This window comes from Macrobrachium rosenbergii, chromosome 48 (assembly GCF_040412425.1).
Source record: "Macrobrachium rosenbergii isolate ZJJX-2024 chromosome 48, ASM4041242v1, whole genome shotgun sequence".
NCBI lineage: Eukaryota > Metazoa > Arthropoda > Malacostraca > Decapoda > Palaemonidae > Macrobrachium > Macrobrachium rosenbergii.
The window spans coordinates 1,477,811-1,549,899 of NC_089788.1; the positions used below are offsets into that span (position 1 = coordinate 1,477,811).

Sequence of the window (72,089 nt, forward strand, 5' to 3'; positions counted from 1 at the left end):
CAGAGGATCACTCTTCAATGCCCGATACTTATTCTTTACGAATCTAGAGTTATTAATGACCCAGCTGTCAAATATTGACGGTTCTTTCATCTAGTCTTCTACTGTGAAGAAACAAATCTGTATCTTTCGTTTAAACCGCGTTGCAGTTAAATTCCTGTCATTGTTTTGCTTAATGGAGCTCACTTCGGATGCCCATACTGTCATTATGATAATGTTGCAATGAAAAAACATCTCATACGTTCTTTTTTTTTTTTTGTGCAGTTTTGTCCAAAAGAAGGACAGTTAACACCAGCTTTGTCCAACCTTTTTCAAGAATAAACAAGGAAACTTCGGCGCAATCGAGTTTTCTGTACAGCCGCTACAGCTTATAATCAAGGCCACCGAAAATAGATCTATATGTTGGTAGTCTCGGTATAATGCTGTACGAACCGCGGCCCATGAAACTTCAACCACGGGTGGGTGGTGGCATAGCCAATATCATTGCCAGAAGCACGATTATGGCTAACTTTAGTCTTAAATAAAATAAAAATACTGAGGCTAGAGGGCTGCAATTTGGTATGTTAGATGATTGGAGGATGGATAATCAACATACAAATTTGCAGCCCTCTAGCCTCAATAGTTTTTAAGATCTGAGGGCGGACAGAATAAAGTGCGGACGGACAAAAACTAAATCTGTCCGATTTCTACTGCTAATAGGCAACCTTCAGGACACGTTCATAAACCTAAAGTCACAAGAAGCAAAATTTCGTTACGAGGTCTCCGTAAACCTTTATCTACTTGAACCGGCCGTGGACCCCTGCCTCGAGACAAACGACCGTTCCCTGGGCGGAAATCCGTTTGCTTTTCTTCGACACTGAACGCACGCTGAGTAGCCAGTGTGGCCGTAAAGGGATATGAAGATTTAGGTAAAACTGCCAAATCTCCAATTTCTTTGACCAAACCGAAAACAACTAAATCTTGTCAGTGATTATTTAGCTATTCTTAAAAACCCACCATCTTTAATTGAAGGTATATTTTAAGGAGCAGTGAATGTGGTTACTACAAATTTCAATATATCAGTCAAAAACAATAAAAATTATGATGATCTGTTTCTTGTGTTCACTGAGAGACAACTCTCTCTCTCACTACCAGCAACTTTACTTTATAATTATGGTGAATCAGTAAACGTCTCTGTGTTCAATCAGAGACCTCTCTCTCTCTCTCTCTCTCTCTCTCTCTCTCTCTCTCTCTCTCTCTCTCTCTCTCTCTCTCTCTCTCTCTCTCTCCACGGGCAACTTTACTTTCTAATCATGATGAATCAATAAACGTTCATGTATTCAATGAGAGACCCCTCTCTCTCTCTCTCTCTCTCTCTCTCTCTCTCTCTCTCTCTCTCTCTCTCTCTCTCTCTCCACAATCAACTTTGCTGTTAATCATTGTGAATCAGTAAACGTCCCTGTGTTCAATGAGAGACCTCTCTCTCTCTCTCTCTCTCTCTCTCTCTCTCTCTCTCTCTCTCTCTCTCTCTCTCTCTCCACAAGCAACTTTACTTTATAATCATAGTGAATCTCTCTCTCTCTCTCTCTCTCTCTCTCTCTCTCTCTCTCTCTCTCTCTCAGCAACCTTACCGTTAATCATGGATAATCGGCGAACGATTTACAAAAGCATTTTAACATTTGAAATATCGATAACACTTACGAACAAATTCTCATAAATTTTCACCCAATCGAATCAGTATCTGTGATCTTTTTCGAATAGAGCAGACGATGTAAATTGCCTGTAAAATATTTTATATTTTTTTTCATAGATATACCAATTGGAATGGAAAAAAATATGGGCAGCACTTCGAGATTTTTGGCAATTTGCATTAATGCTTCGTTTAGCAGCTCATTTTGCAAATTGAGTTCTCTTCGGTAGGTTACTTATGTCAGTGGGGATGATAAGCTTTGTATTACGCTCATGACTATTTGTAATTTTTGAGAAATAAAGGGTTATCTAGCGTCGTGAATTGAGTGTTTTGGGCAACGCTATTTGCTTGTTAATCTCTTGTTAATCTCAATTATATATATATATATATATATATATATATATATATATATATATATATATATATATATATATATATATATATATACATACACGCACATATCAAAACCTAAGAAGTAATTTTTCCTAAATAAACCATCGATGTTAAATCTAAGACAGAGTCACATTACCTCAGCGCAATCGAACACATAATGACAGTTATTGCTTCTTAGTATTATCATTATTCCCCAGAATTCTCCATAAACAGAAAAATGCAAAGAAAGAGAATCACTTTTAATAACGTTTTAATTCTTAATTCTGCGTAACAGGGAAATCACTTTTATTGAGTGTTTTATCAACTTAGGAAAATGAGAACTTAGAACATTTATTCTTTATATCACATGATTTATTTTACATGCAAATAGCTTCTAGAAAGAAATTATTTTTAAATAAGATTAGTCTGGCTTTAAATTAATTATTATTATTATTATTATTATTATTATTATTATTATTATTATTATTATTATTATTATTAAAAGAGAGAGAGAGAGTGTCAGGTAACATCCATTACACAAAAGAGAGAGAGAGAGAGAGAGAGAGAGTCAAGGAGCCTCATTAAAAGAGAGAGAGAGTCAAGTAATCTCCATTAAACGAGAGAGCGAAAGAGAGAGAGAGAGAGATAGTCAGGTAATCTCCATTGCATAAAAGAGAGAGAGAGAGAGAGTCAAGTAATCTCCATTAAACGAGAGAGAGAGAGAGAGAGAGAGAGAGAGAGAGAGAGAGAGAGAGAGAGTGAGTCAGATAATTCCATTACATAAAAGAGAGAGAGAGAGAGAGTCAGGTAATCTCCATTACACAAAAGAGAGAGAGAGAGAGAGAGAGAGAGTGAGTCAGGTAATCTCCATTACACAAAAGAGAGAGAGAGAGAGAGAGAGAGTCAGGTAATCTCCATCACACAAAAAGAGAGAGAGAGAGAGAGAGTCATGTAATCTCCATTACACAAAGGACAGAGAGAGAGAGAGAGAGAGAGAGAGAGAGAGAGAGAGAGAGAGAGAGAGGAAACCTCGACAGATCTCGGAATTACAAGTATCATAAGCACTGATAAGAGATTATTTCTCAAAAGTAAAAACAAAAGCTTAATCCTTACGATGATCCTTCAGAAATCTCCAGGATTAGTGATATTATCTCAGTCTTAATCTTAGGGGGTGGTAGGGCGATTACCTCATTCGTTTAAGGGATTTAATCCTTGTTGTAATCCTAGTGGGATGAAATGACATCTACTAACAAAGAAAAAAGATGCTTTAGTGTTCTTCAAATAACACTAAAGATTAATCTGACCTTATTATTATTATTATTATTATTATTATTATTATTATTATTATTATTATTATTATTATTATAAATACAGAAAAATTCCATTTTCTTAATAATGAAGGAAAAAATATGGTTCAGTGTTATTCAAATAACATTAAGATTAATCTGACATTATTATATTATTATTATTATTATTATTATTATTATTATTATTATTATTATTATTATAAATACAGAAAAACACCATTTTCTCAACAACGAAGGAAAAAACACACTTCAATGATGTTAAATGAATATTAAAATCGTGTAGTTTATTAGATGCAAAAATTAATCTGACCTCAAATTATTATTATTATTATTATTATTATTATTATTATTATTATTATTATTATTATTATTATTATTATTATTATTATTATTATAGTCTTCGTAGATTTTCTTTTAACAGTAGGCTAAAATGCCATGTGGATGTTGATTCCGCATACAACATAAAAATCCACATGCATACCTCATCAACTCAGCTCCCATCGTGTCATGATGGTCAGTGATACTGAGGATATCAAGAGGTTATGAGGGTATTTATAATCGTCGTTAGCTTTTTAGGCTAAAATAACTGATAATTAAAGTGTGTTTTGACAATTTCTGATGACTGTGTACTTCCCTTGGTGTCTCTTTAGAAAGATAGACGTGTTAGAAAATGTTTAAGAATGAAATTAAAAAAGTAAGGCCCAAAGCGATGTAAAACCAACATTTCTGGAAAGAAAGATTCGTGAATAGAACAGAATTAAGTTTGATAGGATTTAGAAGATTACTGAATCTTGTTGAAATTTTTCTGAATTCCCAATGGAAACGCACTCACGTTAGGATACAATATATACTGTACGTATGCAGTATATATATATATATATATATATATATATATATATATATATATATATATATATATATATATATATATATATATATATTATATACATACATATATATATATATATATATATACTGTATGTGTATATATCTATACATATGTATATAAATATGTTTGTATGGATGTATGTATGTATGTATGTATATGTATGTATAGATACATTTTTTCTTTACCCAGCCTAAACCTGTATTAAATAAAAAATTAAGGTCCCAGTAAACCTCAGTGTTAACTCTCTCCTCCGTTTGTATAATCAATTCAGCGTGAGAAAAATATAACCCAACATTAATCATTTCGCTTTCCTCGTATAAGGATTATTATCTCCAAAATGAAGGAAGACTCAGAGTTAATTATTTCACCAGTTATACAATTATCTTTTCTTCTGAGTTATTACGTTCCCTCCTCCTCACCGGATGAATTATCCCTCCCACAACAAAAACAACTCGTGACGTCATTCCTCGCCCTTGCAAGGCCTCCCGGCTTTAAGAATTCCTTACCATAACAGAAAACCTCAACATGAAAAAAAGTTCGACCCAAAATAAAAATAAGAAATACACCGTGGAAAATTAATCCATTAACGTCGGGTGGTCACTGGGCCGTGGTGTTTGTGTGTGTGAGAGAGAGAGAGAGAGAGAGAGAGAGAGAGAGAGAGAGAGAGAGAGAGAGAGAGAGAGATCTACAGTACGTTCGATAAATCAAAGCAAAAAAACAATACCAAAAAAAAAGGAGAGGAGGGCGAAGTCTGCAGACACAAAAAAGGATAAGAAAATATAATTTGTTCTCTTTCCTACTTGTATAGAATCGTGCTGGTACTGGGTGGTTGTGTATATATATATATATATATATATATATATATAGAGAGAGAGAGAGAGAGAGAGAGAGAGAGAGAGAGAGAGAGAGAGAGAGAGAGACCTAACTGCTCATGTATAATCGACAGAACCAATGGCCCCTATATAAACACATAACAATGATTCTGCCGTAGTCCAACCTTTATGACGACGGCACATAACGTCTTTTCAAATCTCGACCATCTCTTTTCTTACCCTCATCCTACTGTAGTTGTCACGGATACACTAGTTTCAATAAAATGCGGAAGCTTTCAAAGCCATGGACGAACGCCCCACGATCTCGGTACAGTTAACTTGTAAATTCTCTCCCATTCACGGATTCGCTATATTGGCCAGTCCTTGGCGTTCTTTGATTGGACGAAGTTGCAGATCCTCGCTCGTTTGCTGGGATTTCCGCCGTGTGTTCATTTCTACACGGGGCGCAGGCAATCTTTTCGCCTTTGTTTAATGTCTCAGTGTTTATGGTTCGATAGAGTTCGGGTTTGTTTTCCATTGTTTGATGTTTATTCTTTGTTTCGATAGTCAGTGGATGCAGAAGCATGAATTTTCCATCTCGTTTTGTGTGGCGGAACACAAAATCTATGTCTTCTGTTTAGAGGTCGTGAGAACCACTCTCAACTTGAGGTTTTTGGGGATGAAATATAGAGTATAGGCCTAAGACCAAGCGCTCGGACCTATGATGAGGTCATTCAGTGCAGAAAGGGAAACAGAGTCGAAAGGACTGGAAGGTGTAACAGGAGGAAAAGTATGAATGGAGGTACAGTAAAAGGAATGAAAGGGGTTGCAGCTAGGAGCCCAAGGAAGGGACGCTGCAAAGAACCATAAGTAATGTATACAGTGCACCACGTGAGGTGCACTGACAGTACTATGGATTGTTTTTGTTGGTGATGTTCTCTTCAGCAGCCTACGGTGTATTAACTGGGCAAAAGATTACTTGTACAATATAAGGTAACTACTTGAAAATCCTATAAGAAGCAGTCAATGCTTTCTTTTTCACCTTAAAAACCTTCATTCTCTTCTTCTAGATATTGCAATATTTATTTTGCAGAGAAATATATATATGATTCTGATTTAACGTACAATATATATATATATATATATATATATATATATATATATATATATATATATATATATATATATATATATATATATATATATATATATATATATATATATATATATATATATATATATATATATATATATATATATATATATATATATATATATATATATATATATATATATATATATATATATATATATATATATATATATATATATATATATATATATATATATATATATATATATATATATATATATATATATATATATATATATATATATATATATATATATATATATATATATATATATATATATATATATATATATATATATATATATACATATATATATATATATATATATATATATATATATATATTATATATATATATATATTATATATATATATATAATATATATATATATATATATATATATATATATATATATATATATATATATATATATATATATATATATATATATATATATATATATATATATAATTATGTATATAGTTTATTTACATACATACATATATGCATATATATATATATATATATATATATATATATATATATATATATATATATATATATATATATATATATATATATATATATATATAATATATACATATATAATGTATAAATATTGTATATATATAATGTATATATATACACATACATATAAAATGCATTTATATATATATATATATATATATATATATATATATATATATATGATATATGTATTTGATAACTGAGTCTGCGAAAATATGGAAGTGAAAGAACATAGATGTCGAAAGGAAAGGAAACACAGTGCTCTGAGGCCTTTTGACACTATGTCCTTTACTTGAGTCTGCTATAAAGAACATAGGGTATATATATCTGCAGCATATATATATATATTATGGATTTTATATTTATATATATATATATATATGTGTGTGTGTGTGTGTGTGTGTGCTGGAGACAGCATATAACCGTTATGTCATTTTTTTCTCCATTATGAAATCTTTACAAAATGTAAATACAGTACATTAAATTTATTGGTTAATCTTAAACTGTGCTATCTGAAAATTTTTCCTATGGTGCAAATCTAGAAACCAAGATTTCCAAGTCTTCTTTATAAGATTTTCTAGAGAAATAACTTTCGTAGTACTTGAAAAATGCACATACTATTTTTTTTCCTTTTCAGCCTAATGGCTACTAGTAATTCAAATGCTGACAAATTTGGCTCAGTAGTTTTGTTAAAGTTCCTCATGATCAACCAATCTATTTGCTAAGTAAGCTATAACAAGTATACTGTTACATAATGGTTCTATCTGTATTTAAAGCACAACACTTAAGGAAATTATTGTAAAACTCAAGGCTCTTGAAGAATGACCATTCAGCTTCGTAATACATTAACTTTGTTGACATTGCTAGCTCTCTCAGAATGCGAAGAGGAGCCTTAAATTCATCACAATACTAAAACTGATTGAAAATTATATCCTGGATAATATTATTCATGCCAAATTATTCCCAATAACTAGTGAAGTTCTAAAGCATTACTTACCCCTTTGACATACAGTATGTAAAAAAAAATTGTGTACATGAGCTAGGAACACTGTAGCAAATAAATGCAAAACTACAATTTTAGGCAGATTTTCTATTGGCTGAGGCTTTCAAAAGAATCAGGGTCTTCAGCCTTTCAAAAATCCATGTTTTAGTCTTAAACAAGCCATTTTTTCATGAAAAATATGACTTGGAATCCAAAATCAGTGCTATGCACAGCAAAAATAAGAGTTTGTTCACTTAATTGTCTCATTTCTGAACACTAAAGTTGTTCTCCTGTGGATGCATTGCTCCCACATGACAACAACAAAGGATGAAACTCAGCTAGGTGTTATTCATAAGAGGGATTTTATGTAATCAAGAATTGCTCCGTAGCCTGTTGAAGTGTGAGCTCAAATTTCAGATGGATATCTGGCGTTCAAAAAAAGGAAATGCAGTACTGTATAAGCTTAAAAATCTGTGACATCATAAAGAGAAAAGTTTATTATACATACATAAGAACTTTACATTAGTTCAGGGGAGGCCTAACCTAGTTTACAGGCTATAAAGCATAGCCTACATTCTCCAATGGCTTTGAAAATAGTTGACACAGTAATCATGTATTAACTGCCTTTGAGCTTCATGTAAGTGATGCTCACAGAAACATGTTGATAATCAAAAGAAGAAGTAATTTACAATATGCATATACTACACTTAATCAGAAACAGCAAAATGAAAGGGAAAACCTCACTCATCTACTGTCATGGGAATGATGGTATGATTAAACCCCAAGTTAGATTATGTAAAGTCTTTATGGGCAACTTGCCTTTATTTTCTTACATAACAAAACAAAAAATCTTATAATTTTCACTGTTATTGTCATAAAACCTACCACTCAATAATATGGCCAGTGGCCAAGTTTTACCAAAGAACTCATTGTGGTAATAACCATTAGTGTTTGCCACATAGCCAATAATTTTGGGGGAAAGTAATATCTGATATTCACTTCCATTAAACATATCCAGTTTTTAGTCACCCACATCTCACTGTTATCCCCATCCAACGTAACCTATTTGTTTACTTTAGGGTAAACCTATTTTAAAATTTACAGGGATAATGATTAAACAAAACAAAGTAAAGCCTAAGAAATATTTTGCTACCTTTCCCCATCATCATTCATACTTTTACAGCAAGCTTTCCTTATCAGGGTTCAATATCCAATGATTTCTCTCTGTTCTCCTGTATCTTGGCCCAGATTAAGTTCAGGGAAAAAGACGACAAGTCCTCATCTGGCCTAGGTATGCCCTATCTCCATGATTATAGGGACCTTCGAGAGATCAGGCAAACTGACGTTAATAGCAGGGTTGGGTTAGGAACTATGAAGGATGTCAGCACAGTGTAGCCTTAGTTTAGGATAGGTAGGCTAATTCTATAGCTAGCCTATACATGAAATCCACACTCTCTAGGCTAATCAACATTTGAAATGCCTTCTGAAGTCTAGAACTCATTTAAAAAAACAGCAGTATGTAATGTATCCTCCACAGAAAGCCAAAACCTAACCACATCCCAACCCCGCATAGGGTAGAGCCAAAATTAACATTGTCCATTCTTCAACATTAGGCTATTCTACCAACCCAGATTAAGGCCAACTCTGTCTATTCAATTGAAGTCAGTCTACTAGAATATATTTAACATCTGTCTTGCACGGACTTCGCCCAGCTTTCCACGGCTCTAATTACAAAATTGAGTACATGTAACTTGTGAATGACAGGAGCAGATAGCTAAGGCAGTCCTAAGCAGACCGACATCATGGTATGGTCTGAGTACTTCAAGACCCCCATTACATTTTGAATACTGCAAAATGCATTTATATCCGATACCATATTAGTTCTATAAACCTGATATGCCCAGTGAACATTTAAAAACGTTAAACCACATCGAATTTAAAGGAATTGGTACGATTCCAAGATTACCGTCCCTTTTGTTTACATTAAATGTAACCCCAGGTCATTTTGACCGCTTTGCTGACGCCTATGTTATCTCGGGTAATTATTACTTTGGGTCAACAAAAAGGGCTTGAACAGCGTCGTCAAGGTCGGAGAAAACTAGCTCGATTTAGAAAACATAGCGAGTAGCACCCGGAAAGTGGAGTGAAAACACCTTAGATTACCTAAGTTCATTCACGACAAAAATAAAAAAAATTAAAGTGATCGACAGCAACAAACTGAAAATATTCATTATTATTTAAGGTGAGCAAATAAATATTCGTGTTGAGTAAACCCGACAGACAATTAACTTGCAGATTAATTTGCTATGGAAAGTAGTGATTTGTGACTGAATAAGACAGATAAATATATTTTCAGTCACCAATATGTCACAGTGATTGTAATAAAGATTTCATGCATGTGTGATTATGTGTAGTGAACAGGTGATGTTCACTTTAAACCCTGCTTTCTGAGGACGAAAATAAGCAGGAGTTAATATACTATAAGCCATCTTCTAGTTCATTGTTTTCAGTAGACATTTTGAACAAGTGATCTTTAAGTTCACATTACATCATGACAAATTGTAGGCTGTAAGTATCGTTTATGAAAGGAAAATGTGATTGAGGTAATTATCATATCAGTAAAGATACACTCATCGTGTGAATTATCTCAACATGTCCAGTATCTAGTTTACTGTAGTAATTATGAATATTATGATTATTTATGTTGAAAATGAAAACAGTGTGCATGATGAGGGATTTATAATATGCTTATCAGGGTTTCCCTTCGACATCTTCAAGATTCGGTCTTAACGTAACTCCCTAAGTAAGTATAACCATAAATAAGTCTGTTAACTTGCGGGAAATAATTAAAAATTTGCCATATTATCTCCTTAAGAATTTTTTGAATGCCAGTGGTATTGATTCCTCAGAAGTAATTATTCTGTGGTCATGTGATGGCATACTGTATTGTAAAGCTTAAATTGTAAGCCTGAGAGTAAGTTTCAAAGCTATCTTTGAACAATTAATATCAAATCTGACATAAATAGCCCAAACCCACAAAAGATAGACCATACGAAACCACCTGTATCAGTGACATTTATTTGAACTCTTGTTATAAGAATATATTGATGACGAAAAAAAATTCAGGCAAAAATATGCTTCAAAATTATTACTGACATAAGAATGTAAGTATATTCGTTTACCAGTAGACATTATAACTCGTTTTCTCCAGTGTCAGTTTGTAATGTTTTCCATGGCTTTATTCCGTGGCTGTACTTGACCAGGACCTTTTCACATGTTCCAGTAAATCGACAAATCCAGGTGAAGCTTACAACACACAGCAATCACCTGATGCTCCTTACGTCCGTCCTCACACATGTATTGGGCTTTTGCCCTATTGTGGTTTCCATGAAGTTCTGTAGGCATCTTTACACTGTAAATCTCGTCTGCAGATACGTTCTCAGTCAATAATGATCCACTGTAACACAATGTTTGTAATTAATTAATCCCCAAGAAGAAGCATGCGTAATCGAACATGATATTATAGACTTCCCAATATTTTTAGTGAGGATGGAACCATTTCTATGGAATGTTATTACTGATACAGAGGATAAGTATATACTTATTTATATTCAAAATTCACACAAAAATATGTAAGAATTGTTCACGTTAGATAAATTCTCTGAAGTTGTATTTTCCCGTGGAAGACTAGCATTATTTAGGGTTACCATAACTTTGTAGTTTTCTTGACTTGTCAACTTTTTCATGACAATCTGAACTTGGGAGGGATTTTAAAAGATATTAACATGTAACTGACCAGACTTTAACCTGCCAAGAACTAAGGAAAGTAACCAGCTGGTTGCTGTACCAGTGAGATAAGTTCATATTCAGAAATGTAATTACATCATCTTATATTCCTCTGAATATATTTAGCAATTCCGTCTTGTCTCCTCATGACCTTTGGTCATTTATTCACTTGGTTGTTATGCTGTACAATTTCAACTGCCATGATATCTGATCTCAATCTTGAGATAAAAGATTTTATATGGGTGTTCTGTGATGTATGATCTCAACTGCTATGATATCTGATACCCATCTTGAGATAAAGATTCTATTCTTCATTTCCATACTCAAGTAGAAGTCACATTTGTGCAATATTACTAATGTCGTTCTGATGACCAAAACAAATTTTATAGCTCTATTGATCTTATCTAAAGTATGACATGAGAAGTTCAATTTAGTATGTTTACACTCCACATCCTTTTCAGCTTCTGTTCTGGGAAGCTAATGATTCACTCCCAAGCTGTAGCAAAGTTATCAACCTTAGGTTTGCATATTCATTTCTTAGATAATTTAGCTTCTCTATTTATGCTGTGTTTTGTAGTGTAACTCTTTTTAAGTTTGTCATGTACTGTCTGTCAGTAGTTGATCTGAAAAAAAAATAGTAAAAAATTAGAGAAATTTTTAGCATAACTAGGATGGTGAACTGATGTTTTGCACTGCAATATGGTGAATATCCACATCTCCAAAAGTAAATCCATTTCTTCCTTATTTGACAGCACAAACTTTTGCACTTGACTGCTGTTCTTTTTCAGATTAAGCCAGCCATTATAGCAGAGCCACTTTAGTTAAGCCAGTCCAGATTAAACTGGCCATATGCCAGCACGGTTTCTTGTTCTTTGGAGGCCCGTAATACTGGAGTTACTCCGGGAAGTTATACGCTGCATTTAACACTCTCTTCGAAGGGAAAGAGTTGTAAACGTTCGCTATTTTTAAGGCCAGTGGTACCAACATGAACTGAGGTACAGTTGTAATTGGCTAATTTTAGCTATATTTCCTTCCGACAGCAAATATTGGCAATACTGCTTGTCCGTACTCTTTTCGAATTATCGAAGTATTTTATCTTTATTTTATGCTTATTTAACCACAAACTAGGTTTTATCACCGTTATAAGAGTTTTAAAATCAACTATGTCTCGTCAAATATGACATATATGGCTGTAATAAATCAAAAATCAAGCCAGAAACAATTCAAAAATGTACTTAAAGTTAAAGGTGGACGCCATATTGGTATATCCTGTCATTGTTTGGTGATTTCTCTCACGGTTTCGAAGAGGGAATTTAGTTTACAGAGTGGAAATGAAGGTAAAAACCGAAAATATATATAGATTTGAAGTTGGTGGAATATACTGGCGGAATTTGGATGATTATGGAACGATAGTAGCAAGCAACAAAGGCGAATCCCCCTCTCACTTGGACCTCATACTAAAGTAAGATTGTATTCGCCATTTTTATTTTTTTGTTTTGAACATTGCTAGGTTATGGCATTATCCACCGTATAATTTTATATCACCTTATTTAGACTAATTAAATATTATTGCATTTGATTATTTACAAGTTCTTGTTTAGATTAGGTCAAGGTTACGGGCTTATGCTTAGGCTATGCCATGCACTGTGGCTAACTTCTAAAGAAGGGTAATTCCATACATTAGCTCCGTGCCTGTTTTTGCTTTTTCAACTGGTTTTTTCCACACTTTTAGGGGATCTGATACTGGCGGTGCATCTGTTTGTTGTCGGCCACGTGGAATGTCCTTTCGCCGTGTTTAGTACTGGCCTGGGCCGGGTACCCATACATTAACAAGTTATTGCACTTGCCGGATGGGATATGAACCGTTCGAAACAGACGTACCCGTGCTCTGTCTTGTGAAGATCGCGTATGGAAACCCCTTGTTGGATGGACTTCAGGGGTTAATTACAGGCTAATTACCCTCGAGCACCAAAAATTAAAGGTAAATTCATAATTAGCAATCAAAAAACTGTAGAAAAAGTCAAGTTATAGCGCCGTCGGCGCCGCGGAGCTACTATATAGTTCTGCCTAAAGAAGCATTATTTCTCTTTAAAATATTATTTGGTTCCCGAGTTTTCATGCTATGGCGTTAAGGTTCCTAAACATGATTGCAGGCAGACCCCAGGTTACATCATGGGTTCTGTTCTTAAGCCACGACATAAGCCAAAAAACGGCTTAACCTGAGACATTGTCAGGAATCATAAGAAAACCTTACTTTTTTAATGCTTTGGGTGTCTTGAAAACGATGTAACCAACATTTCAATTGAGCTTTTCATCAAAAAAAAAAAAAAAACTCCAAATCTCGACCATTCTACCGTTTCAGAGCCATATTAAAGTTCCAGTCTTCTGTCGGACTGGTGATGTAAACTTGGAACACTCGCTATGACCTGGGAAATAATTTTTGGTGAACATATTTGAAGAGTGACGTAACCTTGGAACAATATAGCCAAGCCCGATGTAACCTGGGGACTGCCTCAAATCTATGACAAATTTACTGCTACCGTTTATTCTATACCTTTCATTCCAGTGGGGCTGGTACTTAGCGCAGCACTCATGGGAGCAGTGCGGATATTGCATAATACTTTACGATCAAAGAAACAAAAGTCAGAAACATTCAAGGCAAAGACTTTAAAACGTAGTGAGATGATATGTTTTAAGTTGAGAATGTGATGACGCTTCAAAGTAAAACTGTAACCCTGAGAATGTAGGCAAAATCATCTCTCCATATTTCTTGAGGTAAATCTGATAATATCTAGAAAGGGTTTATAATTGGTTTGAAAGTGGAGGTTACACTTTTTGTTTACCCATAGGCAATACCTATGTTGGCAACACCCCTTTTGGTCAGGTAGGAACCTTTTCATCCACATTATGGTAAAACAGAGGACTCCTAGTACGCCCCCATAGTTTGGTAACTACCAGTTTATGTGCAAAATGGGTGCTGTGTTTAGTACAATCCCTTTGGGATGAACGTAAAAACATAAGCAAAAGACTGTAAAAATCATAAACACGGACAAAAGGCTCAAGCATTAACAAAAACATGAGCAGAAGGCGATAACATTACGGTTGCCGACTGGCAGGAACCAGTCTGTGGTGGTAGTCTTAAGTTTTACCTACACTACTGCACTTTAATAGAAAATTTATTTCCCGAGATATTGGTTGGGTGTCGTACAGAAATTAAAACTTGCTTGTATATGTGTGTCGTCTTATTTGAAACTTTGTTATGGTTAGACAGGTTAAGGTGCCCTATGTCAGGTTGGGTTGTGGGTGGCTTTCTTGGTCTCACACATAGATTGATGAAATCATTTTATGTTGTTGAATTTACTGTATTCCAATAATGTTAAGTGTCATTTAGTAATGAAAGGAGCCTTAAGGTAAAGACAAAAGAACTTCAGCTGGTCAAATCAGTTCTGAAAGTTTGTTTAAACATGCAGCATAAGTAATATTTAAGTTCTCTTTGTTAGATATGTATTTATCAGAACAGTCTTATTCTTATCAAACAAGGTTTCCTTGCCCAAATTTTGTGTCACTCTAACCCATTTGCTATAGCATATTGAATGTTAATCAAAATCATGTTAGGAACATCAGTTGGTTTGTAAAGATGTTGTATTATTTTAATTTATTTGTATGTTAACCTGATATTCTTTAAGTTATGTTTGTCATTGTGTATGGAATGCAAAGCAAGTTCATTTGCAACTCCTTTGTGTTTTGTTGCATTGCAAATGTCAGTACAGTTGGTTAATGTATTTAAGTTTTGCCATTTTTATATTATCTTCGGTGATATTAATCACAGTAAAAATTTGCTTTTCCATCTGCAGGTATGGGTCATTGGCACAACAAATTGAATCAAGCTAAACTCAGCGACTGTAAAAACTCCAAAATTTTCTACAAGCAAAGTATTGCTTAGTCATTACAGCTTTAACCATCGAGGTTTGTGGATGACTTCCAGATCTACCTTTAAACTTAGATTGAGAGGTATGTCTTGTTACTGTTATTATTTGGGATGAATCTTACCTACTGTTAAAGTTAGCTTATATCTCCGTGCCAAGGCGAGTCGACATTCAAACAAAAGATCGATTGACTTCCTGCATGACTGTCTAGTTCACCTGTTCTCCACTGGGTGTGTTGCAAATGTTTAAGCTCTTGTGAGAATTCTCCTTGCTGCCATTGTGTATAGGTGCTTGTTTGTGTTTCTTGGCTGTTTGCTGCTATCATGGTACTGTACATTTATTTTTCCTGGGATGACTCCACTGGAATCAAGGTTCTGTTGGAATGATTACTGTGTTAGCAGGATGTTGATTTTTTTAGGAGATACACTGTTTACACTGGCGGCAATGAGAGTATATGTGAGGAAGTAGGGATTTTTGAAGGACTTTTGCTTAAGTTCGTTAGTATGGGAAGAGAAGGAAACCAGATAGGTTGCAAAAGCAATTAGTTAGGTCAGGTTATCAGCCTGTCATTTCTTCCCCTTCTCCAGGTCCTTCATCTTTAGTTAGCCATACTCAGTCTAGGCTTTTCCTTTGCTGATGCTTTAGTTAGTACTGAGGCTTCCTCTTTAGCTCTGCCTTCCGCTCCCCTTTTGGCTCGGGAAAAGTGTATTGAGAATTTAGAACAGGACGTCAACCTTATTTTGGTCAGGGTAGGTTTATCTGAAATGGTTAGGCAACCGGCCCGGGTCCTCCCATGTGCGATCATGGTAAAGTGTCGGTGTCTAAGCCCATCTGTAGCCCAAGCCTAGGACTGCCCCACAACAGTTGGAAGAGTCCACTGCCAGGCACTGGGTCGGTTCTCGTGGCAATGTGGTTCTGTGCTCTCCATCACCTGCCTCTGTTTTTCTCGCTCGTTGTCTCATATAATGCATTAGCCGAAAGATCGTTTTGGAAAACGTTAATCTTCGCTACTTATGCAACTTCTGCCATCATCAGCACCTAGTATGAGGTTGTTAGCACCGATCGGACTAATTATATAGGTAGTGGTATAGACAGTTTTATTGAAAAAAATTATGTCTGTAGCGAGTTTTACTTATTTTGATGTTATGTGGACTCAGCTGAGTGTTTAACCATTCTCGTTGTCTTTTGCTCATTCTTAAACCCTTGTCTGCTAGCTTATTCCTCTTTCTCTGTTGAAATGCACTTGTTCGTTCTTTCAGTGTTTTTTCTCGGCTATTGGCAAATCTCTTGCTTCTGCCTCGATTAATGTTTCTTTTTCCAAATCTACTCTGGTTACAGTATCTTCTGTTGTTTCCAAGCTAGATATTATTCTAGCTACATAGCTTTCTAAGGATGTGTCGTATGGGAATGCTCTCAAGTCTGTTGACTCGCTTTCAGATGAGGCAAGAGGGTCGTTGTTTCTCCTCTTCCCCCGGCCTGCCAGCATTTCCCATTTTCTTTTTGGACTCAGCTGAGTTGCTTCAAATTGCATTTCCCTGTCTCCCTTTCTTTAAGTCATGGATGCAATGCAGGTATTCGGTTGCTGTCATCTCTTGTTGCCAGGTGTTGTTTCCTGTTGCCAAGTATCACCAGCTGTCTCCTCCTGTCCCCCTCTGGCGGAAGAAGAGTTTGAATCGGGGGTTCTCTTTCAGTTTAAGTGGCATTTGCTGGAGCGTTACGCTTCACAGTATTCTCATTTAGTTGAGAAAAGAGGTCATATAGAGAATAGGTCTTGCTTGTCTTCGAGTATTTCGGCACCCTTCAAGTATTTGGAGAAGAGAACCCAAGCTTTCTCCTTCAGTTAGAGCATTTCATAAGTTTTTCCCGTACTTGGGCACTCAAAGCTCCCTTCAGGTCTGCCAGGGCTTTACTTCTGGTTTTTTATGAGCACTACCTCTTGCGATACGGGCACTTAATTGGCACTTAAACAACCTTTGGTAGAAGATTCGGTTTTCTTTTCTCTTTCCTGTGAAGAGACGAACTCAAGTACAAGTGCTTTGGAAATGCTGAAACAGTCTCAGTTTAGATTGTTGAAGTTTTTTCTTTTACGTATTGTACTTTTGCTTAGTATATTGCCTCTTCTCTGCGTCAGCTTAGAGAGATTGAGGCTCCAGCTTAATGTGTTTGTGGTGCCAGCTTAGGGAGTTTGTGAAGCCAGCTTTAAGGGTTTTTGGTGCCAGTGGGAGTTTAGGGAGGAAGAGTTAGTTTTTAACTCATTTCTGATGCTCAGGCAAATGTTCTCATGCTTATACTAACTCGATTTGGAAGAAGTGAGAACACGTGTGCTCCTATCTGTATTAAAGGCCTATGCTACACAGGTTAAGGTGATAAGGGAGGATATATTGGTACAAGTCTTGTTTTATACCTTTCAGGGATAAGTTCAGCCATCAGGTTCTGGTAGACGGCCAATTGCAAGCCACCTGGCGTGCTTGGAGAGACTTGAGAGCAGAATCTTATGTGGTGGAGCCAGTGCCTTTGTCTTCTCCAGCACAAGTCTCTCATTCTTTAGTAAGAGGTTGTAAATTAGAGAGAATGAAATGGCCCAGGCGGTAACTCACTGGGATTTTACCTCTGAATTTTTCCTAGCTCCATAAGCAACTGGAGATTGGCAGCCATTGTTGGACACATTGTGACTGAATAACTTTACGTGTCTGTCCTAATGCTTTTTGGTTTCTCCAGTGTGGGTTTTTTGACTTAGCAAAAGAATGATCAGATGTTTTGGTGGACGTGCAGGAGACATTTTTTTCATACCAGTACACCCTCAGTCACGCAAGTTCCTTCAAGTCGTATTTACAGAGGAGGTGTTACTGATCAGGGTGCTTTATTTGGGCTTGTGTACAGCTTCTTTATAAGTATTCACGGGGAATTTGTTGCCGATAATCAGATGGTGTTGATTTTAGGTGCAAAGAAATCTTTTCTACCGAGTCAATGGTTCAAGTTGGCCAACTTTGCCGACAGTATCCCAAAGGCCAAGGATCTGTTGCTTCAGTAGACAAGTATCCAAATAATAAATATTATTATGAAAATTTATATTTTGGCATGCCTGTAAAAATAAAAAATCCATTAATTTTACACTGTGACAGTGAATTGGATAAGGTTAGGCAGAAGGTGCACTAAACAGAAGAGCACATTTCATTTAACCCATGAAAGGAAAGGTGACTTGAAAATATTAATGATCATGATGAGTTTTACAAATCCGTAGTTAATGAGAAGTGATGCCCCCCCTGTTTGTACGCAGAGTCTTCATCTCGTTTGTTAACCCTTTCAGTCACCAGGCCTTTGCAAGTCCAGATTTAAGCCAACAGGGAATTTCAAGTTAAGACAAATCCCCCAAGAAAATTTTTCCAAAACCTTCAGCATTTTCTTTTTATCCAATTAATGAGTTATAATTTATTAGACAAAGGAATGGTTTTATGATGCTAGAATTACCAAATGCATGGGTGCAGGAATTTACTGAACATTTCAGTAGAATTGAAAGTAATCAGTACCTTTGAAGTGTTGGAGTGTTAGTAACATATCATTTTGACATTCAAGCATATATAGTTGGCAGTGCCTTAAGTCTTAATTTTCCTTTACAGATGTTGGGTTTGGTTATACCCGAAGGCCCATCCAATGAAGTTTGAGTTTCCTAAGGGACAGAGAGAGGAAATCATGTTTAACCTGAAGGATTCTGCTGCAAAGTGTGAATCTCTAAAGAGAAAAAAATAAGGAATGGAAAGGAAATCATCATATTTTCAATTGTTTACTAAGTTTGGGCCTGTTGAGTGGTTCTCATATTTCTGTATGGCATGTCTGTAAGGTTGAATACACATTTTGTTGAAGAAAACTACCCTCATAGGAAAAGTAATACATTGTGATTAGGTTGATGGCTATACAACATGTTTCTGTCAGTTTGTTACTGTAAAAGGAAATGTGTGAGATATTAATTGTACAAACAGAAGAAATGGCAGTTGATTGCTTGAGTTACAGAAATGAAAATCATGAATAAGATATTTTGTAGATTCATGTGATTTATAATTAATTTTGTGCAGTTCTGTCTGAGCAGTTTGTAAAATAATCCTTGTCAATATTTCGTAAAAGGTAAAAATGCCAGGTAGACCATGTATCTCAGTTCAGGTTAAGTTGAAAATTAATTTTTTATGATTCATGAACTCACAGTTATTTCCCATTATAGTACATTAGTTATCAAAGGTAAACTAGAAAGAAAGCCTTTTTATGTGCAAGTCACCAAAAACTTTTGATGAATGTAGTATATTTAGTTATGTTGGTTATGAGGCATTATTTTATTCAGTTCATTTTTATTATGATATATTCAAAGTATCTTGTTTTATAAGTCCATATGAAGACAGATTTCCACTATTAAAGGCTTGCCGTTTGTCAAAAGTACTCTGATACCTGAATCATTAAAGATTTTACCTCTTGACATCATAATTTTCTGGAGTGCATAAAGGAAAACGTGACCACTTGCATTATATGTTCAGGCAGAACTCTCTCTGGCATTGTTTCCTATTTCTCACTTGCTCATTCTGTTAGCCATCAGGTCTCTTTGTGACCCCTTGTCTCTCTTACTAGAACCTTCTTCATACTACGTACTCGGTTTTTACCATAGCAGTCCAGTCAATATTTGGATCTTCAATATCCATTGCATACTGCACTTTGGAAGATGTGCTTTCTATCATATGTTAATTCTCTTTTCACTGTTTGATAAAAACTTTGCAAGATGTAGGTAATTTACACTGAAACCAATATCCTTGACACATTTGTTGAATTCATGCATCTCTATGTGCAACAGATATTAATAAAACTGAAACAAAGTGCTCATCCTCTGTTAATCACACAAATAACTGCAATGTAGACATGCATCTTTGAAGAAGGTGGTCTCCCAAAATAGAAATTGTAGCAAGTGGTTATTTGTCAGTGCAGTGCATAACTTGAGATTTGACGTTGTATTAATATTCATAGCAGCTTCTCTGCTAAAAGTATTCATATTATAGTATACTGAACTTAAATGAAAACATCCTTTGAATTGAATTCCACTTAATATTGGCAGAGGCATTATTTTCTCTAAGGTCATTGTGCATGTACAGGTTATGTGATGTACAAATCAGGGTTCATTTACTATTGTTACTTGTGCACTGCTAGTTACCTGTTAAGAGGTAGAATTCCATTTGGTACATTTAACAAAGAGTCTGTAGTTCCATATGGCCTGTCTTTGATGTAGAGTTTTTCATATAATTTTTATTAAAGAAGCTCCCTGGCATTCTATACCTCATGTTATTTTAAGCTTTTCACTGTTTTTATATCATTGTTAACAGGCTGAACACAGTTTCCTTTTATAGCTCTGTTTGTTAAATTGAGAAAGGAGGGCTCATGGAAGTCTTAATGCATAGTGCTTCATTTATTTTTTAGGTAAACTTCGTCCAGTTTTTATGCTTGTCATTTGTATTTCACCCATTCAAGAATTTTCACAGGCAAGTAGGTCAATGTTTAAGCCTCAAAAACATTTTCAATCAGGACTTGTTTTTATTGTCATTACCTTCTTTTTCGTGTAAGAAACTTGTCTCCATTTTACAAGATCTTGGAAATGCATTCTGCTTGTTAACAATCCTGGTAGGGTTGGATACTGTACTGCACTGTAGCAGTGGCCAAACTTAATGATTTGTCTGAAAAAATTTCAGGTTTTCAAGTAGGTGGATATGTTCTTGGGCATTATTACTATGTACTTAAGTTTATGTAAAGCACAGTGGAATTTTTCTTTTTGCTTTTTCACAAAAGTACAGTACATGTAGATATGGTAAAAAAAAAAAAACTTTTACTCTATACTGATACTTTATCACTGGTCTGTGTCAAAGGATTTGCTTTTTTTCTAATTCCAGCAAAAATCAAGCACATTTTGGTGGTGTGCTTCGTCCCACCATTGTATTTTTCAGTATTTTTCCTCATTCTTTTACTAAATTGATGTTCATAAACTGGTATATCAGTATTTCAGCTTTTAATGGAGGTATTGGTGTGTATCACCAGATGCAAATGAACACTTCATAGCTACTGATAACCAAAATTTTCCATGGTAAAAGCGCAATCATTAATATTGATTGGTTTGTCTCTAACTATTTTAAGAGTTTAGTTTCATAGTAAGTTCATTGTTAGATTTATTGGTAAAAGGGAAAGTTGAAATAGCAACTGTTCATTCTTGGTTATTGTCAATAGTGCTCTGCAACTCTAAAAACAGGAATATAAACTAGATTAATGAAGATTTGACAAGCAAGACCAATATTTTCAGGCATGAAGGCCTGAAATCATTTCAAGGCTTCTGTTAATGCCTGCCCAGTTTGCTGGAACTGTTTGGTGAGGAACAATGCCCAGTGATGACTAATAGCACCTGGACTATAAATGCCGTGTCTACCGTGTCTTGCCAGGAGGGAAGATACGGGTGCCAATTCTTGGATTACAACGCTTTTTATGGAGCTTGCGCTGGATATAATGGGTTTCATTGATTAGGTTATTGAACGGTTGGTCCACAATTGTAGTGTATTCGAAACGCCTAGAGTAGTTTCAGCACAGGTAAAGATTGAGTAGCGCCTAATCTTTTGCAGCCAAGAATTGCAAGTACTCTGTTATGAAATATGACATAACATAACATTTAAACTAAATAATCCGCACAGAAATGTACTTTGAAAGTATGTGTAAAAATGATCAGGTCATATATACAGTTTTAAGAATTTTATGATATAGTATAAGGCAATTTGGGGGTACAGTTTTCCAGAGTTTTGTTTTTCTATGTTGCCACAGTAGTGTTTTTTCTGTTTTTTTATGTGACCTTTGTGTCATTTTTTGTCCGGAGCTTTTTCTTTACATTGTGAGCATGAAGATATTTTTTCTCTGGCCCAGCAAATTGCCAGTACTGTATCAGGGAAATGAACCTCTTAGTAGGGTACAATCTTTATGGAAAATTGTGAATATTGTGCAAGTATCATTGGCAGTTTAATATTTATGTATAAGCTGTTTATATTATATAAAGTAGTACTCTATGTGTGTGTGTGTGTGTGTATGGATAATAAATTGATCAATGCATCCCATTATAGAAGAAATACAGAAGTAAAGTGGTATATAAAAGAGAATTAACAGAGAAAAATAAATGGGAAACATCAAATAAACCATGAAGTGAGATTGAGAGCGTTTGTTAGTAGGTGGACCCCAGTGATAAAGCATCAGTCTAGATAATAGGTGTGTAATCTTGAAGCCACTTCTCATAATTTTAACTGATATCACCACAGTGGCTCTTTTCATCAGAATTTGTACCTTTTAGTGGCTTAGTATATGATCATGTAGCTTAATATTTATAGGCCTTTTTCAGCTGTGTTCCATGGACTGTTTTTTGTGGTTTGAAGTTATTGTGCATTTGCTCATAACTCAGATTAAAAGTGTACGACTGACATTAATGTACTGTAATTGTTTCAGATATGAAGTTAATTTTCAGACCTTTGTCCTCTTGTCTGGATCTACCATTTGTAACCACCACACGATTGTTTGGTTAAGAGTAATTTTTGCATACAGTGATACTGATTTGAAATCCTGTAATATGACTGGTTTAAAATCCCTTTGCAATAACTAACTTTGGCCACTCTGGCAGTATAGTGCAATGATTTTTCTTATTCATTTAGATATTGTACTTGTCAGAACTGATCTAGAGTCTTGTACCAATTGTAATTTGATGGTTGTTTAAGAGAACTTTTTTTTGATGTTGAAATTTCACTTTACTTTGTAAAATTTCATTTGACACAAGTCTGGGCATGTCAGTGGCCTTTCGTTTTGTAGCTTCACAGAAATCTTGTCATCTGAATGCAGTTTTAGAAATTTATATTGATTAGCGCAGTGCATTAGGTATTGATGCAATGGAGATAATAGAAAACTTTTCATTTGTATTCACCGAGGTTTAGTGCTAATGAAATGTGAGATATTATAACAGTATATTAGGTGAAGATTTGATACATTAGTAAGGTGGCATTATTGCATTTGTAATGGGCATTCTAGAGCAATTATTTTTAATGATTGTGTAGGTAGGATTTTCATGCTTTTGTCAGGTAATTAGAGCTAAGTGAATGTTTTCTCTTATTAAAGGAAGATCACTTTGACTAGCAGACCGGCCCCAAATAGAACAGCAAAAATAAAAAGTAAGGAAAAGTGTAGCAATAGATCTGCCTCTTCGGTGGTGGAATGTTAACAAGATTTGGGAAAATAGAAAGAGTAAAATTCCAGACATAGTATCTGAATGACTGTACATGGTGCTATTACTTATTACTGGGGAAGGTAACGTTGGAATGGTATTTTGGCCATGAAAATCAAATTACTGTAGGTGAAAGTTGTTGCTGTTATTATTATTATTATTATTATTATTATTATTATTATTATTATTATTATTATTATTATTATTATTATTATTATTATTAGGTAGTTCAGCCAGAGCACTGAATCGGTACACGTAGGTATTCGGCACTTGAAGGATCCATAAATGATCTTATGAATTTTCTTGCTTGATTGAAATACTAGGAGTAGTTTTCTTGTCCTCGAGTAGAATCGTACATGGCTCGGCATGCTTCCAGGCTTGTGTCAAAATGAAATTCTTTATGTAGTCTTCAGCATTTTTTGTGATCTTGACTCTGAAGCTGAAGTTCTCTTCCAGGTGTAGTTAGTTAAAAACTGGAAAGATTAAGAATAAAGGCATAGTGCCACCACCCCAAGGGGCTGACCTTGTGGAATTGCGCTGGTGCTTGTTAAGGCTTCCCTTTTGCCCTGCTACCAGAGTCCATGCAGAAGTCATAAACAGTCCCAAGAGAAGTATGGTGTTGTGTTTCGTCTCTTAAATGGGATTTTTGTTATGGTATGTGACAACTGTTTGCTTACTAGAGATATTTTGTCCCTTGGACATTGTCCAGTTTGTTATTATTTACTGAAAATGTATCTCTAATCACCATAATAACACTGTAGAGGTAGTTATAGCTTAAGACTGTGCTGTTGAAATTTCAGTCTTATTGATCAAGTTTTTTACTTAGCTAAACTTAAATTCTCAAAGGCGTCTCAAATATCACAAATCCAAAGTTGACCTTGGACCGTAGAGAAGATCGTGAGTCACAGCTTTTACTTGACACATTGTCAGATTTTTTAAGGTCCACTTGGCTAACATGGAGCAAGGTTGTCTTTCAAATTATGACTGAAGATGTAACAAATGAATTTAGAATTTTTCCAACTTTCAGAATTCATAGACCATCTTTGGTACTATTGTTTGTAGTCCCTTGTAGAACTTTTGCCAATCAGATTGGCTTCTGCCTTACATTGTGACTGACGCATGGAGCAATGTACATGGAAAGCATTGTTTGAAACAAGGGCGTTAGTTGAGTAATTTGACCACTAAAGTGGAAGGCTTCCCTTTTATCAGATTTTTTAGAGGTAATTCAGTGTTGTTGTGTAATCTAATTCCCACAGTGAATATATAAACTAGATGCTAAGTCCAGTTCTTTTGAAAGTATAGTTTCAGAAAGCAAAGTAATCATCCACAGATCTTCCACATGTCTCTGGATAAAAATACTTGGATAAGCCGGTTACATTCTACTGTTAAGATCTATATATTGCCAAAATATGTATATTTCACGTATGACTTACATTGTCTGGCAAATATCACTTTTTTTATAACTAAATGAATTGTTTAACAGGGAATATTTCTCTATATTTTTGGTGGGACATACCTGTATTAATTTTATCTGAAGATGAACATTCAGTGCTTGCTCAATTTGGCATAAGAATATAGGAATGCTGTGTTGCTGTCTCTGAGTATGTAGTAATTGATTAGAAGTCTGTTTATATCATTACATCTGAAACACTGAAAAGCAAAAAGAATGTGAATGTAAGTCATTAATTCTGAGGACATTTTTAGTTTATGATAGTAGCATGTCCCCCCCAAAAGGAATTGGAAGAGTTTTAGGTACATTTTTTATATTTAGGCTCATAAAACTATCTAGAAAGGGAACCAGTATCACTCTATACATGTCTAAGGCTCATTTGCTCGTTATGTTTCTAAATGTGTAACTGAAGGAAGAAAAGTGTAACATGCAAATTGGTCGCATCATTTAACAAAGAACTGATGCACCAACCTTTCGTTTCCTTGAACTGTCTGTATGTGTATTGTTATTTCCTGCTAATCTTTGTCAAAAGGAAAAACATGGCCATACGAGTAGATTCATATGATTCCAGTGCCCGAGGTCTCGTTCACTGGTTTTAATGGTATAGGCATGTTTTCTCCAGCTCCAGAAAGTGACATTGAAATTGTTGTCATAATGGTATGTTGCTAAATTTACCATGAAAGCTTAATATGCTGTTGTCATTGTGTATTTAGCCATTATTGGAAAAGGGAAATGATTTTATATGCTGAAGAGTGTGTGTGGGGTCTTTTCAAAAGCTGAGTTGTGCATCCACCTTTGGTTTTATCCAAATCTTGTCTCAGATTTTTGTGTGGTGTGAGTTTTCAGAGTTCTGAGGTGCTATATTTTTCCTTGGTTTTGGTACTGTAATTTGAATGCTTTAATTAAGTTTTTATGGTTATCCAATGCAAATTAGTTTCTGTTAGTTGAGTACCATTTTCATGTTTGGATTTTAGGCCTGTATTGCATATTTTATGCAGGTTTTCATGCTCAATCTTCTAGGGTTTCAGATGTCTTCATGATGAAATGATGATGATTTTGGCATTTCACCAATTATGTGGTTGTGTTTAAAGGTTTCTGTCTCATATTGAAAGCTAGTTTTGATGATTGGGCATTTAAACTAAGAAATCATTGCTCAACAAGATGGTTTTGGCATTTCACTAATTGCATGATTGTGTTTAATGGTTTGTATCTCATAGTGAAAGCCAGTTTTGATTATTGGGCATTTAAGCTAAGAAATCGTTGCACAGTAAGGATGGTTTTGGCATTTCATAGTTGCATGGTTGTGTTTAAAGGTTTCTATCTCATGGTGAAAGCCAGTTTTGATTATTGGGCATTGAAACTAAGAAATCATTGCACAATAAGGATGGTTTTGTAGGTCACTGGAAGATTATAGTGATGTGGAAATATCATGTATAAAAAGAACTCAAGCCTAAGAACTTTCTTTTTTTACATTGATAGCCATTAGTTTTATTTTATCCCATGCAGTTTATGGTCCAGGAAAAGGCTTGGAAATATGCATTACTCATGAGTATGATCTGTTTTCACTAAAAAACCTTAAGGTATTTACTGTGGCGCTGCGATAGACCAGTAGCTCATCCTCACCACTTAGTCAGTTGAAGCCAGTCTTAAAATAAATTTAAGTCTTGTGGCTTATCTAATTTAAAGCTTGCATTTGTGATATGCACTTACTTATGCTGTGGTATTTATGAGGAGATATTTTGCTGTACCTTTCAAGTACTGCCAGAATTCTGACAATTTTCAATATGAATTGAAGGGTGTTGACTCAGTTTTATTTGTCACCAAGTTATTGCATAGTTTCGTCAACCTGCTGATTAAAGTTTCCTAGGTATACCCTGTTTTGGTTGATGTTGGTGACATAATGGGATTGCACAGGATGACTGAGACATCAAAGAAGTTTTGGCATCTTTTTCTGAGTACAGTATCAATTGGAAGTTTTGTGAGCTAATGCTAGACATGTTTCCCTTCTGAAAGGTTCTTTTTTTATTGTATTACCCAAAAGCATGACTTTAGGGAGAGTGCAGTGAAAAATATGCTTTCATGTTTTTCACATTGCATCTGGGCTGGAAGTTTTTGTTAAGGTTGAGAAATATTTCTGTTTGCTTTTGCTGATAGAAGCTTTCCCACCCTCCATAATTTGAGGTTTCAGAAACAGTTTTTCTTTTCCTTCTCTCCAGAAATACCAATTACAGAGATTACTTGGGGAATTATCATCTTCAGTCATCCTCCAACGAAAGTTGTAAATATTTCTTGCTATATTTTAATACATTCCAAAACCCACTAATTGTTTCAAGAGATTTAGTGTAACCTCTGTTACAAAGTCCTTTAGATACTTCTATTTGAGGTGATGTGTTGTCCTTTCCAAACTGATTCCATGTTGTATGAGATACAGATTGAATACCTAAGCATCTAAATTGGTTCTGTTTTTATATTCGTATTCAGGAAGAGTCATTTTGTACTTTACATCCCTAAATCCATTCTGGACTTCTGTCTCTTTGGTTTGAAAGATTCATTTTGTACTTGGCATCTGGATGATTTTGTATTCAATTTACTTCTTTCCGGTCTGAAGGAATTGTTTTTGCTTGAGTTACTGAATCAATCTCTCTCTCTCTCTCTCTCTCTCTCTCTCTCTCTCTCTCTCTCTCTCTCTCTCTCTCTCTCTCTCTCTCTCTCTCTCTCTCTCTTAAAGGATTTATTTGGCATATATAATCATAAATCCAGCCTAGTATTTATGTACCTTGGTATGAAAGATTTGTATTGCACTCTGGATTTTGTTTCTGTGCACTCTTTAAATCCATAATTCAATTTTATTCTGTCATTTAGAAACAACCTGAATGACCCTCCTGTCGTTAAATACAACTTAAAATTTGGATTTTGAAGATCCAAAGAATTCACCTTTTGCTTCATGCTGGCAGTGGCCAAAGTCTTCCTGTAAGAAGTTTCATGAATTCTTTTTCCTTGCACAGCTCCTCCAGATCTTAGGGGAAATAACCATTCTTGTGTTGGGTTTAAACTAGTTTCTTTGAAAGGTCTCCTTCCTTTCTCTAGTGATACTGAAAGCATTGAGTGAGAACGGTGTCTTTTCATCACTAACCCCTTTCTTCCATCATGCTTTTAGTTTCATCCTCCCCTTTGAGAGAATAGTACATAATGTATTTTGTCTATGTTGTGTTGGCTATTGCTGTCATTATCTGTTTACTTGTATGGTGGGTCACTTGCATGATTGTAAGTCGCATATCAGTGTATGCAGCTGTAGATATGGAATGAAAATTGCTATTTTGGCATCAGTCCTTGATCATTGCTTCCATAGTGTAGAACATTAGTTTCCTGTTTGCTTCTCACACCTTTTAAGCTATATTTGTTGAAGTGACTGCTTTATCATTGTCTTAATGAAGTTGAAATTACTTGTAATTAACAAGAAGTAACTTTCCATAGTGTGGAACATTAGTTTCCTGTTTGCTTCTCACACCTTTTAAGCTATATTTGTTGAAGACACTGCTTTATCATTATCTGTTAATGAAGTAAAGTGAAATTACTTATAATGCACTTAACAAGAAGTAACTTTTGTTCATGGGCCTTCATCTCCAGTTACTGTATTTGAATTCTGTATGTGTGCTGTTCCATTGTTAAGAAGTTGGTTAGTCATTTTTAATTAAGCTCTGAATTGTTTTGATCCGCTTCCTCTTGTTGGTCTGTGATATCCTAAAAGAAATTCTCATCAGCTTAACCAAAGGCATTGGGACGTTCTTGCCTCACCTCCAGACACAAAGTAAGGGGCCAGTGTCATTAACCCTCTCTCTCTCTCTCTCTCTCTCTCTCTCTCTCTCTCTCTCTCTCTCTCTCTCTCTCTCTCTCTCTCTCTCTCTCTCTCTCTCTCTCGTTTTTTGTGTTGGTTTTGGTTTGACAAATTTTACGTGTGATGTATTACCTTTTCACAAAAAGGGAAGCATTCATTGGACAAACATTCAATTTTGCCTGCTGGAAACCTTGATTCCACTGCACTGACATAAAATTGTGATCTATGCAATAGTGGCATTGCATTTTTCTTTTATGGTGCTACGTCCCTTGTTATTTCAGTGCAAGTAGACACACTCTCATCCAGTAGTACTTTTTGCTGCTTAATACTGTATTATTATGGCTCAGTGGTTTATCTCAAATTGACTCAGACCTCAATACTCTTAACAATTGTCCTTGTGGTTTTTCTTGTATTATAATTATGATTAAAATCCAGGTTACTCATATTTATCTGAGGACATTCATCTTTGCATATGGTACTGTACTTGGTATGTTGACATCCTTTATTATTAGTCATACTTGGTTAGTGGATGAGTTGATGATCAACTCATTGTATATGAAATGTTTATGAAAGACTGGTTACCATTTGAAGTTGATTATTGCAGTTATTAGGTTAAGCTGGTCTTTTGTCAGCAATGACTATCTTTGAGCAGCCTATGCATGCAAAACTTTTATTTTGTTTATCTATCAAGACTGGAAAGAAGGGTTTTTTTGGTAAAGTCACCAAATCTTTTGTTTATTGCTGTGAGTTTATAGCCATAGTTTCTATCCAAAGTTCCTGCCTTTGCAGATGTTTGATGATTTTGTTAATTCCCAGCTTTATAGAGCTTGTTTGTAGCCTGTAAGCTGTTACTGCTAGCTTGCAAAGAGGGATCTAAATGATAGGGGTGTAGTTAAAGATTTGAGGTCTGTATATCACTTAGCAAATCTTGCATGTCGTAGTTGCCACGGCCTTATCTTCGTTTTTATCTTTTTGTCATGGGTCAAGTGGTTTTTTGCTCACTCTGCAATAATAAGGGTTGACTGTGACACTCACTGCTGCATAATCAAGTGCAGGTTCTTTCATGTCTTGGGATTCATGTATTGCGGATATTTCAGTACGTCAACTTGAGTATTTTGCAGTGCAGTCTCTCCACGCCCTTGGTTTTTTAGGACTTCTAGTGTGCTTGTTGCGTGGGGCATTACTTGAACATGGAAGGTCCATATTTTTAATCTTGGGTGTTAGGTTAAAAGGTTTGCATTTACTCCAAAGCAGGTGTCAGGGTAAAGGTTTGCTTTTACTCCAAAGCAGGTGTCAGGGTAAAGGTTTGCTTTTACTCCAAAGCAGGTGTCAGGGTAAAGGTTTGCTTTTACTCCAAAGCAGGTGTCATAATGTGCACATTCTTTTGTGGAACCCTATTAGTTGGATGCTGTTTGGTGTGCATTAGGTATTATTGGTTTTGCTCATGTTTTTTCAACGGATTAACTGGGATATCTTGTTACAGATATCTGCATTTTGAGGCAGGGATGTTGCAATTCTCCTGCAATTTTCAGCATTACTGAGGCATACTACTGGTACACTGTCATCTTTGTACGAATGCCTGTCTCTTGTTGCAAAATTTAATATAGTTAGAATTTCAGAGAGTTGACTGAAAGAAAAAAAGGTGTCTGAGTTCATGGAAAATTTTTCTCTTGTGTTTTACACCAAATCATTCTTAGATTTTTTATCTAGTTGATATTTTGTAGATTTATTAGTGCGTGGTTTCATTCTTAGTTGGTTACATGCATAATAAGATTCAGATTTGTTGGAGGAACCGAGTCTCGAAGTTACAAGGGCCATATTTGCTTAGAATCTGTTGGTGTTTAGACATATGTGAGGACAGAATGTATGTTTTAATTACATTAAAAAACAGGCAACAATCATTTTGTTTCAAGCTATATATTAAGGACAACTGGAGACTGAAGATGGCCATTGGCTCAAAGGCTACAATTAAAAGGCACCATTTCAAATACAATTTACCTTTTGATTTACAGAAGATGCAGGAAATGACTTTATCATATATGGATGTTTGGTTAATGCAAAGGTCAGGTAGTTGCCCTCCAGGGGAGATGTTTGATTGCTGCTCTGTGGTACCCGAGATTATCTTAGTACCAGAGGCATTTCTTTCAGATTTTTACTTTAGTGGGCGTACTGCCTGTGCTAACTTGTCAATGTAGGGGAATGTGACAGCAGTCCAATCAGGCACCTTATTAGCTAGGGTGAAGCTAGGGGTGTCGGGGCAGTACCGTGCATTGATGTCATCCCCTTTTCCTAATTCTTTTGCTCATTCGAGAAGCATCGCATGAATGGTATGTCTTGGACTTGTATTTGGCTTTGCTGTTTTCTAGATAGCTTCTGTTATCCTGGTATAATAAACTGTATTTAAAGTAAGGACTCCTGTCCGTGGTGGTGACCTGGGGCATTAAACTAAAAAGTCTGAAAATTAATGAATTTGGATTCACATTTTTATGGTTTTCACGTAGCTTTTCAGTGTTTATAATGATGTGATAATATAAATAGACTCCAGTTAGTTGCTGCATATTTCACATGAATCAGTACGGCTTTACTACATAATTCTTAAAGTTGATTGAGCAAACCCAGTAGCTGTTCCTTTTTAGGTCAAATTAAGATCTATGTACTTGAAAAATAGAGATATATGTTTCTGTTGATCAAGAAATTTGATTATAGATACAGGGAAATGTTTGCTCAACAGTGTAGATTATATTTGTTGTATAGTAGTACTTTGGTGACTATCATCTCTGTAGTTGAATATATACTGCTTAACCGAATATTGTTGCTTTCAAAGGAGTGTGGAAGAGTTACAGTATTGCTACTGCTTTCTGAATATTCTAACTTCATAAACTGGAATTAGATTCTAGGCTATGTACTGCTTCGTGGAAATTAGGATACATAAAGACTCGACTGCCCTTCCAAAACGTCTCATGAAAGAAAAGTCTCTCAGCTTTATTGGAGTGTTATTCAAGTACTCGTTCTGGTGGACAATTCACTTTTCATGTACAATATTCTTACCAGTCATGTTTGGAAGCAGGAGTCAGTTGAATGCCAAAGTTAAGGGCTATGAAACTGCAGTACTGAAGATGGTCTTTGATCGCTGAACAAGTTAAAAATCCTAAAACCATTTTCTTACTCAAGGTAGTCATGGTTTGGTAGATGAACTCTCATGTTGGTTTAGTGGAACTTGAAAACTGAATATTAGTCAAGTTAGAGGCAAGACTTGGGAGTTTTCGAGTCTCTGTGACCAAGATTATGTTTGGTGATGTGGTACTTTGAATGCCTTAATGGATTTTAGCCATTTAATAAAGACTTTATCAGTAAGCAAAAAATTCAGCAGCAGAGATTAAAGTTATAATCCTCATTGTTATCATGCTGTTTCGAGATCAGATTGGTGAATGTTAACTAACTGGATGATATTCTAGTGACAGGATATTTTCTAGCAAGCAAAGAATTGCCAAGTACTATAATGATGCTTCCCATTTAGAGAGGAAGACCACACCATACTTCTCAGTGGGTTTATGACCAATACAGTATGTACGGTCTCTGGTATTCAGGACTCTAGTAAGGCTCTCGAGTACCAGCAAAACTGGTTCTATAAGGTCAGCCCCTTATTTGAGGGGGGACACTTAAACTTACTAAAAAAAAATTACTTGAAATTTTTTTTTCTATTTGTTCTTATGTATATTTCATGGAGAAATAAAAGTTCTGGTTCTTATTGATTTTTTTAATATACATCTAAACATTGCATTCTTACATGGTATTTTAATATATCTAAACATGGTATAATTACTTGTTCATACATCATAACACAAAGCATAAACATAGCCTATGCTGGGAAGTCTACGCACAGAAAAGTCGTCTCAAATATAACTAAACTGATGTTCAATGCTCAATATCAAAATATTATAAAACTAAGTTTGAGGAATGGAAAACATTCCAAGTTATGAGACATCACACCACCTCAAGGGTGAATAATACTAACCCACACTGAGGAGACAAAGGTCTCAAAACTGAGATTTATATAATCCATTCCTCAACCTAGTAGTTTGGTAGTTACAAAGATATAAAAAGTACACATTGCACATGTAAACATCAAAAGTTAAAAACTAGTAGTAGTGAGACCTTCCACTTATCTAACACTAATATAACTCAAAATATTAAAACTTAGTTATTTCAAGAAAATTTTCTTAATTGTACAATTCACTTAGATTTTTTGCAAAACTTACAGTATATTAAAAAATTTAATAAAATGTTTTACATTATGGTCAGACACACCTTTGTGAACTCGACTGATTTTCTCTTTGATTTTCTAAGAGTTTTGAAAAGAAATTTTTTCAAGAAAACTTCAAAGTGATCTTTTTCCGCTTTCCCTTTAGAATATCATTAGGCATGAAACACTACAATTTTGAGCACTTGGTCTCAGTCTTGATCTACCATTTGCCTTTGATTTCCAAAAGCTTGACTACAACAGTTTTGTAGCTTGAAACAATCTTTCTTCTTTAACCTATTTTGTCTTAAATATTTACAACTTAGGATCAACTGACCTACAGCTAAAAAAGGATTTTGGTGACAATTTTACAATACTTTTACAACTTTCAACAAAAGGTAGCTTAACAATATTCAATAAATTCACCAGAAATAATTTAGGTCAAGGGAATTCATACATACAATTTCAAATTAAATTTCCATGGGATGAGTGGCAATCTAGAATTGTTCATTTCTGTTACTGGTACAAGGCCTTGGCACCAACAACGTGTACATTAATTAATTTAGATAGTGCCCTTTCTTAACCCATTTTTCTTAACTGAAGTTTCCCATCAACTTCATGAAACTACACTAAAGAAAAAATATCTGTGGACCAAGATGTCTTTTGACTTGGCAGAAAAAGGTTTTTAGAGAAAGATTAGTGTGAAAATAATACTCTCAAGTATCATTCAGATGACAGTAATGAGAAATTAGCAGGCAAATGGAACCAAAATACAGCAAGCATCAAAATACAGCAAGCATAATGTTAAATTCCCTCCTGAAGTTGAAAAAAATTCTGGTGATTAAATTTTCAAGGGAAAATACTTTCAAGTACTTTGAAGATTTTGGGAAAACTATGTGGATGGGTTATACTGACAAACAAAAAAACTTAAATTTCTTACCCTTGCAAAAACAGATAAAATATTTAATGATATTACACAACAGTTCACGCTGGCATTTTCCTTTTATTCAGATGAACTTTTTAACAGCAGATTAAATCTTTTAACAATTTTTATCTCGGTATAGCATGAAAAGGTTTATTGCTAATAAAACTGATATTGCAAATCAATAACACAACCAAGCTATGGTGAAAGCTGAGAGAGAGAGAGAGAGAGAGAAATTTTGCCAAAAGAGCATCAGGATTCACATATAAATAATCTTTACAAAGTATCTGAGACTCCACAAACTAATATTTATATAAAAAAATAACAAGCTAAGATTCATAATACTAACACTTATCATAATGAGCAATTTCTTCACAAAATATTTTCTATAGAAAGGTATATGTGTGTATTGGTCACTTGCACATTTTTCACAAAGCTGGGAGAAAGTGCAGATCATCAAGTTACCAGTTTTTTTAGGAATATTTAACAAGTACCATAAACAGGTACTGTATTAATTTTAGAAAGTTAGGCTATGCAGGTTATGATTTTGCAACTTCTCCCATGAAATTCATGTGGATAGTGATTGGTTTGAGGCCTTACTGTATTTTACATTGTCATAGGACATTGGGACAGAACACCTAATGCCCTTCCCAACCCAAGCAAACGAAAATAAGGTGGGGGAATGGGAGATGACATAGAAAATTAGGCCAACGGCAAAGCGCTGGGACCTATCGGGTAATTCAGCACTGAAAAAAATGTTGAAAATTGTCAGAAGGTGGAAAGTACATAGGAAGAAAGAATATAAATGGAGGTGCAGTAAACGGAATGAAAGATGTTGCAAAGAACCTCAAGCAATGCCTACAGTGCACCACGAGGTATAATGATGGCACTGCCACCCTTCGAGGAAAATACAATGGGGAACGAGTGGAAAACCGTTCTCCCAAGAGACAGCAAATGATAACTTGTGATCATTATCAAGGCAAGTTCTAAATACACCAAGAGCTCAACACACACATGAGCTCTTCACCAAAGTAAATATGAATGGGATAAATTCCAGAGCTGCACAGATGTGTAGTCCTCAGCATTCCCTAGACTATGGTGGGTCTTTAATGGTTAATTGATTGCTAGACTATAGCAGAACTTTAAATATTGGATAATTAAAAATTCAATGAACTACACCATATCACTACAATACTCATTAAATGACACGAACCAATACAACCAGAGATGGAAAAAATAAAGGGCTGCAAGAAGTCTAAAATGCAATCTTTTAAGGGCTATGTAGGATGTAATGCAAGCAGCAGTGTCTCCTTTAGGAAACCCATCCTTTGAAGGCGGTAAGATTTCTGCAATAAAGTAAGTTGTCACCAGACAAAAATTAATGAATTCAATAATGGAATTCATAGGATGCGATGGACTGATATGTCTTGTATATTATATCTGCTTTTCATGCTTTCTCTATGCCAACTAACTGGCAATTCCTTAGGATTAAATGTCCTGACCTAAGATCTCTAAAAAGCTAGCAAAATAATGAACAGACAATTTATGGAGGCAGATAGGGAGCCAATACTTAAAATGGCTTGCACCTCTTTATTAATGTTACCTTTTTAACACTTACCAACCTGATAAGATTCATATCCAGGTTACCATTACTCCATATGAAGTATGATATTCAGTAATTAGATTAAAGGTTTTTATTTTGGAAAAGCAAATTCAAGTTTAACACCAGACTTCTGATATTGCAAAGACTGGCAGAAAGATAAGAGACCCCAGAAATTTGCTTGTGAGACTTCTTGAAGGCAGAGGATGCAGGAAAAATAAACCAGCTCCTACAGGTAAAGTAATGTCAAGTGTCAAATAATGTCAAAGTGTTAGGTTCAAGACTAAAAAGTGTAATCACAGAAAAAGTTGCAATACAAGAATGTCAACAACCTTACAATACTCAAAGTATTATAACTGCAATACATTTGCAACAGCAAAACAAAACATTTCTAAAAAATTATATATCAAACTTGAGTTATATAAAGGACAACTCATAAAACATGTTACAAAAATCATTTTGCCAAAACACACATCCCTTTTATGCAGCAGCAAGGTAGCACACTATTGCACAAAGAAAATGTCAATATATCAATTCGGCATAGAAAATTTTACACCAGTAACCTTTAAATAAAAAAATATTAAGGAGAAACAGTTATGGCCTAGCATTTACAAAATTTGGATTCATTCAATATCAAAAATTATTAGTACTGTAATTCAAAGATAACAAAATATTTGGAAGCAGCCCAACCTCCATGAATTTGTATGTGCATAAGACTTCATAAAAAATTTAACTTTAAACTATAATCAAGTAACCTGTCACATCCACAGATTACCAAACTAACCTTCTCTTATCCAACTTAGTCATATCTTTTATCCAGATGTGGGCACAGGCAGAGATAGGACAAGAACACCTGCACACGACTACACATATACAAAACCTCTCTCATATGCAAGTTTCTGTTATAATGCCTACAATTGCTCCAAGTACAATCCAGACAAATATTCAACTTTCTTCATACATTCAACATTTACAGCTTATTTGAATTCACCATTTGGGGCCTCATCCCACAAACATTCTTGCATGTGCGCTGAACATAAATGTAAAAGATCTTCCCTTCTGTCAATGAACCGAGAATCATTATTACTACCCTGGACTCTTTAAGGGATGATATTTGGTATTAGGCCCAAGTACAGGCAACGGAGGTCAAGAATATCCTTCGTGAGGGAAGCATTCCTTCACACTTTGGTATATCATACATTCACAACCAAACACTTGTCACCAACACCAACTTCAGTTAATTTCCCCAGTTTTCAAAATTATTACATGAAAAACTATCTACTGCTTCAACCATTCTCAATTTTGTACACCCCCTTCTTACACTGTTGATGATTTGAACTAAAGGTTCTCTGCTTTCTGAGTTTCCTTCTCACCTGTTCCCTTCAATCTCTACGTACCTGGCCATCCAACTTTTTTCATTCAACTCTGATCCACCTGTAACTCATTTAAAACCAAATCCACTCCTAACAGGCTACAAATGTAATCTGGTCTCATTAAATTCTATTAATTGACATTCATCTGAAACATTACTAAGCAAACCTTCTGGTTACCCTGAACCCCTCAAAACATGCAGAAACAAAAACGTTGCTCAGGACTAGCAACCTTATTCCATAAATCAACAGCTTAACATTGTGCTACGGGCTTGCTATAGAAATTAGAACCCCAGGTGTTCTTGCGTTTAACTGTAGTTTTGCTGGCAGTGCTATCAGCATCACTATCTTCAGGTATCACCGACTTGCTAGGTGATTTAGGAGCCAGCTCTAAATGTTCATGGTCTGGGGCAATTCCAGCTGAGGGGCCAGCTCGGGGAAGAACCTGGTAAATGTCTAACTGGCGTATGATGGAGGATTGGGCTTGAAGGGACAGGTGATCCTAAGATTTGAGGTTGGGCAGGAAGTCGAATGATCTTTATTTGGCCTGCCTTCCACTGCTGGTATGCGAGGGGATCGGCTTTCAGTCCTAGTTGCTTACGGATGTCATTCAACTTATTCATCTGCTCCACAATTGCCTTTTCACTAGAGCCCATTGCTTCCATTACTCGGGACTTGACACTATTTGGTAATACACCGCCATGACCTGGAGCATATGCTTCAAGGTATGTGTCAGCTGCCTTATTGGGTAAGTCAGTCTGTAATTTAGCCTTCATTGCTGCACAGTAAGTTTCCCACTCATTGTCATAGTCACTGTAGTCCTCCGCTCGCCACTCTGGAGGATTGCTGTTGAAAACCATGCAATGGGGAGACTTAGCGACTGAAGAACGAGGGCGAAAGATCTTGACCCATGATACTAAGTGACCCACAGTGGTTGGTGTTTTCTGGACCCTGTCTTCTCCAGTGAGGTATAATGATCCCATGTGGTACCTGAATGGATTATCCATTACCTGATCATAGTTTTCGAGTGCGATCTCAACATCTGTAGGCAGTGGGAACGTGTTGAATACCGGAGACTTACTGATCACCTCTAACAGTGCACGCTCAACTCCAATTACGCCAGCTCCTGCTGGAACACCTGTGGTTCTAATTTCTATAGCAAGCCTGTAGCACAATGTTAAGCTGTTGATTTATGGAATAAGGTTGCTAGTCCTGTGCCAACGTTTTTGTTCCTGTATGTTTTGTGGGGTTCCTGAGTGTAACCAGGTTTGCTTAGTAATGTTTCAGATGAATGTGTAATGTAATATGAATTTAATGAGACCAGATTCACATTTGTAGCCTCTTAGGAGTCAGGATTTGGTTTTAAATGAGTTACAGGTGGATCAGAGTTGAATTTAAAAAGTTGGATGGCCAGGTATGTAGAGATTGAAGGGAACAGGTGAGAAAGAAACTCAGAAAGCAGATAACCTTTAGTTTAAATCATCAACAGTGTAAGAAGGGGGTGTACAAAACTGAGAATGGTTGAAGTAGTAGATAGTTTTTCATGTGATAATTTTGAAAACAGGGAAAATTAACTACCCAATTGAATTCTCCCAAAATTGCAGCAACATTATGAGATTTCAGTGGTTGATAAAACTTTTTACAAAAAATAAAGCTGATTTATATAGAACACTTTCTTTAAACTATGTGCACAAGATTAACCCAGTGGCTACCTTCTTAAATAATGGAAAACTTAAATGCCACACTGTAGCTTTTTAAAAATGCATTAATACAAATATTGCTTTACATTCAGAAAAGACATATCAAAGAAATTTATTTTACCTCACTCATTTGTACTGAAACATTTTTTGTCGGGTTATTTTCAGGTCCAGAATCAAAAGGGATTATCACCACACAAACAGGAAATGCATTACAGCACTCATGTTACTTTCAGTAACTAAGAGCCAAGGAACACTGGCTGTGAAGTGAATGGAAATAAAAGCATGGATGCAAAGTAGGAATTTTGCATGCTTCAAAAACCCTTTCTCAATTTGACTTGGCAATGAATGACCTTGAACCTTACATTACCAATTTACTTGAGCATTTCATAATGACTGAGCACCTTAAAACTGAATTTGCTATCAGCAATAAGAATTAAATATTCATAAAACTCATGCAATTTTTTCCAGACAAACCTATCAATCACAGTTAGCCCCCACAGTTGGAAAAGGTCAACTGTTGGGACTAATCATGACTGACAGTTTTGTCATAAAACAAGTAAATTTTAAGACTGCTAAAAAGTTGTTCAAGTCAATGGTTATGGCACTGGAAAAAAATCCATGTCATCTTTCGCACTCAACACAAAAAGTATGATCATCAAAGATTCTTCAACTCAAACACCATTTCCAGTGATTAATACTTTCATTTTCAATGCTGTGATCTTGAAGACGGCACCTGAAGACCTCTTGCAGCCTCTTGACAAATTTATCCTCGCAAAAACCATCGCCTTAGTGGTTCTCCGTGTGTGAACAATTTACCTTGAAGTATCATCTGTAATGAAAGTAAGTTTTCAAAACTATTGCCAACAAGGTTCATTCAACTTTTAAGGATAAGGTTTAAGTTACTGTTTTCCCCAAGCAACACCTCAACTTAAAATGACCATAAACTAATCAGCTCCCACGTTTTGGTTTTTTTTTTTCATTTTGCTACCATTTCAGATGTGATAAATTTTTAAATACAAAAACTCTCAAACTGACTGTTAAGTTTAAAGTGCAGGTTAGTTTAGGTTTGGAACTCTGAACTACCATCAGCTGTAAGGTACCTAGAAAATATTCAAGAGCAGCCATAATATTATAGTCTTTGTTACTTAACTGACATTTATTACTTATCAGAAAGGCTAGACCGCCAAAGTTTAACTTGAGGTGCCACTACTAAACCACTGCCCAATCTAAGGATAGGGGGTACCAGCACCAGTAAGTAGGGAACACTACAGATTAATCCTAAAGGTTCCAGCATTATAGGCAATTGCTGTCAGCATTTAGTATTACTTGACAAAAGTTTAACAGGGAACAACAAAAGCTTTCTTTCTATCCAAGCAAAATTATTACCAGTAGATTAAAAGAATGCATACTATTTTGCATGATTGTGCAGGAATTTAAGGAAAGCTGACAAAAACTTTACAAGAATGACGATTCCATTAAGCAACGACTCCAATTTACACAACAATCTACAGCACACTAAAGCTCTTATAATAAATATTAGCCATGATTAGTCATGGGGACATTTACCAAGATTATCAGCCTGTCTAACACTAATGGTTACGCAAAAGCAACTGCAGCATTCCAACACAATTAAAATCTTTCACAAAGGAGGAAAATTCTCAATCTAACCTTGACAAATCCAACTGATCTTAAAGTATAATCAAATCTGGCATTTACATTAGGATTAAGGAAAGGGCTCTCTGAACCTCTGGACCCTTTATTACTTTACACTTCAAAAATGTATCAATGCCCACTTCTCCCGTTTCTCGAGAACATGAATTCACATTAACAAACCTTCTCACCTACAAAACCTTTAGGTTGTAATGTATGTAATCAACTGGAAACAAGAACTCTCACTTAATAAAAAATATACAGAAAAGCATATATCATCATCTTCCCAGCTGGCATGTAGAAGTTCACTGTAAAATGGAGTGGATGGACACTTTTTCAAGCATGCCCCTCTTGTGTTCCTGCCATCGAATTGACCTTCAAAAATGGTGCACCACTTCAATAAACCCGGCATCCTAAACTCAATTCTTGCTAAATCAAGTTTGAAACAACAAAAATGTATCCTAAAACAATGCATTTAGTAAAATACTTCCATACATTAACTGCATACTACCAAAAGCAAAGCAGCTATACACTAGCCCTGTTCTTCAAAATTACCTGGCTGCTGTTTAGCTTAAGACCGGGCTGTACGTTAATACATTCCTATGGTAAAACTGTGGACTACTGCCACACCCCTCTAGTTTAGCAACTACCAGTTTACAGGCGAAATGGCCAGCGCTTAATATCAGCCCCTTGGTGATGAATATAAAAACATAATCGGTAATTCTATATATTAACTCTGCACCTGTTTTTACCTTTTCAACTAGTTTTTTCTACACATTTAGGGGTTCTGATACTGGCGGTGCATCTGTTCGTTTTCAGCCAAATGGAATGTCCCTTCGCCGTGTTTAGTACTGGCCCGGGGGGGAGGGGTACCCTTACGTTAAGTTATTGCACTTGCCAGACGGGACATGAACCATTCGAAACAAGACGCACCCGTGCTCTGTCTTGCGAAGATCGTGTATGGAAACCCCTTGTTGGAAGGACTTCGGGGGTTAATTACACTCGAGCGCCAAAAATTAAAGGTAAATTCATAATTAGCAACCAAAAAACTGTAGAAAAAGTTAAGTTAGACAGTAAATATTTCAGGTGACAACTGGCATGAATCGGAGCTATAGTTCTACCGTCTTTTTTTTTTTTTAAAGGGACATTTTAAAGTAACCACTTTCATAAAGGTCATATAACCTGTTTAGGCCATGATATTTAACTGTCCCAGCTGACTTCACTAAGCTGGAAAGTGAAGGAGTTTGCGCCTTGACTAACAAACCACTATAATTTGGTTATTAATAATTACCCTAAAAGACAATGTACACAAATTTCGGTCAAATTTTTTTACCATGGATATCTAATATTTTTTACTGAGGCTATCATATAGTTTTTTGATATTTGATTCATTCAAGACATTACCAGGCAGCACTCAACATCTAAAACAAGGAGAACATGGTAGGTCCTTCAAATTTATAGAAACGCTAGGCCTCTGGAAACAGATGATTTGCGACGATGAATATTGTGCCTTGTTGTTGAAATGCAAAAAAAAAAAAAAATTAAAGTTTCGACAAATCAGAAGACGGTCTGGTAAATCCAAGCAAGAGCTCCGCACAGACTCCATGATTTTCTATATTTTTAGTGCTGCTGATGAAGGCGTGGTTTTTGTTTTTGTCAATCTATTGTTGGGGAAAACGCGGGGTTTTGGGTGGGGGAAATCGTCTTTTGTTTTTGTTATGAATTATACGTCATCAAGGTACAAATGCTCAAACCTGATTGGTTGCTTTGTTTCAAGAATATCCAATGCGGCTGTTTTACCTTTTCAACTGTATTTTCTACATTTTGTTCTGAATGGCGGTGCATCTGTTTGTTGTCTACAAAATGTGCGCGTGTTTAGTACTGCCGGGGTGGGGACCCATGGATTGCACTTGCTGGACGGGATATGAACCGTCTGCAGTGGGTGTTCTCTGTCTTCTTTGAAGGCTATGGAAACCCCTTGTTGGATCTTTGGGGTTTTCCATGGACGCGAGCACCAATAAATGGAACTAGCAACCAAAACTGTAGAAACAGGTTGTGAATACGCGAGCTTTCTATAGTTCGTGAACTATACTATTTAGTACTAACCAGTAGGCCATCTATTTAAGGTAAGTGAAGAAACTGGTTAGCTCCCTATACCAATGGGTAATAGCATTCAGGGTGGACAACATACAACTTCAGTTAATTACATGTTTTGGCCGTGTAAATTTCACATACAAAAAATAACTGTAATTCTAGACAGACAAAAAATAACGGTAAATTCTTTCGACATACAAAAAATCCCTGTAAATTCTTACCATACAAAAAATGTGGTAAATTCTTATCGACAGACAAAAAATAACGGTAAATTCTTATCGACAGACAAAAAATAACGGTAAATTCTTATCGACAGACAAAAAATAACGGTAAATTCTTATCGACATACAAAAAATAACGGTAAATTCTTATCGACAGACAAAAAATAACGGTAAATTCACGACATACAAAAAACGGTAAATTCTTATCGAGAGCGGTAAATTCTTATGGACAGACAAAAATGTAAATTCTTATCTCAAAAAATCTAATCATTTATCGACAGGAAAAAATAAAGGTCAGATTCGTTGAAAGTACAAAAATTTAAATTCTTATCGACAGACAAAAAATGTAAATTTTATACAGACAAAAAATGTGAATTCTTTGACAAAAAATAACGGTAAACTCGACAGACAAAAAATAACGGTAAATTCTTACGACCACGGTAAATTTTAACAGACAAAAATAAAGTAAATTCTTATACAGACACGGTAAATTCTTATCGACAGACAAAAATAGCGGTAAATTCTTTCAACAGACAAAAATAAGGGTGGACAGACAGACAAAAAATAACAATTCTTATCGACAGACAAAAATAACGGTAAATTCTTTAATTAGATGTTAACTAAATTCTTATCAACAGACAAAAATAACGGTAAATTCTTATCGACAGAAAAATAACAGTAAATTCTTTATACGACAGTAAAATCTTACGACATAAAAAATAACGGTAAATTCTTATCGACAGACAAAAAATAACGGTAAATTCTTGACGAGCAAAAATCCTATGGGAACAATCAATTTCCAAAGTAATACCTACCCCACCCCGCCCCCCTCCCGGGAGCTCTTGCTTAGTTCTAACCAAAAATAAATAAATTTTCTAAGTTTCGGCAGACCAGAAGATGGTCCGCTACCCTGCCTAGGCTACGAGTATTCAACAGGCTTAAGGAGCAACTTAAATTAGGCGGCGCCAGGCCCACAGGCCCAACGAGCAATTGCCCTGAAATTTGCAAATGGAAACCATTTGGTTAGGTCAGACATATTCGAGTATTTATCCTTCATTTACACCACGCACAATCCTAAACTACACATTGGGAGCCCGTGAGGGATAGGCCTATGGAAGCAGTTGGACACTGGCTTAGGCCTCGTTCTAGCCCAACTGACCTAGCCTAGGGTCAGTTAAAGTTATAACCGAAATTTTCTTTTAAAATAACTATAGGTCACAAAATTCAATCTCCATGACGAGAATATGTAAAAAAAATAACCTAAATTGCCTATACACCTGCTTAGGCCTAGTCGGCCTATGCTTGTAATTGGGGAACCTTCAGCCTACGTTCTGCTTCTAAATTAAATTTATGAAAATCCACAAAAACTCGGTTGATATTCGTTCTTCGGAGCCATTTCGGCTCCCACTCAACACTTGCTGCACTTGGGGAAGCGACACTTGCTGGGGGCAAGTTGACAGTTGATGAGCCACGTGGCAGAGAGACAGACCCCTAGGCAATCCTTATGAGTCAAAAAAAACAAAATATCTTTACACCTAAGCAGAGTTAATATAAATCAACTGTAATAAATGGACAGGATAAACATTTTGAATATGAACTTACAATAAAATAGTGGTAAATGGCCACACTGGGTTCAGAAAAGACATTTATCGGAATACTTGTCACTGTCTCTTTGGTCGAGTAATGGCCGGCGACAACGATGTCGTGTTAGTTCCCCTAATTTTCAAAAACTTTAAGTTGTATTATATTTCTTTCACATTATTAAAACTTGTTTTGATATGAGTTAATTTTTTATAAATCCATAAACGGTGTCCTTATATAGGCGATAATCCAATTGAATGAAGAACCATTGTGAAACTCCAATTCAAAAAGCATAGGTATTTTGGCTTCAGAAGGAAGTAATGGCAATTTTCCCCTAATTTAAAAAAAAATACATATAATTCAAGTACTTGGAAAAGACATTTTCGCCATTGATGATAAATTAATGCTTAGAAATGGACATTTACGGGTCTATCCAAATTCGTCTGCTTCTTTTGTTGCCAAACACACTTGACGGGGAACACCTTGAATTTATATTTATTATATATGCCATTGATTTGTCCTGTTTTCAGATGACACCAATCTTATTTTACATAAACAATATTGAAGATAAAAAGGAGAAAATAATTCATGTTCTTACCAGTGTTACGGAATGGATAACATGCAGTCGAAAATGGCTGAAAATAAAACGGAATTTGTGTTGGTAGGAAGGGAACATGATTTGAGAAATTTTGGTGATTTTCGACTCAATATAAATGGTAATGTAGTTCTGATGAATGGACGATATTATAAGAAGTTGAAACTGAATGAAAATAAAACTGAATTTATGTTGGCAGAAAGGAAAAATGATTTTTAAAACCTTGGTGAATTTTGGCCATCATCTTAGAAATAACGTCTGTCAAAAATGTCTTGATGCGTGTTCTGTGAAAAAACAATTGTGATTAATTGTGTCATAAGCAGAGTGGACTATTTTAACTCTCTCTATCATAACCTACCTAAAATACAACATAGGAAGTTACAAAATATACTAGAAAGAGCGGCAAGATTAATAAAAGGTGTTGCAGTGTGGCAGGATTACGCCTGTATTGTTTGAGTTGTAATGACTCTCCATTAAAGCTAAAATAATGCTTAAAATATGTGTAATGACCCAACACGCTATCAAGACTGGGAGTCCAAAATACCTGAATGACTTGTTGTGTGTAATAGAGTTACAGGTGGATTCAAGTTTTAAGCCAAGGTGCAGTTCGACATTGGGATTTAAAGCCTATTATTATATATATATATATATATATATATATATATATATATATATATATATATATATATATATATATATATATATATATATATATATATATATATATATATATATATATATATATATATATATATATATATATGCCACTCAAGGTTTTAAACAATAAGCTCCCACTCGATATCAGGAGGGACTGAAAATATCAAGTCGTTCAAGAAAATTTTCAGATATTTAATTTCTGAGTGATACGACTATTAATATGGAATACTCCGTACAATAAAAGAAAATAATCCCAAAAATGCCTACGATGAATTGAGAGAGAGAGAGAGAGAGAGAGAGAGAGAGAGAGAGAGAGAGAGAGAGAGAGAGAGAGAGAGATTTCTGAGTGATGCGACTATTAATATGGAATACTCCGTACAATAAAGGAAAATAATCCCAAAAAATGCCTACGATGAATTGGGAGAGAGAGAGAGAGAGAGAGAGAGAGAGAGAGAGAGAGAGAGAGAGAGAGAGAGAGAGAGAGAATTTGACTTTGATGCTACTCAAATACTTTACGGGTTAGTTGTATCGTTTTCTTTTTCTCACTACTTACAGAAAACTTAAAATAATTTAATGGGAGACTTAAATAATATTACCAGAGACGTTTTGAACGATTTCTCTTGTATCTTATCGCACATAATTCAATTTTCCATAATTTTTTAAAAACGTCTTAGTGTATTTTCCACTTCATTACTTTTATTAAATGTACTTTTAAACCATGGGACGCGAATATGATTAAGAAATATGAAAATGCACAAATCTAACAGAGCAAAACGGTGTCAAGTACAATTCCTTCCTCAATATTTAAGTATCCTTACACGTAGGCACTTGGATGGGTGATCACCAATGAAAGCCTGGGCAACAATGTCATCTCAAAACATCAAGCTATAGATCTCAGGTGACTGGTATGCAAGGTCATAGGTCACGGTGAGACCTGGCAAATCAACAGGGAGAGTATCTGAGAGCACTTCATTATAAATGCTTGATGGGCGTCCCTGATATAATGGCTGCTTCTATGTGTGTGTGTGTGTGTGTGTGTATATATATATATATATATATATATATATATATATATATATATATATATATATATATATATATATATACATTGCTGCTTAAAAAACTTATGGATCACTCTTTACTTTCATATCATCAATAACAATTTAATACTCACATCACTTTCTGGTATTTCATCTATAACATTCTGCAGTTATGCATGATCTTACAGAATTGGGATTAGAATATAAGATTTATGCCAAAGCCAAGTGCTGGAGCCTAAGAGATCATTACACTATGAAACCATTGTTGGAAGAAAGAGAATATGAAGAGAGGTACAGTAAAAGAAATTAAAGGGGTTGCAGCTTGGGGACGAAGGGAAGCTCAGAGAACCTCGAGTATTTCACTACCAACCTTCAGGGAAAAAATGATCTTATAGCTAACTTTAAACTCCAGAGTCAGATAAGGGTTAACTAGGATACTGCCTCTCTGGGTTTGGCCCCTCACAAATGGTCCATAGTCCTCCCCAAATTAATCCTATTCTTCCACTCCGTCAGAAAGAGCATAACAGGTATTGACAGCACACGGGCATTTAAGGAAACACGCCCATGGCTATCGTCAAGTATAGACATTATGACAGGCTCCCTCTGAACTGTCCAGAAGATGGGATGACCTATAAATTCCTACAAGTCGGGTATCCTCCTGGATCTCAGCTCACCCGTGCACTTAGCATCCACGACCTGTCATCGGATCGGATGACATCATCGCTGGGAATAATCGACCTGAAACAATGCAATGAAACTTGTACACGAGAAGCGTATGAATGAATCAAATGCAAATTCTAGCTATGTAAGGAAATGAGCTGTTACTCGACAAAAACTAAGGACAAAAAACTAAAAGATTCAATCATTAACTCATCCTGCAGTTTGACTAAGTGGATAAGTACAATTACCATTAACAAATACTATGTTCAAAGAGCACACATGAATTGTGAAATTAGCAGAATAAATGGAGAATAAAAGAACGTTAACAAAATCTGAAGACATTAGACATGTAAATAATGAACAGTTCTGGAAACCCTTCATTTTTAGGGCACATCTGGTGATATGCTGTCATACATAGATTTTTTTTAAAGTTTATTGTTATTTATGCATTCTGTTACACAGCAGTGTATTTTCATGAAGCCATGACAAAGGACTAATTAAATTTCACATAATAGTTTATCTGCATTTCCCTTTTTGACTTATAAAAATTATGCTATAAAAGAAGCGTTGGGAGAACTTCCAGCCACTCAGCACTCAAGACAGTTGGAAGACAGAAAGGATGTGGGGATGTTGGTAAAGTAAAAGGTTAAACAGGGGTGGGGGGCAGCTTTGGGCTGAGGGGAAGCTACAAACAAACTTCTTTAAAGTACTAACCTTCTGCAGGGACATTTTCCTTTCTAAGCCCAGCGCAGGCACAAAATGATTATAAAATGTGCCACCATTTTTCACACATTAGAAACATTAATAACAACAGAAATCAAACCAAAACATTTGTGGTCACTGAACAGCCAAGTGCTTTCCCCTCAAGACTGGCCTAAGAAGAAGTTCAAGGAATTGTACTGTTGCTGGAAATTTATATTTACTTACACAACTTTGTTTGTTCCGTTTTCATTTCACCAGCACGATGGCAAATGATTTATAGAATTACACGGTGCACTTTCATGCTTGTAAGAAAGCTGTTCATATGGTTTGTGCATTTCAGCCACTTACAAAAGTAAATGGCTTATTTGCACAAAACATAAATTTACAAGAAATCAGTTCAACCACCTTTGCAAAAAAAAATTGAGCAAACTTTACAAAAGGATATAGACAGTCAAGAATAAAAACAGCTTTAATTTGCGTATATAGCATTTATTATAAAATACAGCATGTAGAAAAACACGAGACATTTTAAAACAGTGAATTCACACAATTGTGGTTAGAATTTTTTTTGTTATAAAATCAACATTTAGTCCGTATAAAAATATTGTAATTCACTTATTGTAAAAGTGTACTGTACATCACCGAATTTGTATAAACTACAGCACGTCGTGCTACTTAAGACTAAAAACCACATGAACATTTTTTAAAAACCATTTCAAGGATCCTGTTTTAATATCTGTGCGCTACTGCAATTTGTGATGTTGTGCTGAAATGATTAATCAAAGTTTGTCCACACAATGCTGATAATACACACACAACTAATCTGCTTTTGTATACACTTTTCTTTATTGAACCGTAAATGTAAGGCAGTTATGAAAACAATGTCCATACCTTGACTTTTGAGGGTATGTATTCAATCTTAGCGTAAGTACCAGCAGTTCTTCCTACTCTGTAAAACCAATAATCATTCAGTCTAGTTCTGAGAGAGAGGCAAAACTTTTCGGTTCAGTAGTCTGATCAAACTACCCTATTTTTATCAGCACAGCATCTTGAGGAAAACTATCATTACTGGTGTAAAAAGACTTTAATTTAAAAGATTATGAGACAGTGCAATTTCAGAATAAAATGCAAGATAATCTTGGTTTGAATCTCCCATTATTACTTTAGTTCTTGGAAATCCATTCATAAGCAGTTAATACTGTCTAGCTTCTGTACAGAGCTAGCAATGGTGAAAGTACTTCAGTGCATAATGAGTCCAGTCAAGAATAAATTATTATTGTTTTTTTAGGTAGTTTAACCACAACAGAGAAAACAGTGATGGTTACTATGGTTGTTGTTTATGAATTAACCACACAATATCACCTGACTTGTCTTAATTAAGCAGTTAGAATAACATACCTAGTGGAGGCTACTTTAAATTCTTATGAATTATAATAATGTAATACTGTAGTCTTCTTAACTTGACATATCAAGCCTTATAAGAGAAACTTTACATTATTTACAGATCTCTTACTGTAAACTTGCACACACACCACGGCAAGTACAGTACACGCAGAGAAACAGAAGCAAAATAGATCTTTATCATAATTATCTCAATATACTCTGTATACTCACCTACTGATTTTTTTGGTAACATCAAAAACAGGTGAAAGATAATAAAAGGCAGGGAGAGAGAAAGTTGTTGTTATGGAAAGGGTGCTCTCCTTCACTTTAATTATTAACCTGAAGTACATCTAACCAAACTTCAGTGCAACTTTAGTGCCTTCTTCAAAGTTCCTACTGTATACATCATTTTTAACAGGCAATTTGTGCTCTTCAAATTTTTTCATTCACTTTTGTAGTAACTAAACTAGGCTCTTGGAAAACCATATCTAATTCTTGACTCCTTGTAGATTATGGAGATTAAGATTATAGAGGATTATTCTGCATGTAAAGAAGGCCTGCACATATAAGAGGGAGTGAGATTCCAACCTACTCCACCACAATGCTCCTCCAATCTAAATTTAGTAATGCATTTCATCCCTTCTCAAAAGTAAGATTCATGTACAGGCAGTTCCCGTATTATGTTGGGGTTTCCGTTCCGACACTGTGCTGTGACCCAGAAAACGACGTAACCCGGAACGTCGCAAGAAAAATGTATAAAAGTGAGAAATAAAGTGATGACTTGAAACCTCTGGGTGCACTGTACAACATTTTACTTGCATTCTGATGTGGTGTGCATCCAAAATCCTCCAAATTTTTTTACTTTACATTGTAGCTGTACGCACTTTTACTGTTCCGTTGAGGTGTAAGATGATGTAATGTCAGAAAATATTAGTATGATATATTTGAAAGGCGACAAACTTGGAATGATGTAACCCGATTCTGACCTAACCCGGGGACTTCGTTACATGGATTTTATAATGAAAACAAATCAAGTGGAAGATTATCTCTCTTTCTCTGGTCTCATAGTGCAAATGGTAGCATATTACCTCCCCTATTGATAATAAATGAAAATGAGAGGGCCTCCATGAGGTAAATTTCACCCCACGAAGGTGTAACTACGCGTAAGATTTTCTTTTTTTATTGTTATTACTCAAAAGATGAACCTCATTCATATGACACAAGCCTACATGGGCCACTGGCCTGAAATTCAAGCTTCCAAAGAATATGGTGTTCATTTGAAAGAAGTTACAGAAGGTAACAGGAAACACAGAAAGAGGTACATTGTCTTAAAATGAAAATGTAGACGTAAAACAATGTAAACATAAGTCCAGCTTTAAAATCTAGCTGAAACAACCTGGCATAATAGAGTACGTTTTATTTGTTAAGCCATCAACCTTACCCTCCTAACTTACAGCAACTTATTCTCCCTAAACTGGGAAGAGGAGCAGGTTATAATACTAGCCAAAAGAGGAAGAACTGGCCATGCCAAGTGTTTACACTAAAGAAAAGCTTAATGGATTCCTCCTGGAAGGATGGGGTTTATCTATCCAAAAAAGCTTACCCCATTCTTGATGAGGCTGTCTTCATGTGAAAAAGAAAAATACAATTAGGCAAATGCCATACACTTTTAAAATACAAGCAAGAGAGGAAAGCATATCTCTTCATAGACACAACCATTCTATTTCAAATTACAGGGAAAGTTTAGGATGTATCATCATCGCAAAGAAAATCCAAGTGCTCCATCACGGCAACCAGGAACTTATCCATGCTTAAACCTACAGAAGGCCACAGTCTTCAGCAACTGTCTCCCTGCAACTCCTCTACATAGTTGGCAAAGCAGGACAGGGATGCATAAACAGAAGGGGAGGTAACTGTAGCAGGAACATTCACTGCCCCATCCCATTCAGGGTAGTGAGCTGTTCAGTCACCATCCAACCCTGCCCGTCTCCCTCAGACTACGCCCAAGGGGACATCTATAAGTACCAATCCTGAGGCAGAAGCAAGGGGCCACAGCAAGAGATCATTGAAAGGATCCAAAGAGAATGGAGGGTGTTACCTCCTGACCCATGCAAAAGGCACAAAGAAAACGAGAATGAATGTTCACATGTAACACAAAGTACCCTGTTGATCATATTTGTGAGACACTCAGGCAACATCATTGCAACAACAATCACACTCACAACCAACTAAAACCCAGTCATTGACCAGGGCTCACAGATGTTAAGGAATTCTTGCAACAGTGGAGACATCTTGCCAAGAGCATGGCCACAGAAAAAGTGACCACTGACTGTCAAATAACCGGGGGTTCTCCACCCTCCCCAATCACCTAGCAATTTACCAAATTGAAAATGAATGGACCAGCTTTGCTAAAGGTATAGCCATGTAAATTACACAGACCTGCATCCTCACAGGAACAAATTATCATATCAGAGATAAATAATAACGTGAAGAGATAAAGATTCAATGAAGAGAGAATGTAGGCCAGGCCTAAGCTAGTCACTAAGTTAGGCACGCGCCACTATTATCATTTGGAAAATTCATGCAGTATTTTGGAAGGCAGAAACTCCCATACATGCTAAAATATACAGTTACAGTAACTTATGTCGAATTGAAAACCAATGGTATTTACATTATTATTTTGATGATCAAAGTCTTATATACAAGTGTAAGCGATTAACAAATGAGAAGTAAATGAATGTAGAAAACAATATCAATGATGACCATAACTAGTATGAATGAGCAATAAATTGTGAACATATTTTCTAAATATCACTATACAAAAATTCCTCCACTCAAAAGGGATAGCTCTCTCAACAGAAGTCCTGAAGTTGCAAACCATTTTCGCTACATAATCAAACAACCAAGTGTAAAACAACACTCTCAGCCCTCCTGCAAACGGTCATTAAACAACATCTTCCCATTGTACGTTTTCTTAATTTTAAAACACTTGTTTTCACATGAACATGTAAAATTGAATGTTGAAAACATACTTTCCCTCCTGATCGTTTCTATAAATGCATGTATGGACTCCTCGTCCAATGTATGATAAGAAGACACGATTGTCAGAGAAAAACGGTCTAAACATAACTGCTTTACCTGTTTAAGATAATCAACAATATCCTTCACCCCTTGAAAGGAGAGATGAGTTTGTTCTAAAGAAATACTTTGTGCCAGAGCTAATGTTTTAAAAAACCTGTTGAATACAGACTGATCCGAGCTAAGATTACGCAAGGTTTCATCCTTCAAGCCAGGCAAGGCACAGTGTACTCTCAAGTCTCCACACACATCCTTCCTGACAGTCGCAACTCTACTCGAATAATTGAAACTTACAATGTCGTACAGATAAACATCCTTGAGCAGATCTGCAAGATCATCCAAGTCCTCCTTCCTATCCAGTTCATCACCAGCACATATACAAGGGAACAGACGACAATACGCACAAATGCCCATCTCGGATGTAATGACAATCTCCTTGCCTTTTGGTTTGTCAATCTTTTTTTGTTCGCGTTCATCAACGCTCAGTCTTGGCCTTTTCAGCAACTCCTTGTCACCGCCCACCTCCAACTGGTTATTCTTCAGTTTCTTGGTCACAAAGCTTATGTCGTCGCCATCACTTGTATGGGAGCTCAAAACCTTTCTAACGCCTTTCAGAGAGAGCTGGGAATCCAAGATGATTAACTTCTGTATTCTGTATCGTTCCAAAAGATTTAGTAACAAATTATTGTTGGAATCGTCATAAAAATCCATATTTCTTAAAAGCAACCTCTCTAGTTTTGGTGGCTGCTTCACATTAACGGTAATAGGCAACATCCACCCACGTCTAGGGATTTTGTAATTCTGGCCAGCTGGAATACTTCTATCAATCTCCATGTCTTCATGGCCGGAATTCTGGTGGAAATGTTCGTCTGTGAACCGATTCTGGGCACGAGACTGATCAAGGTCAGGAAGCTCAACTCTTAAACTCAGGTTTTCCATGTCTTCAAAAGCCACCAGATTCAAACTGAAGTTAAGAGTGATATAAATATCGTAAATACTTAACGACCTGATGTGACCGGGAAACCGCACCATGTCTAGAAATTTCTGGATATTGTCAAAGTATTTGATCCTTAACTTGAGTGAACGATGATCTGGAACACTGAATGGCTTTACTGACGTAAGGAGTTGTTCTTCCGTTGTTAATTCGACTGTTACAGAGATATACTTGAGGTCTGGTAAATGGTCACATTTCAAAATCTCAACAAGAGAGGAAACATCATAGACAATGACATCAATAGTGTCCAAAGTAGTCAGTGAGGACCCTTTTAAGAACTCAAGAGTTGTAGAACATAATAGGGGACCAGTATAAGACGTGATAAATATTCGGCAACGAGCATTCACTAATGTTCTGCAAAGATCTCTAAGAGAATCTTGATGAGTGATTGGGAAATAACTATCTCTAGCAATGCAAAACTTTACTTTGGCGCAATTTTGCAAACTTTCTATGTTCTTCAATTTATTCCAAATCTTTATTAGCATCCTGACATCTACAGTACTTTCTAACTTGATGGTCACTGGTTGATCCCTATCCAATTTGACTTTCTTCAGCAAAACAGCCAATCTTATTAGTTTTCTATCATCAAATCTCCCTGTGTTGATTATCCAACAAGGCGTTGAAGAAAGCAGCTTGGCAAATAAGCTGATCACTTTTGGTTCTTGACAAACATCATCCAGTGCAATTATGTAGTCCCAATTTGACACAGCATTTCTTAATGGATTTCCAAATTTTTTCTTTTTTCCTTTTTCATTGCTGCACATCTTGCTTTTTGATCCTTCAACTTCCATCGGCTCTACCTCTCTATTTTCCTTGCATTTTTTCAAGCTTTTAATATCCAGAAGATTAGTCAAATAACATTCCATGAAGGCCAATACCCGGTCTGAAGGACTGCGGTACTCGCCCCAAAAGCCAGAGTGACACCACATGCCACAAACAAATTTAAATACTCTCATGAAACTCGGAGCGCTTGACAACCACTCTCTGCACGCTTTGGCTGGGTTGTGAAAAACATACAATGCAGCTATGAAATCCTGGACAGAAGAATGCCTAAATTTTGTTTTCCTATTTTCGTGGCATAAGAACATATCTTTTACCTCATCCCCTATCTGATTAAGTTCCTTTTCACTGTAAGCATTGCTGTTTCCCATTTTTAAGGCATTCAGTGCAACCTCTCCTAACTTCAATACACCTGACTTTGTATCATTCCAAACCCAACCACTATTTTTGAACGTGGTATCAACAAAAGCTGCAATCAATTCAAAATCAGTGCCGAAATTCACTGCACTCCCGTGCGTCAAAAATACCTGTACCATGTCAGGTGATGTAATTAAATATTTGTATTCACACTTTTCGTACAGATAGCTTATTGAATCCCTGCGTCCACCACTGTGCTTTTGCAGAAGCTGAAGAACATGATGATGTGAAAATGGTTGCATTTCCAACAACATCCAGTCATTTGTGTGTGACAAGACTTCTCGATGAGCAGCAATCCAAGTGCCACGGTGCATTTCTTTGAAAATATTTCCTAAGGACATCATGTTCCAGTCTACTATAAATAATATGTTACTGATATGTTCCCCAATAACTGCCTTCACAGTCTCCAGCCCATAGTCTCCCACTGTACTTGCAGCTAAAGATTCAACACAGTGGTATACTTGGTCCCAAAAATCTGTGCTTGAGGTGACGACGGGAAGTATTTTTTGCTTTGGTTTCCTGTCGATATCTTCAAGGTAGAGCACAAGGGAAAACTTATTACTTTTCACGGCTGAAGCTGCAATACTCCTAAACACCGTTGACTTTCCCGTTCCAGTCGAGCCACAGAGTAGCATGGGAAGGTTTTTGCAATCCTTGCACTCGTCAGTAATATATCTTGGAAGGTCTTCGATAACCTTGCTTTTCCTGAAATTAAAAGCAAATAAAAAATAAGACCATAATTCCTATTTCAACCGCAATCACTTTTCAAGAGAAACTAACACTCACAAAATACAGTACGGCAATAAGAGATTGTTTTTATCTACAAGGACAGAATGAAAGAATGAGTGCATGAAATCTGGGTCATATGGACCAGCACTGGAGCCAAAGAAGCCATTTCCATCTGTTGTCTAAATTGGAAAAAGTGGAGTATTGATCTACATCTATCTAGCTGCAAGTGGAGTAATGATCTACATCTATCTAGCTGCAAGTATCTACATATTTGGTGGTTCTTATGAGACAACAATTTTACATTTTAACTTTTGACACGGAAAATATATTCATATGAGGTACAAATCACTGCCTTATTAGTTTGACTTCAGAACTCAAAGGGTACACTAACAATTCACTAGGTAATTATGTTCATCCCAAGTGGGTCACGACTTTTCTCTGATTCCCTTCGTAAGTTTACAGTTTCAGTCAAATTGAAAAGAAGCATTATTATTTTCCTTAGCATTTATCCTTTTTTTGAAGCACTAGTATTTCTCAACATTGCTTTGTTATGTAGGAGTATTCCTAAGCATAAGCTAGACACAGTTGTCCTTTCTTTCATATGGACTGCACTGGATGCAAGAGTTGTAATACTCACGAAACAAAATGTGCCTCTCCTGCTTCTTTGCTTCCTGCAGAGTAAAACTAAACTCGTGTCTTGACAGTTTTTGTACATGTCCAAATGTTTTATCTTTCCCATTAACCCTGTCTTATCTAAAACTTATGTATTTTGTCTTAACCATTTACCAAGTCTCATCCAATACCAATAATGTGGCATGTAAATTATTTTCTTGTGCCCATGAAACTGGTATACTGTGAGCTTTACTTCACTCGTGCAACAGAACTGGATGGACTTATTTTTTATTTACATAGCATTCAACAGTTCACATTTTTGTTCTGTCTTCAGACTGACATCTAGTTTTCTGTTGCTTAAATCACAACTCAGCTTGGAAAACACCTTGGCATAAGTGATCACCTGTGCCTCACATCATTTCTCCCTTCAACATGGATATACATTAAGTTTGCCCCATAAGTAAGGTGTAATAAATGTAGTAGGCTACAGTATCTACAAGCCATCAGTGTATACAATAAAACAGGTTTTGACGTAGGAAAAGCCTATTTTTGGTAGTTGCATTGAGCCGTCAAGGAGTTACCTTCCATGGTCTACCAGAGCTCCATGGTGACCAAACTAATATCAAAGAATTCTCTTCCAGTTGGTCTTTTTGGCCAGGTATTGTGTTGTAATGATTAACATTATAACAAGTGATGGAGTATATAATGGACTCAAAGATAAGGGGGCACTTTCCCTTATCTTCAGCGAAGCTGAACCCAGTTTTTCTGTCAAAAGAACCTGCAAGAAAGAGAAGTGATTATTGCGCATGCGCGTCCGCCCTCTTCCTTACAACTGGGCCATTAAAGACCAAGGAGCCATGACTTTCTGTTGGTCAATGCAGGATGATCCCTTGCCCAAATCCCATGCCTTTCCGTCAGGGAAGTGGGAGGGTTTTGAGGACTCAACAGCGACTACCAAAAATAGGTTTTCCCTACGTCAAAACCTGTTTTTTGATAGCGTAGTCACTTGTTTCATGCTCACGGAGCTTTACAAAGAAATAAACAGGTGACAAAAAAGGCTTAAGCTTTCAATTTTTAATCCCAGCACCCCAAAGGAAAAACATTTCTGGTCCGAGGTCAAGCCATAAATTTCAAGTCCCATTCTTTATTCCAAAGACTCTTATTATTCCAAACACTCTTCAGGTTTTGGTACCAAGGGACAAGAAACTATACAAGAACTTACGTTTTAGGATGTAGTTCTACAATAGCTTACCTAAGCATGTTGGGTTTGGTTGCCGTACTGTCGCCCTTCTCCCAGTGATGGTTAGCATACTCACAGTCAACAAGACCCCTGGTTTTCTGCCGTAGCACCTAAGGGTTAGGACTAACCATGCCACCTACTGATATACAGTGTAGTCGAATTTGTTCGAGCACATGGCAATAATTTAACTGATGACCATCCTACACTCAGAGGCTTCTTTGAAAGAGACATTTCTGAAGGCCAACGACGTACTTACTTTCTTAATATCATGTGACCTAGGAAAGGAGAGTGGATTTGCCTTTTTAATGAGGGACACTAAAATCATTCTCACCCCTTGTAGGGAGAATGGTTAGTTTGTGCTAGGGTGTAGGAATATAGGACCCTCTGGGAAGTTTGAAATGACTTCTAGGTAAACCTTAAGTGCTTGAACCAGGCATAATGTCTTGTCTGCTAAATAGAGTTTTCTTATAAGAATAGATTTCCTTTTTAAAGGATCCTCACTCTGGCCAGGAATGATGGGCCAGGGGACAATAATAATTGATGGTCAGCTGCTTATGTGATGCACCATCCCCGTCTAAGAGAGCCCAGTTCACTAATACGAGCTCCTGATGCTAATGCAATCAAGAAGATCCCCTTTTGTAGCATGTGCGTTGTGGTTGTATTGGGTCCGCTGAATTGAGGGGTTGATAGAAATCTAAGCACCTTGTTCAGGGACCAAGTGATTGGAAGCCTTTTGGGAGCAGGCCTTTGTAGAGCAAAAAACTGCAGAAGGGAAGTGACAACTTCTATACTGGAGTCAATCCCAAATCCATAAAGCAAGGATTCTGTTAATGTCGCTTTGTATGCCATGACTGTTGTAACCACAAGGTATTTGTCTTCAAAAGGGTATATAAGGAAAATAAAAAGTTTTTCTACAGAAACCTCAATCGGGCTCTCAGTATGGATATAATCTAACCATATCTTCCATACGGACTGGTATTGACGGATAGATGGCGTCCATAATTTTTGCACTAGGAATCTAGCAATGTTGGGTGAGTAATTGTCACGATAGATATTTTAAAAAATCCATACGCGAAGGTCTCGGCTCAGAAAGGAGGATGCGTAAACGACTTTCCCTCCTATTGTCTGGGATAAAACAGCAGATGATAGCAGAATTGATCTTTTCATCCGTTGTTGAAGCAATAGGGACCAATGCCTCTTTGACCAATTTGGGGCTAGATAGAACAGCAGATGACAGTGGAATTGATCTTTTCATCCGTTGTTGCAGTAATAGGGACTGATGCCTCTCTGGCCAATTTGGGGCTATTCAGTAAGCTGTTCCTTTGAAGGTTAGAAGTTTGCTCAAAACCTTCAGAATCTGGGACAATGGAGGAAAAAGATATCATCCTCCCCTTTTTCCAGTCTTTAGGAAGGCATCTCTTGCTGTTGCTTGACTGTCCAGGTTCAGAGACATGTATTAGGAGTTTGTGATTCTCGTACGTGACGAACAGGTCCACTTCCGGTTGTGGAAGCATGTTGGCTATTGTTTGAAAAGAGTGGTTGTCCAACATCCACTCTGTTGAGGCTGTCGTTTTCCTTGATAAGAGAGTCTGCTATTACAATGAGGCCCCCTGTGAGGTGAACTGCAGACATGTGCCACTTCCTTGCTTGCACCATCCGAAGGATGGCTAGCACTACCATACTGAGAGGAGGTGAACATGATCCTGGCCTCTTGATGTAGGATACTGTAGTTATGCTGTCTCTCTCTTCTGGAGGTTTGAGTTTTTTGAGAGACAAAAAGAGAGCCATCAGCTCCAGGAAATTGATATAAGAATTCCTCAGAGTAGTTGATTACCTTCCTGCCACCTGACAATCGTCCCAATGCCCTCCCAACCTGTCAACGAGGCATCTCTGTGTATTGTGAAATATTCTTTAGGCAATGTTTATCTCAAAGGGCATGGCTGAGTCTGTATGTATCTTTCCCTATCTGGAACATTGGAAGGGGCGGAAGGGAACGGCTATAGGGACATGCCAGTACGCATCTTTCAGGTCTACAGAAATTATCCAAGCCCCTGACCTAACAATTTTCTTTTCTCATTGTCATTAGTATTGCTGTTCTATCTGATTACCTGGTAACAGCCTGACATTTAATTTGCTCTGAATTTTGGTTCCTCAATTGATTTGTAGGTAGGTGAGAGAACAGCATTTCTCTTAGTGCATGACAAAATCAAGTAAGAAGTAAAAATCACATGGCATGACCCTCTGTACTTGGTTTGATTGGTATGGAGTAGCAACCATATAAGGTACTCGAATCTATATCCCAAAGTCCTAGAATTTCACCGATTACGAAAAACAATGTTCGTATTCCATAGGTCCAACAGGTTGATGGAAGGCTGTCCTTGCAAATATTATCTGGAAACACATACCAGTCAGGATAAAGAAGTACAGAGAAAATACTAGAGAATGAAAGGAAAAATATCAAGTTCTTATTTGAAGACAGGCACCAAGAAAGAAGACTTCAATTTTGAAGCTCATTAGGAACTAGTCTGGTTGTTCTGTAGGAAAAATGAATGATGGAGGCATTTTATGGCACAGCAGTTGAATGCATACTCGATAAAATCCCAGACCACAATCAAAGAGAGGTCTTTCCAAGATGCTAAATGGTAGGTCAGAGCACCCCAGATACTGAAACACCCCTACCCAGCTCACTACCACTAATTAACCACTTTGCTGCCAAGTTCCAACAACCACTTCCAGCTTAAGCCAGGAAAATTCCTAGATAAAAGGTGATGGTATTTAAAAACAAATCTAAGAATTACCAAACACCCACAATTTTCAACAAATGCCACTCTATAGAAAATGAAAAACAAATGAAGCACATTAACCTAAGAAAATGTGCAATATTATATAATTAGTCATCTGCAACATCAACCGCAACCCTTATTGCAGCAAAAAGTGTGCTCCATCACCTGAAGAGAGAGAGGTTCCCTACCTCGGGCTGGTAATCTGAGGTAACAAATAAGTTACAGTTTGCAGCTTTGTATGAAGAGATTATTATCATTTTAAAATCAGTCAAATGAATAACTGTGTTGTAACTTTAGCCTGGCATAAAATTAAAATACACAGCATAAATAACATATGTGAGAGAAATTCATCAATCAATCAATGTTCTTCCGTGCTACAAAAAATACAAACTAAGTAACTTACGTAGTGTCCAAGATGACGGGGTGCACAAAGGTTGGCTCAGGAAAATACATGTACTTTTTATAAATTTCCTCTTGTAGCTTTTCTGTAATATAAGAAAAAAGGATGAATATAAAAACTTTAATGATAAAGTACATATGATACTTTAACCATCTTCGAATAAAAAAAAAAAGGTTTTGAGTACTGTCCAACTGTAGTCATGTGTAAAAGATATGCCTCCTTGGAAAGCTGCCATGATTCACAGATACAATTCACTGCTTTGGATTTTTCTTTTTAGCCTGTTAGATAAATTCCAGACTTCAAACTAGTAAGGAGTGAGATAAACCCCTTGATGGAGTCTCTTCCAAAGGCTTTCTGCTACAAAGGCTCACACTAAACAAGTGAAATGTTCATATGAGACACAGACAATTCCACAACAGATAGCCTACTGGTGGGAGCAAATACTGGCTATCAGGATTCTGCTACCCTACATATAACAGGACCAATTCAGAGTCCTCTGGTGCCAATTCCTAATAGGGGCTCCACGGATGCATTCAATTACTGTGCACCAACAGGCAGAATGGTCAGAGGTCTCAGGCTGCTGTACAGTAACTTCTCTCTTAATTAAACTAATAGGTCCAAAGGGGTTTGGAAAACTGTGAAATGTGGTTAAGAAAATGCATAATCCTATGCTGAGCCTAAGCTGACCACAACAAAACCTATGCCCAGTTGCAAACCACAAACTTAGACAATAAAATCCACAGAATCAATACAAACAAGAGCAATTCAGTAAGGCAGTATAAAAATACAAACACACATATTCTATTTGAAATACACCCATAAATACTATACTTTAACAAGCAGAGTATCTCAGTTGAGACATTCAGCACAATATCTATACTACTTAGTAACAAACATTTAAGTACAGTGTCACCCCAAACAAGCTTTTTAGTTATATGTTTTACAGTCTCTCTCTCTCTCTCTCTCTCTCTCTCTCTCTCTCTCTCTCTCTCTCTCTCTCTATATATATATATATATATATATATATATATATATATATATATATATATATATATATATATATATATATATATATTCAATTACTACTCATTCACTTAACATCACAGAAGCATACACTTGTGATAAATAAATTAAATACTGTTAATATTTCAGCCAACTTTGAGGATGTTGTTGAATAAAACAAGGGAATGGCACATCAAACATGGTAATAATAAAAATGCAGTAAGGAGCATTGTGCAATTATGGAAGAACAGTTAAACGATGGATTACTGTACGTACTTGACTGACCAGGTAAGAATATCATCACCTACAAAAGGCTTCTCCATAACGGAAACTGCAGCACTAAGCACCAGCGATATTGGGATCTGTGATGTCAGGCACACAGGAGAGGCAGACAGGAGACACAGGTGTGCCCAAACACAAGAGAAGGAAGAGGATACAAATGAAAGGAGTAGAGGAGCACATTTATGTACTGAATCCTTCATTCACTTCACCTCATAACCTCTCGGAAGCCTCTGTGAAGAATGGGCTGCACATACACAGGGCACTTAAGACACACCTAGATATCTTGCAGAGAGTCAGTCAATGAACTTTGTGACTAACCAACAGCTACTCCAGGTACTCAGTTTGCAAGAAGGTGACATGGACTAGGCCCTATTCTAAGGAAACGCTCATGGGAAATCCCAAAGGAAAATCTGGAGGACAAGAATCTTGTAGCCAACCCCTCCCCCCCCCAGCATTACCAGTTTGAAGGCCAAGCAACAAAGGAGAGATCACACACTACCAATTTGCGTATCTAGCATCTAACCAAATCAAGATGTTCTTATAACATAAACCTTCACAACCCAGTCGAGAACTGTGACCACACAGAAAACTGGGACATCTTGACTCAAATACAGTCAAAAACAAGTGACAGGTTACTGAAATGCAGCTGACTTCAGTGACTGCATCCAGTTCGTGCCAGGAATGCTCCTATATAAAAAGCAATGGTTTTATTCTTGTATGAACAAACTAATGTCTCTCAGAAATACAAACTTAAGGGTGTCCTCCTCCCAACCACACCAACTGAGTCTCTCCCACAGCTTCAGCTCACCAAGGCTCATAACTTCATCTGTCAGTGAGCCATTTACACAGAAAGCAATATGCATAAGAAAACAAAGAAGTCTGTGTTTATGAGACAAACATCAAAATTTATACTTCATCAGCAACAATAAAATAAAGAAAATATTGACAGTAAATGGCTCATAAAATTAAAAAACTGTGAATAATGAGGAGCAAAGAATTACTGTACTCTCTTGGACACCCAAAAGCACATTCGCGAAAATACACTTACGAATGACTTGTTAATTGTAAAATGGAATGGACATTACCTATAAAACAAAGCAACCTAGCTACCTGTAACCTTACTGGTAACAGGTTTATGCATTACTTTAAATAACTTCATTCAGAAGGCCTAATCAACACCATATGAAGAGATAAGAGATTTGTATTGGATTTAAAAACATCATAGAGCAATGTACTCTTTTCCGTAACTTAATTTCTAGTACTGTGTATAATTGATGCATGCGAAATACTTACTAATTATACTGAGGCCTGAGTTACATTCCAGACCTTGTTCCTTATATCTCTTCACCTGATTTCTGAGATTTGGGATCTGACTTGCATCCACTTGCTTATACAGTGTCTCACAAGATGTTGCAAGTGTTGTCATATACTCATCAAAGGTTCCTGCAGGAAACCTGTACCTTGGATGGAACACCTTATTCCTGGTCTCCTTGATTTTATTCAGTGCATCGAGCACAGCCTTGTCTATTCTGTAATCCAGCTGTCTGTTAGCTATGATGTTCAGCAACAATGACAAATCCAGATCTTTCAGAACTCTGCACTGCGAGTCGTTTTGGTCCCTCAAGTTCTGAACTGTGACTCGGCTCAATATGTCTTTGTTTTCGTCGAGATTGTGTATGTGAACAGATCTCTTCTCCTGCTGCGATGATCCTCCATCTTTCAGCTTTCCTTGATTTTCCCTCTTTCTGGAGTTATCCACTCTTTTTAAAAAGTCATAGAGGGGGAGGTGGTTTTCATTTTCCGATACTCCGTCCATATAGCTACAGTTTCTGAATTCTTTAATCAGTATCAGATAGGCCGCATCAGCGCATTCATTGCGGAGGAGCTGGTAGATGGGCAGTAGGAATTTAAGGTCAGTGTCACCCTGAAAAAAAAAAAAACTCTATTGAAAAATCAACAAACAAATATTTTTATTTAACTTAATACCTGGTAGGCGCTGTAAAATATTGTTAATTCTCAACTTGTATCATCTCAGCAGAAAGTAATAAAATGGAATGCATAAATTTAAGGCAACAATAAAATATGCAGATGTATGTGATATAATTATAGGGGGGAGAGAGAGAGAGAGAGAGAGAGAGAGAGAGAGAGAGAGAGAGAGAGAGAGAGAGAGAGAGAGAGAGAGATGTACGGTTGTAACAGACATCATTTTTATTTTGCACATTACACATACCCACCTTTGTCTTGAATTCTTTTTTTCTGTACATATTTACAATTTAACTGTTCATTCTTGTACTGCTGAAATATGATTTTTTTTATGACAGATTTTTATGATTCTGACAAATATGACATTAGTTTGCACTGAAAATGCTTGGTCCACCCACTACATCTTATGATGATGGTGGCACCTCTGTGGTAGCCAGGAAGTTATGAGTTGGGGTATGGAACAAAATTATATGAAAAATGTGGACATCAGTTAGTTAATGTTCCTAACTTAAACTGAATTAGAGAACCAGGTCTTACTTGGCCACACCTTCATCCACATATCCACACTCTCCTGTATATGACAAACCCACACCTTCATCCACATATCGACACCCTTTTGTATGCGTTGCTCCCTAAACTATGCTGACTCTAAAACCATGGTTTCTTATTAGAGCTCCCCTCTTCATTAGATATGGGGGGTGGTTGATAGGTTAACCAAATACTTTCAAAGGAAATAGCCATCAGTAACCCAATAACATTTTATTTGACCATCACTGAATCTAGTTCAATCTTTACATCTTAACTGCTACTCTAGAACCTGGCTTGATTTCGAAGCCTTGTTTTTTTTATGGTTGTTCAGTGGTACTATAGACGAAAATCAATTAATTAATTATCTTTTATTGCTTCTGTCATGTTGTTGTTTGGTATAACAGGGATACTTAAACAACTAGCCTAATCTACTCAGGAGGGGCAAGGGAGGAGATTGGGCAGTAGACCCACAAATTCATGCCCTGGCAACGTTCATTCTCAATCCAAACTGCAATCTTAACAACTAAAAGCATTAAGAAGGTAAACTTTTAAGTGGACTTGGCATAATTTTCCTATGTTTTAAAGGCTTAGAACGTCCTGAAATTCATTTAAGGTAAAGTTTTACTTTAATATTAAATCACCCATGACAAGGCCATGTTAGGGTATATCATGGGCCCCTTACAATCAATACAAAACATAACAGTAACAGTAAATTTGTGGTAGATTTAAGAACAAGTTTTGTACTAATCATCTTAGGGAGACTTGAGATCACAGCATAAAAGCTCCAATATCAAACAGTAGTTTAAAGCAAAAAAATTCTAGCAACATTTATACTTAGTGGCATCTTCAACTTAGGCAATCACGGATGAGAGCAGCAAGATGTCCGCTCTCATTGGTGGCCGACAAACAATGCCGGGGGCAGTAGTCACAAATTCTCCCACTGACCAACAATTATCCTCAATCGCAAACTGCAGCTTCTGCAGTTACCAGCTTTTGTTGGGAAACCATTTAATAAGACTTCACCACTTTTTATTTTTGACTGGAAATTCTAATTTTCATTTTTGTTTGAAACATCCATATTTTAAGTGAAAAGTGGCAAACTGAGCAACCATTTAGAACGACAACAAAGTTTTCCTTTAATGTTAACTATCAGACCTTACCTTGAGTGCCAGGGTGTCAGTGACCTGACTGGCCAGGGGGTCCCATTAAACATCAATGGTAAAACATAACGGGATTTTTTATTATATTTGTGGTAATTTAATAAAATTTTTGTATTCTTTAATCATGTGGTACTGGAGTTTAGGAAACGAACTTTGAGATCACATCTAGTATAAAAAAGCTATGGTTACTAATCAAACAGTAGTTTCAAAGCAAAAAGGGTTCTCAAACCAGCACCTTTATAGCTACGGGCATCTTCAACCCAGTACCTTCACGGATTTGAGAGTCAAGAGTCCTTCTCATTGGTTTTCGTCAAACAACCCGGGTTACGATGAGTCAGCAGTACCTTCTAAGCCACGGTTACCAAACCAGCACCTTCAAAGCTGACGGTTTGTCGTCAACCCAGTACCTTCTAAGTGACAGTTACCGTCAACCCAGTACCTTTTAAGCTACGGGGAATCGTCAACCCTTTACCTTCTAAGCTACGGTTCTTCAAACCAGCACCTTATTTTTGTTACTCGTCAACCCAGTACCTTCTAAGGTTCATTTTTGTTCGTCAACCCAGCACCTTCTATTTTAAGTTTCGTCAAACCCAGTAACTGGGGCGGTTGCAAACCAGCACCTTCAACCGGTTCCTAGAATGCCAGTACCTTCTAACATAACCAACCCAGTACCTTTCTAACCCGGTTAGGGTGTCAAACCACCACCTTCAAAGCTGGCCACGGTTCTTACAACCCAGTACCTTCTAAGCTACGGTTACCCGGCGTTCTGTCAACCCAGTACCTTTTATTATACGGTTAATCTTCAACCCAGTACCTAAAAGCTTTTTAAATCAACCCAGCACCTTCTGGTACTGGAGTTCGTCAACCCAGTACCTTCTTTTACGGTTACTCGTCAATCCAGTACCTTAAAAAAGCTATGGTTACTAATCAACCCAGTACCTTCAAAGCTACGGTTACTCGTCAAACCAGCACCTTCATAGCTACGGATACTCGTCTAACCAGCACCTTCAAAGCTACGGTTACTCGTCAACCCAGTACCTTCTAAGCTATGGTTACTCGTCAACCCAGTACCTTCTAGGCTACGGTTACTCGTCAAACCAGCACCTTCAAAGCTACGGTTACTCGTCAACCCAGCACCTTCTAAGCTACGGTTTTCGTCAACCCAGCACCTTCTAAGCTACGGTTACTCGTCAACCCAGCACCTTCTAAGCTACGATTTTCGTCAACCCAGCACCTTCTAAGCTACGGTTTTCGTCAACCCAGCACCTTCTAAGCTACGGTTACTCGTCAACCCAGCACCTTCTAAGCTACGGTTTTCGTCAACCCAGCACCTTCTAAGCTACGGTTACTCGTCAACCCAGTACCTTCTAAGCTACGGATACTCGTCTAACCAGCACCTTCAAAGCTACGGTTACTCGTCAACCCAGCACCTTCTAAGCTACGGTTACTCGTCAACCCAGCACCTTCTAAGCTACGGTTACTCGTCAACCCAGCACCTTCTAAGCTACGGTTACTCGTCAACCCAGCACCTTCTAAGCTACGGTTACTCGTCAACCCAGTACCTTCTAAGCTACGGATACTCGTCTAACCAGCACCTTCAAAGCTACGGTTACTCGTCAACCCAGTACCTTCTAAGCTACGGTTACTCGTCAAACCAGCACCTTCAAAGCTACGGTTACTCGTCAACCCAGTACCTTCTAAGCTACGGTTACTCGTCAACCCAGCACCTTCTAAGCTACGGTTACTCGTCAAACCACCACCTTCAAAGCTACGGTTTTCGTCAACCCAGTACCTTCTAAGCTACGGTTACTCGTCAACCCAGTACCTTCTACCAGCTACGGTTACTCGTCAAACCAGCACCTTCAAAGCTACGGTTTTCGTCAACCCAGTACCTTCTAAGCTACGGTTACTTCGTCAACCCAGTACCTTCTAAGCTACGGTTACTCGTCAACCCAGTACCTTCTAAGCTACGGTTACTCGTCAACCCAGTACCTTCTAAGCTACGGTTACTCGTCAACCCAGTACCTTCTAAGCTACGGTTACTCGTCAACCCAGTACCTTCTAAGCTACGGTTTCGTCAACCCAGTACCTTCTAAGCTACGGTTTTCGTCAAACCAGCACCTTCAAAGCTACGGTTACTCGTCAACCCAGTACCTTCTAAGCTACGGTTACTCGTCAACCCAGTACCTTCTAAGCTACGGTTACTCGTCAACCCAGCACCTTCAAAGCTACGGTTTCGTCACCCAGTACCTTCTAAGCTACGATTTTCGTCAACCCAGCACCTTCAAAGCTACGATTTTCGTCAACCCAGTACCTTCTAAGCTACGATTTTCGTCAACCCAGCACCTTCAAAGCTACGATTTTCGTCAACCCAGCACCTTCAAAGCTACGGTTACTCGTCAACCCAGTACCTTCTAAGCTACGGTTACTCGTCAACCCAGCACCTTCAAAGCTACGGTTACTCGTCAACCCAGCACCTTCAAAGCTACGGTTACTCGTCAACCCAGTACCTTCAAAGCTACGGTTACTCGTCAACCCAGCACCTTCAAAGCTACGGTTTTCGTCAACCCAGCACCTTCAAAGCTACGATTTTCGTCAACCCAGTACCTTCTAAGCTACGGTTACTCGTCAACCCAGCACCTTCAAAGCTACGATTTTCGTCAACCCAGTACCTTCTAAGCTACGGTTACTCGTCAAACCACCACCTTCAAAGCTACGGTTACTCGTCAACCCAGTACCTTCTAAGCTACGGTTACTCGTCAACCCAGTACCTTCTAAGCTACGGTTACTCGTCAAACCAGCACCTTCAAAGCTACGGTTACTCGTCAAACCAGTACCTTCTAAGCTACGGTTACTCGTCAACCCAGTACCTTCTAAGCTACGGTTACTCGTCAACCCAGTACCTTCTAAGCTACGGTTACTGGTCAAACCAGTACCTTCAAAGCTACAGTTACTACGGTTACTCGTCAAACTAAGATGCAAAATGCCCACGAAGGCGAGAATGCCATACTTACAGAGCCCGAAGTACAAGCTGTGGCGCGGCCTTGTTCGCCCTCGGTACTGCTCGCCCACTCCATGACAGCGACTTATTAGCGGACCTGGGTCCACCCTAGAGTAACACTTCAAAGCCTAAATTACAAGTCCGACCATAACTGTCTCGAGATGTCACTTAAATATCGGCTGAATTCGGCGACCATTCCACTTCCGCCAACGAGTCGTCCATTTCACTGCGGCCAGTTTTATGCGAGTCAGCGTGTGAATTACACTCAAAACGATTTAATAAGGACAATTACGACGTTTCGCACTGTAAATCTAGTATGGTGTAACTTCCAGCAGGGTCAAGAACGTTCTGGGCCACCAAATCGTGGCACTCCCTAGGTGGGAAGGGGCCCGACAACCCCTACCCTGGCTCTCCAACCTGTTTGTTATTGTTTACGTTTAAGATGGCGCATCAGTGAGCCATAGATACGTGTTATATACGCCTCGAGTTAAATATATTCCAACTTATTAGTTCTATGGGGCATTTTATTTAAAATTAAAAGACATAAAAGTATTTTTTACACTAATTAGAATGAATATTGAATAAATTGATGTCAACTACTGCACAGTGGTGACAGAAGAAGTTGCCCAACCTTAGCAAACGTGAGGCGAAATTAGTGGAATGCTACACCGGCCATTAGAGGAGAGTTCGTAGTAGTAACTTCGTTCATACTAATTTTTAAGTCTATCAACGTGTTTTGTTTGCCATCATCTCCAGCGTCTCTTTAAATACAGTTACAAATGCTACAACTATGCGCAATAAAAACCATCGAATATATGACCTTAAACCTTACAAATAGTTAAATGTTACAAGCAGCCACTCTTCAGGGAGGGAGAACAAAAGAAAAAACTCGAAATATAAAATTACGAAAATGTCACTCACGAGAAAACAAATGCATTAAAAAAACATACCCCACATGAAATCAAAAACCATGGAAATAAAATTAACAAAGCCAGACCGCGGTTAGGAAATTAAGTCATCTAATCTCCTAGCTTTCAACTAGAATCTGATAGATGAAAGAACATAACAGTAAATGCAGATTTTGTCTATAAGATTTTCCATGCCATATGTATATCGTATTTTAAATAAGTACGACCTGGAAAATATGGCACTGAGTGCTTTGGGACTTGAAGGCTAGGGTTACTGGTACTGTTCGTAGTCGATCGACAATTTGAAGTCATACGTATGACACTATGCTGAAGTGATGACGCTATATCTACGATAACATTTTTTTTAAGCTGCTTTCAAACGTATGGAAGTGAGCGCATGCTAGAAACGACTACAAATTTGGTTTCTCATTCCTAAAATTCATATTTCAATTCCACGTTATATTTTGTTCATTCTTTTGGGTAAGAAATCTAAACCAACATGGCTTAATGGGTGCTATAACTCAATACCGTACGCACACGAACACATACTTACAAACACACACACAAATGAAGAAAATACGTTCAAAGACGCCGGTGAGAGAGAGAGAGAGAGAGAGAGAGAGAGAGAGAGAGAGAGAGAGAGAGAGAGAGAGAGAGAGAGAGAGAGAGAGTCGAGCTTTCGAAGTTCACGTGGAGTGTATTTGAGGAGTACGTAGGAAGAATAAAGTAATACGAATAAGTAAATATATGAGTTCCTATATTTGTCGTTAAATCGTTATTGGTATTCAGGCATTATTATTATTATTATTATTATTATTATTATTATTATTATTATTATTATTATTATTATTATTATTATTATTATTATTATTATTATTATTATTGAGCTTCGAATCTCATCCTGAGAGAAATCCAGTTTAATTCTTTATACCTCAATGAGTCCTTAGTCCAGAATTGAAACATTGTGAAAAAACTGAAAGAAAACAAAATGATAGCACACACACACACACACACACACACACACACACACACACACACACACACACACACATATATATATATATATATATATATATATATATATATATATATATATATATGAAAATAAGAAGGCCCATAAAACACTATTTAAACGTTGAAACCATATATTTCAGGCACTTGTTTCTGTGCCCCTGTTCACTGGTAGAATATGGACAGGTGGAAAGTTACAATGGTATATATACAAAAACATGAAGGTGTGGCCTTAGGCCTCCGATGTTAAGGAGGTGGCGTTTCTTAAGAAGGAGGAGATTGACCAAATTCCCTAGTGGTTTTTGGCCTCATTAGCTCCCGTTTGGCGATGGATCTGGCGGTCGCGTTTCTTGGGTCATCTTCTTCAAAAAGGGTGCGAGGATTAAGGTGTCAATGGCGTCCGATTTCCAATGTCCTCCTGACAATATGAACCTGTCAGGAGGACATTGAAAATCGTTTCTTGTCATCTTCTTCAAAAGGGTGCGAGGATTAAGGTGTCAATGGCGTCCGATTTCCAATGTCCTCCTGACAATATGAACCTGTCAGGAGGACATTGGAAATCGGACGCCATTGACACCTTAATCCTCGCACCTTTTTTTTAACAAGAAACGCGACCGCCAGATCCATCGCCAAACGGGAGCTAATGAGGCCAAAACCACTAGGAATTTGGTCAATCTCCTCCTTCTTAAGAAACGCCACCTCCTTAACATCGGAGGCCCAAGGCCACACCTTCATGTTTTTGTATATATACCATTGTAACTTTCCACCTGTCCATATTCTACCAGTGAACAGGGGCACAGAAACAAGTGCCAGAAATATATGGTTTCAACGTTTAAATAGTGTTTTATGGGCCTTCTTATTTTCATATTACACTGTAGTATTACAGGAAAAGACATTCATATATATATATATATATATATATATATATATATATATATATATATATATATATATATATATATATATATATACATATGTATATATATATATATATATGTGTGTGTGTCATTAACTTTCGTTCAGTTTTTAACAATATTTCAATTCTGGACTAAATTTAAGACATCCCGAGGTAGGAAAAATTAAGCTGAATTTCTCTCAGGCTGAGATTCGAAGCTCAAAATAATAATAATAATAATAATAATAATAATAATAATAATAATAATAATAATAATAGCCAACCTGTAACGACATATGCAAGAACTCATATATTTATTTATTCGTATTACTTGATTTTTCTTACGTACTCCTCAAATACACTCCACGTGAATATCGAAAGCTCGATTTCCTGAATAAACCATGCAACTCTCTCTCTCTCTCTCTCTCTCTCTCTGACTCGGTATTTTCTGAATAATCAGTACGAAGTGGTACTGAATGATAAAGATTCGATAAGAAGGGAATGAGATAAGATAACATGTAAAGAAATTTCTCAATACACTGTGACACAGGAAGCCTCTGGGCGTTGTTGACACATCTGATCAGGTCGGTGAAACTGTTTTTCTTTTTTTGCCGAAAGCTAAGTTTGTCTACATTTTGTTTGTTTGTTGCGTTGTCTAGTTCGAATTTGTTTTTTTTATACATAATAAAGATAGGTTCATCTTTTTGATGTCTTTAGTACCGTACAGTCAAGCAAGTGCCGTTATGTCATAGACTGATGTTTGGTGGAAAGTTTTCCAGAATCGTAAATATAAAAGTTTTGAGGAGAAATCGCTACGTAGGCAACGTTCCGTAATGAAATGAAAATGTTGACGGTATCTGCTGTAATGTAAGCAGCGTGAAAGCAGATTGACCCTACAGTG

The 72,089-nt window shown here is 36.6% G+C and overlaps 2 protein-coding genes and 2 long non-coding RNA genes across 5 annotated transcripts in view; 2 read left to right on the forward strand and 2 right to left on the reverse strand.

Annotated features, from left to right (window-relative positions):
- The first annotated feature begins 12,752 nt into the window (after positions 1 to 12,752).
- LOC136831169 (uncharacterized) lies at positions 12,753 to 21,145 on the forward strand. Its single transcript, XR_010850791.1, has 4 exons — positions 12,753 to 12,958; positions 15,351 to 15,507; positions 19,040 to 20,734; positions 20,788 to 21,145. It is a non-coding gene; the product is annotated as an uncharacterized lncRNA (long non-coding RNA).
- A 13,833-nt stretch (positions 21,146 to 34,978) lies between these two features.
- LOC136831168 (uncharacterized) lies at positions 34,979 to 44,479 on the reverse strand. Its single transcript, XR_010850790.1, has 3 exons — positions 44,370 to 44,479; positions 37,371 to 39,631; positions 34,979 to 37,261 (listed from the first exon to the last, which is right to left on the reverse strand). It is a non-coding gene; the product is annotated as an uncharacterized lncRNA (long non-coding RNA).
- A 3,991-nt stretch (positions 44,480 to 48,470) lies between these two features.
- LOC136831170 (uncharacterized) lies at positions 48,471 to 69,867 on the reverse strand. Its single transcript, XM_067091123.1, has 4 exons — positions 68,388 to 69,867; positions 62,996 to 63,626; positions 60,422 to 60,503; positions 48,471 to 55,359 (listed from the first exon to the last, which is right to left on the reverse strand). The coding sequence occupies exons 1-4, from the start codon at positions 68,448 to 68,450 to the stop codon at positions 52,308 to 52,310; spliced, it is 3,828 nt and encodes a 1,275-aa protein (XP_066947224.1). The 5' UTR covers positions 68,451 to 69,867; the 3' UTR covers positions 48,471 to 52,307.
- Positions 69,868 to 71,535: 1,668 nt separating this feature from the next.
- The window catches only part of LOC136831171 (integrin beta-PS-like), a 21,740-nt gene continuing 21,186 nt past the window's right edge, over positions 71,536 to 72,089 (forward strand). Inside the window, exon 1 of one of the 2 annotated variants that reach the window (XM_067091125.1) lies at positions 71,536 to 71,772. The gene's annotated coding sequence lies outside the window, so the exon portion shown is untranslated. The remainder of the gene's footprint in view (positions 71,773 to 72,089) is intronic. The other variant, XM_067091126.1, reaches the window with a different exon arrangement.

Coding starts and splice junctions, on each gene's coding strand:
- LOC136831170 (XM_067091123.1), bottom strand. CDS start 68,450: ATGGAGTGGGCGAGCAGTACCGAGGGCGAACAAGGCCGCGCCACAGCT. Junction 63,627..68,387: donor CAGCTTGTACTTCGGGCTCT/GTAAGTATGGCA, acceptor TTTTTTTTTCAG/GGTGACACTGACCTTAAATT. Junction 55,360..60,421: donor CCCGTCATCTTGGACACTAC/GTAAGTTACTTA, acceptor TTTTAATTTCAG/GAAAAGCAAGGTTATCGAAG.